At 44.9% G+C, this 70,777-nt stretch overlaps 5 protein-coding genes across 5 annotated transcripts; 1 reads left to right on the top strand and 4 right to left on the bottom strand.

Moving 5' to 3' along the window:
- Window positions 1-317: 317 nt before the first annotated feature.
- On the bottom strand, window positions 318-2,172 carry LOC103713290 (diacylglycerol O-acyltransferase 3). Its single transcript, XM_008800168.4, has 2 exons — window positions 1,785-2,172; window positions 318-1,151 (listed from the first exon to the last, which is right to left on the bottom strand). The coding sequence occupies exons 1-2, from the start codon at window positions 2,127-2,129 to the stop codon at window positions 435-437; spliced, it is 1,062 nt and encodes a 353-aa protein (XP_008798390.1). The 5' UTR covers window positions 2,130-2,172; the 3' UTR covers window positions 318-434.
- Window positions 2,173-9,509: 7,337 nt separating this feature from the next.
- Window positions 9,510-20,027, top strand: LOC103713306. Its single transcript, XM_039126195.1, has 2 exons — window positions 9,510-10,237; window positions 19,462-20,027. The coding sequence occupies exons 1-2, from the start codon at window positions 9,553-9,555 to the stop codon at window positions 20,025-20,027; spliced, it is 1,251 nt and encodes a 416-aa protein (XP_038982123.1). The 5' UTR covers window positions 9,510-9,552.
- A 2,244-nt stretch (window positions 20,028-22,271) lies between these two features.
- Window positions 22,272-24,663, bottom strand: LOC120110470 (probable L-type lectin-domain containing receptor kinase S.7). Its single transcript, XM_039125532.1, has one exon. It carries the CDS (start codon window positions 24,462-24,464, stop codon window positions 22,434-22,436), a length of 2,031 nt encoding a protein of 676 aa, XP_038981460.1. The 5' UTR covers window positions 24,465-24,663; the 3' UTR covers window positions 22,272-22,433.
- Window positions 24,664-31,083: 6,420 nt separating this feature from the next.
- Window positions 31,084-42,404, bottom strand: LOC103713293. The gene is made up of 8 exons (XM_026807032.2): window positions 42,090-42,404; window positions 36,742-39,632; window positions 34,676-36,047; window positions 32,889-33,226; window positions 32,592-32,795; window positions 32,117-32,214; window positions 31,640-31,731; window positions 31,084-31,538 (listed from the first exon to the last, which is right to left on the bottom strand). Exons 1-8 carry the CDS (start codon window positions 42,274-42,276, stop codon window positions 31,504-31,506), a joined length of 5,217 nt encoding a protein of 1,738 aa, XP_026662833.2. The 5' UTR covers window positions 42,277-42,404; the 3' UTR covers window positions 31,084-31,503.
- An 18,427-nt stretch (window positions 42,405-60,831) lies between these two features.
- Window positions 60,832-64,367, bottom strand: LOC103720249 (MLO-like protein 2). Its single transcript, XM_026809664.2, has 14 exons — window positions 64,251-64,367; window positions 64,112-64,169; window positions 63,851-64,029; window positions 63,643-63,759; window positions 63,162-63,222; window positions 62,802-62,890; window positions 62,636-62,710; window positions 62,434-62,522; window positions 62,293-62,342; window positions 62,037-62,077; window positions 61,786-61,959; window positions 61,650-61,685; window positions 61,447-61,575; window positions 60,832-61,368 (listed from the first exon to the last, which is right to left on the bottom strand). Exons 1-14 carry the CDS (start codon window positions 64,353-64,355, stop codon window positions 61,027-61,029), a joined length of 1,545 nt encoding a protein of 514 aa, XP_026665465.1. The 5' UTR covers window positions 64,356-64,367; the 3' UTR covers window positions 60,832-61,026.
- Window positions 64,368-70,777: the final 6,410 nt, after the last annotated feature.

Here is a 70,777-nt window from a genome sequence, read left to right as displayed (position 1 = left end):
CGTTCAGGTGTTTATTGTAGCATTTCTGTCTTTTTTTATCTACCAAATTGCCGCATTTCAGATGTATGGTGAAAAATTATCTCTTCATTCTTCCTGCACAAACTAAACGCTAATTAAGTGGAAAGTGAATTCATCGTAATCTGCTTTGTATGCTCATTTACGCATGTTTCACATCAAAAGTGTCAGCTACAAAGTAAAACTTACTAACCTAGTCATCCAATTTCTTGAAAATCTGTACATCAAACTGGGTGAGTTGCCAATTCCGTGCAGGTAACCAAGCTGGTAAAGTAGAAAAGCAAAAGACTAAAATTCTTAGATTAATCTCCTAAATTCAAGCATATATTTTATTCTCTTGAGTTCATAAATAATCTCTCCACAAACATTTTTATTGATCATGTGCAATCAGGTACAGAAGAACAAGATAGAAATTTTGTCTATGCAGTCACAAGACCTATACCCTTCTTCTCACCAAAAAATTTGGCGACTACTGTCCCTACATCATCTAAGCCAACACCAATACACAATGGATTTTTCACATCCTTAACATTATCCTCATCAGTGCAGTGATTGATAACTCGAACATTGGGTCCATCTCTGCACTTGCCCATACACTTGCACCCAACAACAGCTCCTTCAATACCTATCTTCTTCTCAAATTCCTCCAATAACTGTAATGCACCTGATTTCTTGCACTTCCCTCCCATGCACACCTCAATCCTATCCATAGGCCTATCGACCAGTGAAATGCTGTTACTACAACAACTACAAGAGGCACTACTTCTGCTGGTGGCGCTGGTGTTATTGCACTCTGCTCCAAGCTTCAATGTACAGCTATTTTCTTCTATACCCTCCCCTGTCTTACTAAGTTTCAGAGGAAGGGAGGTTGACTTGCAGTAAGAAGTTACAGATGGACCCGTCAGGGCGTCAGTTTTGGGTTCTGGGATTGCAGCTGTTGTAAGGCTCCTCATTTTGACAACTGATTCACACTCGCTGTCACTTGATTCAGATGAAGAGCTTGAGGTGCTGTCATCAGCGCAATCTTTCATTTTGGCAGCCTTCTTTGCGGCCTTCTTCTCTTTTCTTTTCCTCTTCATCTCCTTCTCTTGAGCCCGCAGCTGCTTCAGTTGTGTCAGCAAGAGCTCTGCTGCTTCCTGCATTCAGAAACCAAAGGCACGACACGAAGAGTTTCAGAGAGGCAAAACTAATAATCATCTAAAGATCCATCTATTGTTAAATTCATGCGAACAGATTATCCTGGATACCTTGACATCAATGAACAGAACATGGGAGCTTCCCCGGATTATTGGTTAAAACCTCAATTGTTTTAATTAAAATTAAACCAACCTTATGGATGATAAGAAAGTAACTAGGACTGCGAAATTATCAAATCAAAATCAAAATTACTTAATCCAAGATTTCCAATTACTTAATACATGCCTACTTGCGACCCCAAAAACGATTTTAAAAAAAAGGCGAAGAAAAAAAAGGGTCCCAAAATAAATCATCCAGGCATCTGATAATAATCTTAAATAGAAAACTAGGGCAAAAAATTATAGATTCCCTATAAGGGTTTTCCGAAAAAATCATAAGGATCTGAGACTGCCAGAAGTTCCGAAAGTTCATCATACAATCCGACACTAACGTGACAAAGAAGTTATCATGCTTCCAACTTTAATTACTAAAGGTCATACAACAATAGAAGATAACATGAAAAAAATCGAATAAGAAAGATCAAATTCAAAAAAAGAAGTGAAGAAAGAGAGATAATTGAAAAGAAACATTACCGAAAACATCTTCCCCTTGACCTCGCTGGCCAGCCCATCGCCGGCCTCCACGCCGAAGCCCATCGAGTAGAACGCCGACAGATCCCTCACCAGAACCTTCACTAGCTTCGCCCTCCTCTTCTCCTCCTTCTTCCTCGCATCACACCTCGCCGGCGACACGTAATACTTCAGATGCCCCTCGTCGAAGAATTTGCCGCCGCAGCTACCGGAAAGCCCCCTCGGCAGCGCCGAAATTCTAAAATTCCTTCGGACACCGGAGAATAAGGGATCTCTGGCGTCCCCCCGCCGGACTCGGGCGCCGGAGAAAGCCGGAGATCGACAGAAGGCGGCGCCGGTAGCCTCCATTGCGCGCTTCCGGAGGGGATCACGAAAACGCCATAATTTTGCGGTAGCGGTGGCGTTTTATGGGAGAAAAGGTCACCATTGACGTGGCGCATGTTTATTGGGAGGAAAGAGAATCTAGAAACGTGGACCAATGGGATGGCTTGGAGCCCAGGGCTCGTGGCGTTCCCGCGTTTGCACGCCCTGGCCGCGTCGCGGACACGAGGGCATGGCTAATCTCGACCGTTGGACTGGACTAGATGGGATTGATGGGTCAGATGGAGACAGGTACGTGACACGTCATTTACTATGGAATACAGGTGGCATTTTACTTTTTGAGCACGAGAATGTCCTTTTATTTATTTCTTTGGATTCGTCAGTTACGATGAAACGACGATTATATCCTTGTTCAGCCCGCCCTTATTGAACAGAAAACATGGAAATGGAAAAAAAAAAAAAAAAGAATTTAAGGTTAAGGTATTTTTGTCTTTAATTCTTTCCTTGTAAGAATAACCAGCTGACAACAAGAAAAAAAAAGTACTCGTGGGGTAAGATCGTAATTTAAGTAAATAAGAAATTATAGGCGATTGGATGATAGGTTTCTGTTCAAGTATGGAGTGCTAGAGAATATTACACGGAATAAGGTTACGTCAAAGTCATGAGAGGAGGGCCACGTGTTTTTTATTTTTTAAATGGGCACCGGCATATGCGACATGGCATATTCTCAGCGGGCCCTACTATATGATTGGACGCAACTTTATAGGCCGCAAATGGGCCGGATTGACCCATTACCTAATTTGGCCCTACTCGTTTCGATTCGATTTAAAGAGGTCATGAGGCCGAATCATATTCTAAAATTGAACCCATTCTATTTTCCAAATTGGATATGGATTTACTAAATTCTAATACGACCCAACCCGGCCCATTCAATTTTTGGGGCAATTTTGGATTTCCTATCTTATGACCCAACTCGATCCGACTCAAACCCGATATGCCGTTGGTCTTGGAAGGTTCGGAATTTATTGGGCCCAATTTTAATGTTGTAGCCCGCACTACTTGGGCTATGACATTTGAGTATCATGGGCCTATTCAACTGCAACCATGTAGGCCCGCCTAGTTACTATATTGATTGTTGTTTGGGCGATGGTGGGCCAACTGAGAGGTTGCACCCAATGTGGTGATCAAATGTGACTGTGAAGCTAAAGTCTTGGAAGGACGGCCCTAGATACATCTCACTCTCTCAAATGCAACCCCCTACATTTATTCTTCACGGTACAACCCTTCCTTCTATATTTCTTTCTCACTCTAATGTCTGCCACCACCCAAAACCAAGCCCACTTAACTATGGAATAGAATTAAAAACAAAAAAAAATTAAGTACAAGGAAAGACAAGTATAGGAATCTGACTCGGACCCGATCCAGACCGAAATTTTTGAGTTGGGATCGGGTTATAAATAAACCCAACCTAACTTGAATGACCCGTTGGGTCAAAAATTTTAGCCGTAGACCCAATCAAAGCCAACACGATCTTCTATTGGGTTGGGTCTGTGTCTAACGTTAGGACCCAAACAAGCAACCGGATTGGGTCAGAGTCTCTTATGATCTAGTCCGACCTAATTCATCTGCATCCCTAGTAACCTATCTTTATTATTTTTGAGTCTTTACCTTTTATTTATATATTTCTTCCTCTACTTTTTTTTGTTTCTTTTTTTACCTTCATGTATTCTGCTGTATTCATGAAATCCTTGGGTAGGTTTTGCCTTCGCTTTTCTCAAGAAAAACAATAGAAAACAGGGAAGCAAGTCTCTTGCTTGAGCCAGGTTTAAGTTAAGCGATTTAAAAATTTAGACACAGATCCAACCAATTAGTTGGTAGGTCTAGGTTTGGTTGTTTGATTATTCTGAGTCAAATATGGATCAAGTTTATGTTTGAGGGACCATATTCAAATTTTTAAACTAATTTCTAGTTGAATTAAGTGGGACCTACTCAACTCCAATCAAGCTGAATTAAACTTCTTCGTATTCATTATAGTCCAACATAGCATTTCAACTTGAGATCCATTATCGATCTATTCTTTTCATTTTGTCCCACAATTTTTTTGATCCTAATATATACTATGTTGAGATACATCGCCAAGTTTTAATCCTAATAAGATTCTTATTTAGTTGGTCATTGGTCTTAATAACTTTAAGATTTATTCTTAGTTTTATTCTACTAGAATACTTATCCTTTAGTAGTGATAATTCTTATCTTTTAGTGGATGATACTTATCCTTATTCTTTAGTAATGATAAGTTTTATCTTTTAGTGAGTGTTGAATTTGAGTAGGAACCAAACATCCCACTCATTGATGCTTTATTTAAAATGACTGTTGGTGTCTTCTTTAGTGTGGCGCGAAAAAAGAGAGAAAGAAAGAGTGAGAATTGTCTTTCTTATTAAAGAATTGCTCAATTTTTAAATAAAATATTTTCTCTCTCCTAATTATTTTTCTTCCAGCATCTTTTTTCTCTTTTTTTTTTGTTTGGTGTTTGTTTTAGATCTTGGGCCGGCATGGACGATCTACTCTGCATAACGTATTGTTCCACATAGTATTAGAGTGAGGCTAGAGAGTGATGAGCGGTTTGCGGCTTCGATCATATTTATTCGGAGCATAGTTTTTTAAAGCGGCTACTTAATTATTAGTAGTTCGTGTGTTCGTAGCTTAGTGTGGCTGAAAAGTATCCAGTAACTCGCTGTACAATGGTGCAAGCATGTGGACTCTTGTTGTAGTGATTCAAAAGATGAATTATCATGGCTAATGCTACTATCTTCTCTCTCAATGGGTTCAATATGTCTATCCTCACCAACATCAATACAACTGCTTTTGCTACTACTATTTCTCTTCGTAAATTGAACAACAACTGTTATCCAATTTGGAAGGCTATTCTCAAGTCTTATCTGAAAAAAAACAAGATTTATGGGATATCATGGATTAGTCAAAGATGATGCCAACAGATACTCTTAACGATGAGGTTGTAAAAAGAAAGTTGAATCTAAAATCTACGAAGGTAATGTGGATTATTCAAATTTCAGTTGATAGAAAAAATTATATCCAGGATATACAAGAGCCAAAAAATTCTTCCCCCATGGAGGAGAGATGGTGCCAATGGTCCTCAATCATGGGATATTCTTGCAGTCGTTCACTAAAATTCAGGTAATGTTGGACATTTTAAACAAAAGTTGCTTCAATAGTGGATTTTAGTTACAAACTTCTTTAAGAATTCGAAAGAAATCATAATTGATTCAAATATAAAGATTTGAATCAGAGGGAGCTTAATAAGTTAGATATTAGTTCAAGTTTCGAAGACTTAGGGTGTAGCAAAATTGATCAGCCTAAGGGTCAATCAGGTTCAGAAGAAAATCTGGAGTAGAAGAAGTTTGATCACATGAATGTTGTATTAAGTTCAAAAGAGATCATGACCGAAATTGCCAAGAAGAGTCGAGGGGTGCTATAGTTAATCCATCTATAGAGATCTGTACTGAGGAATCAAATAAGGTAGAAGAGTCACACCTCCGACCCGAGATCATGAGCCGAGGGTTGCAACAACCGCCGTATACTCATAGAAAACTCTCTTCACAAGCATGCAAGGTATCTTATTATGATATCCTAATGAGATAGTAGAAATAATTGAAGTAATAATATTCAAATTCTAATTAAATAATAGAATCAAAAGTCTTACAAAACCAATAATATTTTTAAATCTTGCATCAACTCTAAAACAAAATATAGTCTAAACAAAAATGTCAAAATGTTGTCTCTCCTATGATAAATCTCTTAAGTCGAGCTAATTCTCTGGATCTACAAAAAAATAGTAAGAAATCATATAATGGGTTAGACAACCGAGTAAGTAATAAATACTTTAGATAGACAATTCACATAATAACATAAAATATAAATATAAATTATGATGAATCAATATAAAGATATAATCAATTCCGTTTCAAAACACAAATCAATTAAAAATTTATATCTTTCAAATATTCGTATAAGTAATCATAAATTCGATTTGAAATATATTACATTCAACTCAATAGCCTTAGACTATGGTCATATTTATACTCTGTGGCTAGGCCAAAAATAGAATCGCACTTATACCCTGCAGAGTGGACTAGAATATTGTACTTATACCCTTAGAGTGGGCTAGAATATTGAACAAATTTCTAGTATCACGACCCCATCCCAACTTGTCCATGGTGTCGCCACCCAGAATTGAAATAGAGAAAACTCTTTCTGCTAACTCCTTTCAAAAAAGCAGAGGAACTATTGGCTGATTCCATTTACTCTCACAAGCAATTAAAAGATCCTTAACCATAAGCCCTTGTAATGAATCAATATCAACAAGAGTGGGCCACTGTGCTAGAGAAGTGGATCACAACCATGGATCATAAAGCACATCAACAGATACACTATTCCTAATACACCATTTAATGTTAGAATAAACAACTACAGGATAGGAACAAATCTTTTCCATGTTGGAGAGCCACTTGGAGGGCAAACTGGGGAAGACATAAGAGACCCAGTACCATATTTTGCCTGCATGGATGAACTCCAAAAACCATCCTAAACCAAAGGGAACCTCGCAACATATTTAGCCATTAGTGCCTCACTCTTGGCAACCAAAAAAAAAAAAAATGCCCAAACCATCATCTTGGATAGGCTGACATACACGATCCTAGAAAATCAAATATACCCTCTTTAAATTATCAAATGATTCCTATAGAAAATTTCTGATAATGCTATCCAACTTCAGATGCACACCATTGAGAATAATAGAATTGGTCATCAAATAGATAGGGAGCCCTAGTAATGTACCCTCTTTAAATTAAGCTTAGTCTTTGTTGGTTGTAATTTTAAATTTCAACTTGACTGACTTGGTCACATGTGCTATGTCCATCAAGGGAGACATGTCAATATACACGTGAGATTAGTAGGTGCTAGGCAAGAGCGCTAACTCTGTATGCTTCATGCATACTTTAGGTCAACTCCAACATAACCTTCTTTATTTGGAGATAATTCTCTCTAGCTCCTAGTGGACTTGGGAGAAGTCTAATACAACATCAACTGTCGCATGTGTATTAGAAAAGAGGGAAGCATGATTCTATGCGATGCATCTTTTGCTCCGCAGATGGTTATACATATGATTGCCACCCTATTTTGAATTTCATAAATAGATGGCTCTCACACAATTTCTGTATCTAGCATGTTTGGCAACTATCTGCATGCTCTACATGACGGTCTCGATTTCTAAAATGAGTGAGAGCCTTCCATTTTGATATGGGGGCAATCTATACATGCGTAGCACTCTGTGATGCAAAAGATGCACTTTAAAGGATCACAACACAAGCGTGATTGATTGGCATATGAGTAGGCAAGAATTGGATAGGATGGAACATACACTCTTGCATCATCCAGATATCTGCTATTGTTTCATATGTGCACAATTTAGTTGGATCTTTCGAAAATTGGAACAAGGCATTTCACAAATGTTATATCTAAAACTAGATAATATTTAAAAACACAAGAACTCAATTCATTTGGATTTCCAACAACTCGAGTGGGTTAGCGATTTGGACAAGTTGACTTACAAATCAATACAAAAATAATTAATGTAAAATAATATAATATCTAAGTAATACAAATATCTAATACTATATACAAGTAACAAAAGTACAAATTTATGTATTTATATTTAATATATATACAAATTACATACGAATATGTATAATGCATGTAGTACCAAAGCAATATAAAATAATATAAAAATATAAATACAAAGTACTAAATAATAATTATATAAATCCAAGTGTATGAAATATAGATCGTTATAAGAATAATTTCGAAAATCTGACTAAGTTGGAAGTACGATCCATTCAAAAACTCGACCGAGTTATCAAATTGGATCGCCAAATTTTCGATTAAATTGTTTACTAGAACATAAATAATCCAACCAAGAGTCTAACTAATCGTACCTGGCCGAGCGATTCTTGAGTTGGATCGCCGGGCTTTTAAGCAATGAGTTGATACCCTCAAATCACAGATCTGAGGTTTTACTAAAACCATGATGCTATTAAAATTGCCTCCTGCCAAAGCAAGATTAATTGTTATAGCAGTACAGTTGCAATGATTGATATTAGGTCAGATATGCTCGATATGATATTTTTTGTAATTAAAAGTTTCCTCCAACTTTTTGCCCCCCGTTTCATGCATCATAAATGAGCCATGTATCTCTCCATCGTTTTATTAAAAAAATTAAAATGATTTGTGAAAATTAGAACAATGACCTTTTATATAGCTTTTATTTGTGATTATACTGAGAATAAATGGTCAAGAACGAAAATAAAAATGACAATATTACATGTTTAAATCAAAAAAACTGGATCATACAATGCAAATATTAGATGCCAACTTTAATTTTTGTTATTTACGGTCGTAAAATAGAATTACTGCTAAATAATAGTTGTTATTTGAACAATTTCCTTACTGACATGTAGATGATAGTGAAAGGCCTATAAACATAACATTATAATGGCTATTTTTTATTTTTTTGTTTTTATTTTTCATGCATTCGAATCTGTTCGTACTCTAGGATGCATTTGAAGGGCCTCTTCGGTTGTGAATAGATTTTGGAAGGGATATCCTTGTGCAATTAAAGGATAGAGCTATTTTATGGAATAGGAACTTTTTGATATTTGGCTGGATGAATAAGTGCAAGGGATAAGTATAGAGAATTAATAAGGGACATTTGATGTGCATTTAACTTTGCAACAGTTCAAATTTACTGCAACGATGAAATTACCGTCTCCTTGAGTTTTTATAAAGTGGGCAGGAGTAAAATACGATAACCAAAGGGAGTAAGGGCAAACCTATTCTACGGCATAACTTTATTCCATCATTTTCACGGCCAGTTATGATTTTTTTTTCTTAACGAGTGAGTTAGACTATATGAGTACGGACACATTCAATAAAATCAGAAAACAACACATCACGAAATATCCTATGCAACTCAACTCCTCAGGTTCACAATGTGCCACCAGAGTGGTTGGACAGTTAGCCAGTTATGACCTTTGGCCCGTGTTTGACAAGGATATCCCTACCTACTACGCAACCAAACGCCACTATAGTTTTGTATTCCCCGCAACGGAAACGAGGGACACTACGTGAAGCAAACGTAACCAGTATGCATCTCGGCATAAAATATAAAGCACGTGCATATTAAATTAAACACTTATTTCTTTATCAAAGAATGATTCAAGGGACAAGTAGTGCAATCAATCGAGCTATCGTAGTATACCATCGACTAATCGTTCATATATATATATATATATATATGCAAGAAACCCTTCCAAGCATTCCAACATTAACTCCATTAGAAGGACTCTGCAAAACCACAAAGTTGGAGGCATCAAATATGTCCGGCAAATCATCAGTTCCGCCTAATATTAATCCACTGCACGTCGACGGCAGCCTTGCATCTCGCCGGAATATGTCAGGAAGACATGGCACCACCACCAGCATCGAGCAGACGCAGACGCCGGGCACGCTGCTGCACCCCGCGGCGACGAGGAGCGACGCCGTGATCGACGGTGAGATCGCCTGGAAGAAACAGATGAGAGAGGAATGGGTGCGAGAGATGCGAGGGTGGCTGATGGTGCTCGCCGTTCTGGCCGCCTCGGTGACGTACCAAGCCGGCTTGAACCCGCCCGGCGGCTTCTGGGACGACACCGTGGAACCAATGGGCGACAAGAAAGGGCACAACGCTGGCTACCCGATACTCGCCGACAAGGCCTTGCTCAGATACATGATATTCTATGTTTTCAACTCCATGGCTTTTGTGAATTCTATAATCGTAATCGTTTTGCTCATGAAGGTGACGTTCTTTTATGGGGAGGTTAGGCTGAACGTTCTTCGAACGTGGTTGCTGCTGGACTTGTTTTGGTTGATAGGGGCGTACGCAGCTGGCACAACTCGGGAGCTGGTTTCGTCCGTGATTGCTGTAGTTTTGCAGGTGGTGATCTTTCCGATTGTTGTTTATGATGTGTGGTGCAGGGAGCCGCGCGTCCAGGGAGAAGTTCCCCACGGACCACAGGGGGGACGTTGAGTCAACCAACGGGCAGCGACCTTCGTGAGATGTCCTTGAATAAATATATGCGTGACTCTCTGCATTTGCGTGCGTGTTATATGTATGATGTATGTCTCTGTGTGTGTATTTGAGAAATTATGTTTTCACAGCACAAAGTACAATCTACATGCACAGCTGATTGCAACCTCTGTTGATGCATATTGTTTTTCATCGCATATCAGCTGCATGATGTTTGTTGTGTTAGATTTTTATGTTATATAATCATCCCTTAATGCTTTACCTTTGTTCTACCTGGAGCTAAGTTCACAATAGATGATGCAACCACCGCACTTTTATTTCTCTTAACCAGATCAAATCTATTAGATAAACTTGGAGAATATTGTGGCTTGAAGTTAGTAATAATAGAAAATGTCATAATTTAAAATGTAAAATAAATTGATAATAACAAGAAGAAGATGCAGAAGAAAGAAAAAGATCCGCCCACTGCAAATTATGTTAGCATCCTTCCCAAAGTTAAGTATAAACTCAATCTTTCGATCTTTAACTTGGTCACAAAAGTTGAACTTCTCATATAAAGATCATCATTAAACTATATTAAGAATCTCTATAGTACCAATGTCACAAAAAATCAATATCCTCAATCTTATTAGTTAAAACTGTACGTACTCTTTGTTATGAAAAAGACTAACCTATAGAGTAGCGTGTTTCTGGTGAAACAGATCTTAAATATATTCTTCTTGCAAAGATGGCCAATTACAAGCATGCCCAATAGATTAAAGACCGATAAGATGAATAAAACAAGGGATTCGCATGATGCGGAAAGTCTTGACCACACTCGAGATGGAAATATTGAGAGTGCTTGTGATTTGCCCTCAACAAATTTATGTAGTTGTGTATGAGAGAGAGAGAGAGAGAGAGAGAGAGAGAGAGAGAGAGAGAGAGAGAGAGAGAGAGAGATAAAGTGATAAAGACATAAGAGAGAGATTTGTTAAAGAAGTTAGGGAACACTTGCACCTAAGCAATAGATTGATACTGATCGGCATCAAGTTCTTGTGACCACCGCCTATGGAAATTCTCATCTATGTATGAACTTCTACTATCAAAGTTGGAAATAGGCTTAGCTCTCATTGAGCCAAGTGAACTTTAGATTGGGCTTTGGGCTGACTTGAGGTTGTTAATGTTAAGCTTCAGCCTAAAAATATAGCCTGATTAGATTTTGGATTAGGCTCGGGTTAGTAGTTGGCCCAATTCGAGTTTGACATGAAGTCCAAGCTTAACACTACATCGAAACAATGAACTCGAAACCTAAGCCGATTTAGATCCATATTATGCTTAAATAGCTAATTTCAAATTCTGACATGACTCAGACCTAATCCTACTATCCTTCACTTCTTCTTACATCTATCCCCTTTTCTTTCGAGAAATTATATTCTTAATACACCGGGTTAATTTATTTCCACCACGTAGACATTCTAGCCACTTTACCATAAGGGAAAAAAAAGAAGTGAGCGTTCTGCCCGATCTTTCGAGCAAATTAAACCCTAGCCGAGCATCCTGCCCCTCTATACTGAGTGAATAAAACCGTCCTCCAAACTTGTGCCACAAGCATCCTAATCTTAACTCTCTCCCGGGCATCCTCTAACTCCTGAGCGCTGCTCCTCTGCCCTCTTCCAAAACTCTTGCCTGCTCTTCGCCTCCCGAGTGTTGCTCCACTCTCCGTCCTATCGAGCATTGCTCCGGCCACTTGACCCCTCTTCCAAAATTCTTGCCTGCGCGGCTGCGCTCTCCGCCTCCCGAGTGTTGCTCCACTCTCCGCCCTATCACGAGCATTGCTCCGGCCACTCGACCGCTCTTTCTCTGGTCAATCGCCTTTGCGAACCTAGTAGGCGGTGGCTCGCTCGTGGTTGGCAAGGAAGCCCATAACGAAAAAGAGCAACATAGGGGCAACCCGGGCCCATCTCTCAGTGGGAGGAGGGGTGAAGGGTAAAGGAAAGCAGCCGACGCGCTCCCAACCAAAGGAGAGGAGGGAGATGGTGACAACTATGGTTGCGAGGCTATGGATCTGGTGGTCACAACGCGCAAACTAAGGGCCGGTGAAGCAGTGGGGGTGACAAAGAAGGATTTGATAGCGAGGGGGGCGATGAAGTTAGCAAGGATGGAAGTGCCAGCACTGCAATAGCATAGGGCACAAAAGCAGAGGAGGAAGATGAGGTTGAGGAGGGTAGACTTGGCAGCAAGGGAGGGGAGGAGAGAGGTAGGGTTAGGGTTTTGAGGGATTGGTGTTAGGAGAAGTTGGGATTGGAGGGAGGCGACCAAGGAAAGAAGGTGAGGAAAAAAAAAAAAAAACACGAATTGGCCTAGTGTACAGCTGAGAATAGCGACCGTAAAATCCAACAAAAGAAAATGTCTAAGCATCCCCTTTCTCTCTCTCCTTCAATTCCTCTCTCCTCTCTTCTCATCCTTTCCGAATCCAATAGTTATGCCATCGATCATAGCTGCAAATAGTGAAGATATCCCACAACGGCACCATTTCTCTCCACCCCTCCTCCTAGTCCGAGAGCAATGATATCGAGAATCTCATCAACGCCGACCCTACCACCATCCACCCTGCCCTCCCCCCAAGCCCCCATGCGCCTTCATCCTCCTTCCACTCCCCCCTTCATCCCACCCAATCTCCCCCCTCTTCCCCCCATAGCACCGGCTGCTGCCCATCAGAAGGCCCACTCCTCCCCTTCATCCCCACTTTCGCTGCCAATGCCTTCAGCTCGCCGCCCAACATGCTGATGGAGCTTGTTTGGAATACAATTGCTACAACATCCTCTGAAGGCTGAATGGTGCCCAACAAAGTAGGAGACTACGACTTGCAATGGGTTATTGGATTCATTACCAAATTGGGATCGGACATTGGGTTTTTTAGCCTTTGACCAAAGAATTTTGAGCACTTCTAGAATTGAGATGATTGTGGACTGAGGATTGCTCTCCGATTTGGAAAAAGTGAAGGCACCTGCCAGAGATTTAGATGATAGTGGTTGCGTCACAGATGAAGGGATGGAGGCATTGCCAGAGCTGGGACAATGGAAATGCCACTTCTGTAATTATGCACCTCATATACGGACGTCCGCATGTTCACACTATACGGATTTACTTCCGCATAGAACTTTATGTAGACACATCACATCTAGGGCACCATTAGTGGGGTATATGCATACATTTTTGATGCAACATTTTGACCCATCAGCTCAGCCTAATGTTGTAGGTGTGGAGTTTGTTATTCGAAATCAACTGGGAGGAACTCTTTATGCAGCGTCTAATCTTATGTTTACAAACTTTGTCCCTATAGCTGAATTAATAGTTGCATGGCTTGGTCTCAAAACAGCAATAAACATATTTCAAAATGATGAAATTTTGCTTGAAGAGGATTCAAATAAATTAGCCAAATGGATCAATGGCAACAAGCGTTCACAGCATTCATCTATGAGGAACGTCAAGATGCTCTGCTCCACTCTGTCCAGCTTTTCTTGCTTTCACATTCTCTGTGAAGCAAATTAGGCAGCTAATCGATAGTCAAGCATGACATGCATTGATCAACATCAATGGGTATGGTGACAAGAATTTCCTCCTAATCTGGTTCAGTTCATTAGTGCGGATGCAGGTGGCATCCCCCTCCATCCGTAAAATAAACTGACATCCTTTCAGAACTTCAAAAAAAAAAAAAGCTGTAAAGTAATCTGGAGAGACACCGTAAGATAAAATATTGTCTAAATCTACTTCCACAGAGGGAGGAGGGGTTTTTGGGGGGGGGGGGGGGGGGGGGGGGGGGGGTGGGTTCTTTTCTTTATTAGACCTCAAACTCAAAGCACGACAGACGCCGCACGCTCGCACGGCGGACTATACAGGTGTGCAAGACAGCAGATCATATCAAAGCAATCACAGATGCTTAAAGATAACATAAATAATTAAAGTTATTCAAAAGCAGCTTTACAAAATTTCAAAATTACATATGTCAATATAATTCAAATGTCCAAGCTAATCTAACTAAAATGCTTATAACTGAAGGAATCATCAGAAAATCTAACGCACTCCCCAATCCCGTACGATCAAGCTTCTAGATTTGAAAAATAGAGAAAATAAGATAATGAGCTACACTAGCCCAGTAAAAAACAAAATACCCCAGAGTGAGGTCATAGCATATCAGATGACAAAACAAAACACAAAATAATGACTGGAAATTAAATCAGAAATAAGCATTTTTTTTCCAAAACTTATTATCATTTTTACAAAAAAACTCTGATACTAGAATCTCAACATAATAGACTATGGCCATGTAACCCAGTGGCATGGGTTGCACAAAGTGCCAAACACCACTATTATTAAGTACCGGTGGTACGGTGTCCAAATACCACTATTCTAATCACCGGTGGTACGGTGTACAAATACCACTATTCTAATTACCGGTGGTACGGTGTCGAAACCGGTTCCTCACAGATACAAGTCGACAGGGCCAACGTATAATCCCCATTGGCGGGGCCAGAACAGAACAGAACAGATCATAGCCATGCTGAGAATGCATATATATAAAAACAGATTTCATAAATTTCTCAGTCATAGTTTACGAATTTCAGAGCATATAACATAATTTTCAAATAAAATTTAACATGCCTGACCCATTTTACTACATATAAAATATATTTCAAAATTTAATCCACTATAATTATTTTACCAAATAATTTAGAAAAATGCACTTTGAAGCATTAAGTTACATCTTTTCGTTTTAAAATTTCCAAACTGGGTCAACTTGGATCTGAGTTACAAGAAGGACATCACTTACACTAGGATCCCCGAGCTTGTTTAGAGAGAGAAACAGGAGGAGAGATAATCTTAGCTCGAGTCTGGATTTGGTCTGATCTTAGTCTGAGCTTAGTCTGAATTGATCGGACCAACTATCAGAGAGAAGGTCTGGATCGAGTCAAAATGTGGGCTTGCTTAGAGAGAGAAAGAAATACACAATTTAAGGCTAATTGAGCTTTTGGGCTTGATCTACTTAGTTAGGTCCAATCAGAGGCTTGGCTTATTTAGTTCGGTTTGACCAAAATCGAAAAAGAGGTATTTCACCTGGATTGATTTGGATCAATCAATGTATCTGATACAAAATGAACAGACTCGGCCAACAATGGATGAATAGGGCCCAACAGGAATATGACCCATGATAGATGAGTAAGGCTCAAAATAAATGATCATGGCCCAAAATGATGAATACAATATGGCCCACAATGGTGATGAACAGGATGAGCCCACAATGGGCATGGTCCAACAGAGCCCAAATTTGGCCCACAATAGGTGCGACCTAACCTGATTGGACAAGGCCCAAGATGACTATGGCCAACAACGGATGGATATGGCCCAACTTGGCCCATGATGGATGGATTCAGCCCACAAGTAATATGGCGCATTGAATAGGGCCCAATCACGGCCCAAAGAGCTTTCTTCCTTTCGATGGCCAAGAGACAAGGAGGAAGGGAAAGGAAAGAAGAGAGGGAGGAGAGGAAGAAGGGAGAGGAAGGGGAGGGCGATGGCCCGGCCGTGGAGGCGTGGCCGGCAGTGAGGTGGCTGCGGCCTGCGGCACGATGCCGCGGTGGCTCGGCCGTGAAGAAGAAAACGAGGGCATGCTTGGTCCGGTATAGAATAAAGAAAAACAGAGGGACAAGGACAAGCAGAACTCACCAGCGAGTGGCGGAGGGGAGATCTCGGTTACGGTTGTCCAATCCGGCGATCCTGGGGTGGTAGCGGCGGTGGGGCTTTCCAACAGCCAAACTAAATCTCAAAACAGGGGAAGCGGAGGAAACCAAAAAAAAATCCAAAGAAAGAAGAAGACCTGGGGTGGAGGAGTTCGGTTGGGGTGGCGCACGCGGTCATCGGAGAAGAAGGAGAAGCAGGGAGGAGAGGGAGGAGGAGAGGAGGTGCTCGGTGGAGGATCCAAGGAAGGAGGAAAGGGGGGTTTTATAACCCCATTTCAACGGCTCTCCGCCGCGAAAATCGCGGCGGTGGGGCGAAATCAACAGCCGCGGGGTGGATGCGGGACAACCGCGGTGCAACCGCGGGATGCCTGTGACGTCTCTGCGCCCGGAGAAGCCGGAGGGGATCGCGATCCCCTGCTCTGGCCCCTTCCAAAAAAGGCGTTGGGCTGAAGGCGGTTGGGTCTGCCGGCTTCAGCCCAGTATCTCACAAGATAAGGTGATCTTAAGTGGATAGCTGAGAGAGGATGATATATTTTAGAGGAATGTTAAAACAATTCTCTTGCATGGGGTGGCAATGGAGGATGAATTTGTTGCCAAACACCTACCGGTTATTTGATTGCGGACTTGCCAAGTTAGTGACTGTAGACTAGATGAACATTTCTTATACAATTTAGGGGCACCTCGAAATATTTCTTTATATTATTTTTTAAGCCGAGAGATAGAGATAGATAGAGAGAGAGAGAGAGAGAGAGAGAGAGAGAGAGAGAATAGTATTTGATTCTCCTATTGAGCCACTCTAGTATGTCAATGTGCCATCAAATATAACATCAATTTGATTCTTTCAGAATGTGAATTTGACTGACCGAAAGAGCGAAGCCATTTTTCCTACCTCAAATCATTCCACTGCTTGTATTGTGCCTGCATTGTCAAACCAATTCTTTAAAGAAATTGTCAATACTTGCCTTTGATCCCTTTACTATTTTGTCATGGAGCTTCCCTTTTTTGCCGAATCCAGACGAGATGGCTTGGGCCGTTAGTAGTTTGCCTTGGAAAGAGCTTCTCGCTCGAGGTTGGTAACAACCATGAAACACCCGCTCAAGATTTCCAAGGATGGACTCGGTTCTCACTCATCTTCTTCAATTGACCATGATTGATTTGACTATCTCATGACTTCCCCGAAGCTTCCTTGTAAGTGACCAGTTGTCTGGATGCATGTGCCGGCCTCTTGCTAGGCTAGATACTTCCCAGGTAATTTGTCCGCTTCCTTTGGCGTTCTGGCTTTTATTTCCTCGGCAGGTCCAAATCAGTGTCGTGAGTTTTGAAGCTTGCTAAAAAGACCACCTCACACGACTAGAGTTGTATCTTGGTCTAGAGTCGTACCAATAAAACCCCATGTAATACGTTAGCCATATAGTTTTTGAAAATAGCTCCGTGGTCGACAAAATAAACGGTGCATCCTGAGAGGAATGAATGCATAATTCAACTACAAAACAAAGAGCGCTTAGGTTTCACGCCAAGCTTACCAATTGTCTGGATGCATCTGTCGGCCTCTTGGCTAGATCATTATGCTTCCAACGTAATTAGTGCGCTTCCCTCCTTCTTTTTTTTTTTCTTTTTTTTTTTTTTTTTTTTTGGTACTACGGTAGCTCACGTTAGCCTGGCGTGAGTTCTACCCTCAATGTCAATAGAAATAAAAGAACATAAAGAAAGGGGAGCAGGAACAAATCCTATCCATAAAACTTCTCCCGAGTGGTGAGCAGCAAAAGAGGCAACTCAGTCTGCTACCGTGTTCGCCTCCCGAAACACATGGGCGACCTGAGATGAGCTGCAACCAGCCACCAAACTATGGATGTCTCTGAGTAGGGGGTGGCCATCGCCCTATCACCTGACGTTACGATGCACTCAATCACCGTAATCGAGTCTCCCTCCAGGATGATGCAGTCTGCACCTAGGATCCTTCTCGCATAGGTGACTCCCTCCCATGCTGCCCTGTGCTCCGCTCCAATGGCGGTCATGTCATAGGTGCGCCTCCCGCCTGCCGCAATCAACCTAGAGTCGTGATTTCGGATAACAAACCCCGTCCCTCCTCTGTCTCCTCTCGCCAATGCGCTGCCGTCAAAAATCACCTTGAGGTAGCCAGAGGGTGGAGTGCCGAAGAAATAAGAGTACCTCGGGATGCTGTAGCAGCAAAATGGGATCCCCAGATGTCCCTAGCCCACTCTGGCGACTGTGCCCAGGTGGCGACGATAATCTCCGTCGCCTGACGGATGGCTCTGTCCACTACAACTCTCGGGGATACCCTCCTACTATCAAAGATGCGGATATTCCTGTCCAGCCAAATGTGATACGTCATATAAGCACATATGATGGACATGTCCAAATCGGTGTCGTGAGATTTGCAGCTTGCTAAAAAGACCACATCACACGACTAGAGTTGGTATCTTGGTCTAGAGTTGGTATCTTAGTCCGACTCGATGTCTCTTCTTGTGGGGACCTTTCGATGTCTAAGTCAGAATAGAGAGACAACAGTGTGGAAGGGAGAAGATTTTAGTAAAGTGAAGTACTCTGTGTGGAATAAATATCTTACCTGAGGTCTTCCAGGTTGCCTCTCTATATAGGAGAGCTGGATTTGTCATTACCTAGGAAACGTGGCGTGCACTAATGGCCAAGTCACGGCTAGTAGTACGGCCGTGACGTGGAGTCAATCCACATGGGCGACGTACAGCACTGGTCGGGTGTAGATTGTGGTTTGCCACGACTATGGGCTCGTAGGGCTGTCAGTTGTTAAGCTTCTCAGTCCTTATCGATATGTACTGATGGGCTTCTTAGTCGGGGCCGAAGGCGCTCACCTCCGGTGGTCGGATTCTCGGTAGGGGCCAAAATCATTCACCTTGTACGGTTGGCTCCTCGGCCGGGGCCAGAATCGTCTGAGGTCGAGGTTGGTCTTATCCGAGGTCGGAATGTCCAAAATTTCTTCCATCACGTATATCTCAAACAATTATTGCTCGATCCATCAATTGGCACTATGGAGGAAGATGAATTTTTTTTTTCCCCGAAAAATACAACCCAAATTCCAAATCATATCCTACATCAGTTGCACCGCGGCAGCAAGAAGAAATTTATCTTGAGCTAAAATTTCTCTCCCCTTGCAGAACGCGCAAACTTGACAAAATAAATTATTGCTAGAATGGTTTGAAAATAATACGAGCTGCCGAGCCCGAGAACTCTAATGCCTTGTATGTGCGTCACCATCACCTTGGCTTAAATAAAAGGCTCCCCATATTTCCGAAAACCTCCGCAACCAACGCAACGACCCAAGCCTTAATGCCCATGAATTCACCTCCTTTGCCTGCGACTCTGCCACTCCATGAGACCCTCGGTAACTCCACCGACCCCCCCGACCCTTCAGTGGCAAATGATCAGATGGCGGCAGCAACCGAAATCCACGATCAAACGGTGCCACACTCCTTGTCATCATCTAGTGGCGACAGGGTGGTCACAGTTGAGGAGGAAGAGGACGAGGAGGAAAGGAAAGCAAGGGAGGAGCTCAGGCTAAAGGAAGAATGGGTCAAGAAGATGCGAGGCTGGCTTATGGTCCTCGCCACCCTCGCCGCCTCCGTAACATACAACGCCGGGCTAAACCCGCCTGGTGGCTTCTGGCAAGACTCAACACCATCACACACTGCTGGGAATCCGGTGTTGGCCGACGTGAGTCCAAGTCGATACGATATTTTCTTTGCCTTCAACGCCAGCGCTTTTGCGACGTCGATAGCCACCATCGTCTTGCTCTTGAACCAGGGCTTCTTCCGTGCCGAGCTGAGGCTTGCTTTGCTCAAGGGTTGTGTGGTTGGAGGTATGCTCACATTGGTGGTGGCTTTCGCCGCAGGCAGCACTCGGGATTTTTCACGCATCATCAGCGTGGTGATGCTGTTTTCTTACACCATCATGCATCTTAGTTGTTCCATCCGGCAAATCGAGAAGAAACAGCCGGCGATGCCGCCAACGTCTGGCCAGGAAAGAGATGTTGAGTTAGGAGCAAGCGGGCAACAAACTTCCCCTAATTATTAGAAGGAAATTTCGCTTAAGATTGGTTGGAATATTTTTCTTGGAAAACTCATGCATACCTTAGCATATGATCGATACCTAAGACTGGTTTATATGTTCTTTTTGTGATTGTTGGTATCATGAGAAATTGTCTTTAGTTGATCCAGCTGCGACTTTAACAAAATGCCCCCGAAGCTTTTCTGGCACTCAGGCCTCGAACGTGGTGTTTGCTTTCTTGGATTGCAAGGTAGAAATTTTCTTGTTATCAAACTCATTTGGCAACTAATTCCGGTATTTAAGATATGCGACAATATTGTTAATGGATCAAAGTTGCGTTTACCATTCGGGATGTTTCTGTACCCAAAGTTGCGTATACTATTAAAATTACCATAATTATTTTTTATTGTAGTAGTTTTTAATAGTATATTTTTAGTATTTGAAGATTAATTATTAAAAAATATTAAAAAGATTATGATGGTTTAAGCATATTTTTGAAAAAAAAAATTATCATAATTTTTAACTGGTGAGAAAGTGGCTTTCTAAGTTCCTACATGGATTTTTTTCTATAAAACATGAAAAACTTATTCCTATAAAAAAGCTATTTTTTCATCGCTTTTTTTGTTTTAAATCCTCGACCAAATACGAGGTATTTTTTTATTTTCTCATAGACCACATTTTTTTCTCTTTTTTTTTTGATTTTTGCAAACTAAACGAGTTCTTAATATGTTGCTAATATAAGTTTGTGCCTCTCTTAGTAATCATGCATTTGATGAGCACAGAACGACAAACGTCCCCTGAAAGCTAAATGGTGTCTAAGAGAGCAGGAGACTGCGACTTGCAATCGGTTAGTGAGTTCGGAGCCCTCCTAGCCTTTGGCCAAAGAAGTTTGAGCACTTCTGAAAGATAATGTGATAGAAACATTAAATTATGTAATAGAAACTCCAGATAAGATAATCTAACTAATCAAAATTCCTATTCAAGTTAATTATAGAAATACGTAAAGATGACATATAAAATTTCCAAGTGGTAAATCAACTTGAGCCAGTGAATACCAGTTCACTTTGAAGATTAATTCGGAAGGCTTCCTAATATGACATTGTGAAGTATCATGCAGCCTCCCAATAGGGCTTTACAACACCAGCTTCAGGTAACACCGTTACCTGTGTGCTAGTTCTGTTTACAGCAGTAGTGATAGATCCTGACATTTAAAAGAAAAAACAGTTTTAAGAAATGTAGCTATGATTACATTTCATGCAAAAATTTATATTGGGAAAAAAATCCTATCAAGAATTTCTATCAAGAATATCTAGCACATGCCCGGATTTATAAAAATTTCCTGCAAACTTGGGTTGTAGAAAATTTAATATCTGTAGAAAATTTGTTTGTACACAATGAATAAGAATACAAGGAGAGGAATAGGTTACAATGAGGTTTTGTAGAGAAGTTACAACCTTTTCTATGCGCCAGCTCATTCCTGCAAAGCCGGCATCCCATTGCCGCAGTCCATTATTTCTCATAATTCCTTTAGTATGAAGGCATTCCTGCAATGCGGGCAACATAAATGCCTCATCGTGTTTCGGTACCTCCAAATTCCAGAAAAGGTTTATATAAGGAACGATGAAAACCACGGAGTTGTAGCCATGGAAGAATTTCAACATGAGTTCACTGTTAGCTGTTAACTTCAATATGCTTATTCTTCTCCTTACAGAGAAGACTTTCTAATGCCCTTTCGCATAAGTTAGACGCCAGAAAGACTTCATTACACCAAAAGGAATCTTTCTTTGTGTCTCATGACTTGGGTAAGCTCCTCTAGGCTACACATGTAGGGATCTCAATCTTCGCCTATGGAGCTCGATCATATATTTAAATAAATTTCCCCTCAACACCTTCCAAGGTAAGATTTACAATAACAATCTAGACTGAATAATACATAGAAAAAACTCTAAACAAATTACTGTCTTCTTGATTTAGTGGTGACAAACATGGATTCTGTTATAAAATTCTGATGCAGCTATGTTAACAAAATTTCATAAGATTAACCAAACTCTCCCCTATACAAAGGGAGACAAACCACAAACCTCAAACTCTTTCAGAATTTTTTTTTTTTACTAGAAGATACAGATAGTGGATTCGCAACATTAAATTATGTAATAAAAACTCCAGATAAAGATAATGTAACTAATCAAAATTCCTATTCAAGTTAATTATAGAAACACGTAAAGATATCATATAAAATTTCCAAGTGGTAAAATCAACTTGAGACAGTAAATACCAGTTCGCTTCAATACCATTAAGCCAAGTGTGCCTCCAAAATTTGAAAGAGATTCATAACAGCAGATATTCGGATAAGCAAAGCAGAAGGAACAATTAATTCAACCCATTAAGTTCATAAGAAATAACTAGAATCCAAACTAAAACGAGCACCTCAACTCAATTGGTTTTGAGTTCATACAGTGGGCTGGACCTTGCACTCTCCTCACAGTCAGAAACAATCTCCTTCATGCTCAAATGAGAAGCGAACACAAGGAGAGGCTTCAATCTAGGCACAGATATGGGCTCTGCCTCAGAGTTGAGAATCTGGAGAACCCTTCTCATTGTAGGCCTCTGGGTGCAATCTGGATTTGCACAGCTTAGACCCACAAGCAAAAGTCTCAACATTTCTTCCCTATCGAACTCGCCATTTAATCTTCGGTCTGCAGCTTCGATAAGCTTATCCTTTGAATACAATCCCCAAACCCAGTCAACCAAATTGACCAACTTATGATCCTGGCCATCTTCTGCATCAATTGGCCTCCTCCCACAACAAATTTCTAGTATCACGACCCCGTAGCTGAATACATCGGTCTTCTCTGTGGCCTTACCATACTGGAGATACTCGGGTGCAAGGTACCCCATTGTTCCAGCAGTCAAAGTTGAAACAGGGCTCTTATTGTGATCCATCAACCTTGCCAAGCCAAAGTCTCCCAGTCTTGGATTAAAATTGGCATCCAGCATTATATTGCTGGTCTTTATGTCTCTATGGATCACTTGCTGCTCGCATCCTTGATGCAAGTAGGTGAGAACAGAGGCAATGCCAGTGGCTACATTGTACCGCCGGCACCATTTAAGCATCGATTCGGGCCTGCAGTAAAGGGCCTTGTCGAGGCTCCCGTTAGGCATGAACTCGTACACGAGCAACAATTCATCCTTCTCGGTGCACCAACCTTCAAGCTGGACTAAATTCTTATGCCTCAAGCAAGCTATTATGGACAACTCCCCAATGAACTCTTTCTGGCTTTGTTGGGCTTGCTTCGACCGCTTCACTGCATATGTGATGCCGGATCTAGGATGAACCGCTTTGTATACCATTCCAAATGCTCCATTTCCAACAATTCTGCTGCTGTGAAATCCTCTGGTCGCTGAGCTGAGCTCCCTATAGCTGAATTTTCTTGGGCCCTTCAAGAGCTCTGATTTCAAGCCCTCTTTTTTACTTGCTTTGAACTCCATCCATTTTGTAACTGAAATCCAAACAAGGATAACGGAGGCCATACTAAGAGCCACAGGACCTATGATTGCCAGGCTGAGACTGAGCTTCTTGGGAGAGCCACCATGAGGGCCAGCGACGGGTATCGTCGGAATCTTGCTCCACGAGCTATCAGACACATTGTAAGGAACATGAGATGAGAGATTAGGGGTAGTGAACCCAAAGGTCTGGAAGCTCCACCCCTCGATCGTGTGGACCTCAGTACTTCCCTCCGTTGCTGCTGAAAAACCAACATACATGTACTCCTGAAAATGCTTTGAGAGGTCATATTTCATAAACATGATTGGATTTTCAGGCTTATCATCACTCGAGTTTCCCAGCCAGATCTTCAGCATGCTCTCGTCATTGTAGTAATCGATCCAAGCTGTGATCAGATTCCCACTCTTGAGTTCGATACCGTGGGGGCTAAGACCCTCCGCCTTCACTGAAATAGGGCTGTTGACGTCAAAACCGACATGGTTATCACTCGAATCATTGAATCCCTCATCCAACCTGGTGTCAAATTCAATGGCAATGATAGATACATTGCCAGTGGCACTTAAAAAGTTAAACAGACCAAGATACCCGCCTGTGCTTCCAAGTGTTCCATTGCCCGGGGACAAGAAGAACGTGAAGCCGTCTCCATATGATTCGGGATTTGGGTTCGTGATCGAGAAGGAGAACTTGGTAGAGAAGGAAGCAGAGACATTCTCTCTAGGGTCATAGAACTGGATAGGGAGGTTGCATATGGCAGTACCAGAGCTCGATGAGGGCACACCGGTCTCTCTAGTGAGCCCCACGGACCCGTTCCTGAGATAGGAGTCTCCGAGAAGGGTAAGGTTGAGGAAAGAGAAGGATGCGAAGTCGAAGCTTGTTTTTTTGGCAGGGGCTTGTGCAGAGAGTAGTAAAGTCAAGAGAAGGGAGAGGGGGAAGAGGGAGGATCTTAGATGAGCGCCCATGGAATTTAGCGAGAAATGTGGCCAATGTCAGCAAGTTTGCGAGATGGATTGGAGTGGAAGAAGGGGAAATGAAGGAACAAAGAGAAGAAAAGGAATTTTCTCGGATGTGGATTTCATGGAAGAATGAGAGTAGCTGAAGTTTGAATGGGGAGAGAGAGAGACAGAGAGAGATGAAGCATTCCAGAAAGCCACAGGGAAGGAATAAGCTCTGGCCGGTTTCTGGAATTTCAAATTCAGAGGGGCTCTGTGAATTTGGAGTTTACCGTTAAACGGTCGGAATGGGCGCGTCGTGCATGTTTGAAAATTGGGCTTACAACGGTCGGGAAGGGCTTCGGCCCGCCTGCCCCCCCATTTCACGTGGCGGCTGGGCAGCGGGGTGGCCTGGTGGGTCCACACGAGGTGTCCGGCAGGAATAGGCCAAGACATGGTAAAAGAGATAACGTTAATGCTTGCCAGTTTAGCATTTTTTATTTCTGAATTTTAAAAATAAAATTACACAAAGCAAGATAATAAATATATTTCATATTATTATTTTTTTATTATTTAAAAATATTTTTATTATTTAAAAATAAAAAATTATATTTTATTATTTTTAAAAATAAGAAATAGGTATCTCTTAGAATCCTCGCCAACGTCATAGTTATCACTATTTTAGTAGCCACCGCTGCTGTTTTACTTAAATGGAGGGCTCGATTATCCTTCTCTCGGAAGGAGGCGCATGTTAAAGGGCAAAACTGTGAGGAAGGCCGACCTATGTTGTACCCTGCCCCAAAGCGGACAATACCTCCTGAAGGGACGTAATCTTCTTTCTCTGTTACAGTTCAGTGGGGGCTAAGGTCTGAGGTCGAGGGAACCCCGACCTCATCATTGGCACGCCAGGTAGGGGCTCTTGATCTCAGCTCGGAGCTTCGCGCTGGGAGGCTGATGTTGTGGGAATAAAGGGTCTCGGACTTACTCTCGCATTGACTGAATAGCGTAAAGATCTGTGCCTTAAATGGAGGGCTCGATTACTCTTCCCTCATGAGGCGCCTTTTAAAGAGCAAAACCGTGAGAGGGGCCGACCTGTGTCGTACCCTGCCTCAAAGTGGATAATACCTTCTGTGGGGACGCAGTCTTCTTTTCCTGTTCCAGTTCGGTGGGGGCTAAGATCTGAGGTCGGGAAAATCCCGACCTCATCAAGATCTATGGAGAAGAGTTTGGGGTAGTCGGGACAGAACTAGCTGTAGCCAATTTGGGTAGAAAGGTCGGCCAATGTCCTCTGGAGGTGAGTCGAGATCGGTGAATAAAGACCCGAACTCCTTCAGGTTGTATATATCTTTCTGTTGGATCGCCAAGTGGTCGCTTTGTGATCTGCACAAGAAGATGGATGGCAAAGTTTGGAGTGCTTTGAGAGCTGTGCGGTAGGTAGATTTGTGTGAAGGAAAATGAATCCTTCTGATACAAACCCTATCCTTTTGATTGACCAGGTGTCGGACTCTTTGCAAGAAAAGCTATAAATAGTCAGCATTCGTTTTTTTTGTACAAACCCTATCCTTTTTAGGAGCAGCTGAGGCCACGTAATTTCCATTACACTAACATCATATTATGCAAGATAAAGCAAACCCATTGCATGCAGCATGGTTAGAAGCAAAAGGCCCCAGGAGAGAGAGAGCTTATAAGGCTGAGTCAGCATGCAGAATGGAAGCAACACTGTTGTGAGCTTTGTCTATCTTCGTGAGGGCAAGCCACGTAGGGGTTCTTATGGCGATGGAGGAGAAGTCTGCCAACTGCAAACAGGTTATCAAGCTCCTCATCAGAAAGTTGGAAGATTAATAGCCCGCTACCAGGAGCCGTCTGTGGTCGTTGGGAGCCCGACATCGAAGCCGGACCTGAAAGTTATGCAGTCTGGCTCGTCGAGAGATTAACAGAGCCAATGGACGATGGGACGGAGAACTGAGTTGCTGCAAGAATGACGCTGTTGGCATCATGAAGAGGGAATGCAGGATGCCGGAGAGGCTGCCCCCAATGCGGGAGAACTGTGAGAAAGAGGGGAGGTCGAGGTTGGGGGTGTTGGGGTAGGAGAGAGGCTCCCGATGGGGGGGAGAAGTAAAGGTTTTCGAGCAACATAGCATAATATAGTACAATACTTTCAAAGCTAGTACCAAGTTATAAATAGATTGATCTAGCACATAGGTTTAGCACCTATTTATTTAGTACAATAGTCTCAAAACCCATTGTCGTAGGCGAAATAGCAGTCGATTTTCAGCAAAAAAAAAAAAATAGCAGTCGATTTAGTTCATTAAATTCTCAACAGATTTAAGCATAAATTTCAAACCAATGTCAGATCACCATAGTTTCTAACATTCAAGTTACATACGAGCAACTTTAGATAAAACAAAGCCCAAAAATAATGATAAGTGTTGATATGAAAAATTTGGCCTAGAAGATTTATTAAGATTACTAGATTTTAAAATTCTGGGATCAAACTACGTTTAAAAAAAGAAACCGCGTATCGAAACGAAGACATCTATGCAAGTCAAAGAAAATTATGCAAATATAATCAGAGGCCTGTATTCATTTAAGTAAAGCCAGTCCCTCTTTCAGACTGTATGCGTAAGTGCACCAGCGGACGTTTAGACACCATACAACATAATATTATGCCAGCATTTTCACACAGTAGTCCACAAAGGTCGAGAAGGGTGACCCGCAATAAACATAAAATTCCAACTACAAAAATGAGTTGCTTCCAAGTTGATTTTTTTTTGGTTTCACTAGCAAATACTAAACATTTCAACAAGCAGCACAAAATACTGTAAGTTCTCTGTAGGTGTTAATAGCTAGAATTTGCTTTTTGAGAAGTTCTACAAAACAGATATAAGATAAGTATTCCAATCTTGGGTTGCAATTGAGGCAGCTGGTCAACTGCAACCACGTTAAAAGTAGACACGGGCATCGGGCCGTGCCGGGCCGGCCCAGGCCCACCGGCCCGGCCCAGGCACGGCCCGCTTAGCCTAAAAGCTAAGCCCGGCCCGACCCTAGGCCCATGGGGTGGCGGGCCGTGCCGAGCCCTGGCACGAGATGGGCCGTGCCGGGCACGGCCCATCACGGGCCGCGAAATGGGCCGTGCCAGGCACGGCCCGTAACGGGTCCAAACGGCCGTGCCTGGCACGGCCCGTCTGGCAAATAAAATCTGCCCGTTACGGGCCGTGCCAGGGCACGGCCCGTCTGGCAGGGGGAAGAAAATAGCCGTTTCCAAACGGCAATTTTTTGGTTTTTACCCAAAATACCCCTCCCAATAATCCAAAAATGGCTAATTTGAGGGGTATTTTGGAAAAAAAATATTTGGAGTCTTATAAATACCCCTTTCCTCCCTCATTCTCACCACACCAAACCAACTATTCTCTCCTTCTCTACTACTACTATTTCTCTCTTCTAAAGTGCTCTTCTAGCAATTTAATTTTTAGTTTGCATTTAGCAAGTGTTCAAGTGCTACACAAGAGGAGGTTCTTGTTGAGAAGAGAAGGTCACTCCTGTTGAGAGCACAAGAGGAAGCTCAAAAATCTGGGCTCTACCTCTGCCCTCTGACCCTCTACTCAATTCCTCCTTGTGGTTAGTTTTTATTTTTTTTCATTCATCAATTTAGATATGTCATCTTTTGAGGAAAGTCATTTTGGCATTCCTCCTGTTTCTGAGGGAGAAGAAACTAATCCCCAACCCCATGTTCCTAGTTCCTCTAGAACTAGTGAACCGAGTGAAGATCAAACCTCTTCTCGTAAGAGGACTAATGCTGTATGGAATGAATTTGATAGAATTATGGTTGATGGAGTCTGGAAAGCAAAATGTAAAAAATGTGCCAAACTTTATAGTTGTAGTAGTAGTGGGGGAATAGGCAATTTAAAAAGACATCAAGAAAGTCATAGGATACATGATTCTCATGCTCAAAGTACCTTTAATATACAAGGGGAATCACTTGTAGGTAATTTTGCATATAATCATTAAAATCAAAGAAAAGCACTTGTAAAATGGATAGTTAAGGATGAATTACCTTTTAGTTTATGTGAATCTTTTAATTTTGAAGAATATGTTCAATTAAACCTACAACCTGCTTACAAAAGAACTAATAGGCGTACATTTAGAAGAGTAGCTATGACTAACTTTTTAGCAATGAGACAAAGTTTAATTGAAACACTTTCTACTTTAAATGTAAAAATTTCATTAACTTCTGATATTTGGTCAGCATCTGTAGGTAGTAATTGTTTTATTGTCATTACTGCTCATTATATTGATAATGATTGGCAATTAAATAAACGTATTCTTGCTTTTCGTGCTTTTGATTTTCCACATTCTGGGCAACAAATTTCAAATGCCATTTATCAAACTGCATGTTCATATAATATTAATGATAAAATTATGTCTATTACTTTTGATAATGCATCTAATAATAATTCTGCGGTTACATTATTAAAGGACTCATTGCATCCCATGTTAAATAGAAATTTATTGCATATTAGATGTGCATGTTATATCTTAAATCTTTCTGTTCAAGTTGGCATGGGCATGATTCAAGATGTCATTTCAAAAATTAGAAATGCAGTTTCTTTTATTCATGCTTCAAGATCAAGACTTCAAAAATTTAAGGAACTATGTATAAATCATGGTAAACATTTTAAAAAATTTAAACTTGATGTAATTACTCGTTGGAACTCAACATATAGCATGATACATGATGCATACCCATATAAAAACTTATTAAGTGCATATATTAATGATCGTGGATTAGGCTTTACATTGACTGAAATTGATTAGAATAAAGAAAAAAAATTTGAAAGATTTTTTGCTTAGTTTTTATAATGCTACTAATGTTCTTTCTGGTATTTATTATCCAACTTCATGTTCATTTTTACAACAATCATATATAATTAGTCAAAAATTTGCAGAATATAGATATGATGATGTTTTAATGCCTATTATTGAACAAATGGAATCTAAATGGAATGAGTATTGGGACAAGATATGTCCTATGCATAACTTAGCTGCTGTATTTGATCCAAGAGTTAAATTGAATGGCGTGCTAATTTTACTTGATGCATACTGTGAAAATATGATTCAAGATCCTGAACCTGCTAAAATTGAGGTAAAACAACTTCTTTATGATATTTATGCTATATATGATGAAAAAATTCGTGGATCTAGATTCTCCGTGCAAAGCTTTATTTCTTCTTCTAGTAGTTCTCGTTCGTCATCTATTTTTTCATTCATTGCACAGAGAAAACACACACATGCTTCAAGTTCATCTTCATCTTCTTCATCTTTAAGTAGTGAACTAGAATTTTATTTACGAAATAATCTTCAGTCTGCATATGATGAAAATCAAATAGAGAGTCTAGATGTATTATCTTGGTGGAAGAGTGTTAAAAATCAATATCATGTTATGTCTGCAATTGCACGCGATATTTTAGCTGTGCCGATGTCCACGGTAGCATCGGAATCCGCTTTTAGTGCAGGTCGACGTGTTCTTGACGAAAAGAGAAGTAGGATGACTGGCAAAACGATTGAGATGCTTCTCTGCTTCAAAGATTGGTTGGATGCTGAGGCGAGACTTCAAGATAAAGATGGACAAAATACAATATCCTCTGATGATGATGATACAAACACTACTGAATAGTGAATACTGAATCACTGATGATTAGTAAGATTTCTTAATTTTTTATAATTGTACATTTTTATTTTTTTAATTGTTAAAGTGAGTCATCTCTATTTTTTCTCCTTTCTTATTGTATTCTGGAGGTCAAACCAAGGTCCAAACCTCCCTTCATGTACCATTTTGATTTAAATTAATAAACTGGTAGGGGTCTATGCCAAACCCCCCACCATTAAGGTGGCTTTATATTAATAAATCCTTAGTTTTCAATATTTATTAATTTATTAAAAAAATTATTTTCATTTATTTTAAGGGGGACGGGTCGTGTCTGGCCCGGCCCAGGCCCGGTTCAAGCCCTTATGGGTCGTGCCGGGCTGGCCCGCGGCCCGTTCCGGGCTGGCTCGCGGGCCGTGCCGGGCTCAGGCCCTTATGGGCTGTGCCGGGCTGGCCCGCGGGCCGTGCCGTGCTTGGCCCACGAGTCATGCCAGCCCAGGCCCTTATGGGTCGTGCCGGGCTCGGCCCGCGGGCCAAGAATTGGTAACCCAGCCCGGCCCCCTTTTATGAGCCGTGCCTAGCACGGCCCGTTTCGTGCCGGGCCATGGGCGGCCCGGCCCAGTACCCATCTCTAGTTAAAAGTAAGGCATGCTAGGCAGCTAGAGGATCACTTATCCTACCATGATGCACATCCACTTTCATGGCGTTCATTATTAGAACAACGTAATGACAATTTAGTATTTTCAATACACACCCGTAAGCAAATGTGCTCTTTTTCTAAATCCTAGTTTTCTTTATCAAGTGAGTTCACTGGAGAACAATAAGAGTTTCTGCGCAAAGATCTGACAAAAGTCAATTTGTAAGCTGTGGAAAAATGTTTCCCTTAAGGAACTCGACCATTCTATGAATCACTTCTTATGTACAAAAATAGGAAGGTTAAATCATGGACCTTACACTTTCTGTGGACCTGCAAAATAAGGCCATGCAATCAATAGTCCAACTGCATGCAAAATAATTGGTACATGTACTATTAGTGTTCCAGTTGCAAGTTGAGCACCATACTGACAGCATGATGGTATCAGAACTGTGAACTTCACGTATATCATATTTTGGAGTGGGGGAGTGTTGACAGAGGAGGGGGGTAATTGAGCATGCACATCTCCTTGACACCCCCAAACCACACCCACACTCGCACACCTAGAGAGAGAGAGAGAGAGAGAGAGAGAAAGAAAGAGAAGAAAAATCAGTGCCACCACTCCTGCCACCAGTTGTTCTGGAACCAACTATACTTCACTAAACATAAATCATGCCTAAATAACGGGTACATATGGCACAACAACCAGGCCATTGAGGGAGCTCCGCAGATACACCACTGTCTAGATCAAAGGTCACCATGCAGGCAAGTGACAAAACATGACCATGTTATCATGATGGCAAGTGGAGAATACGAGGCAAAAGAACTGCAGAAAACGAAGATCGGATAACACCATCAGCCTATAGTTGATGTGCAAAATATACATTTGGGAATAAAGCATCCTTGGTTGCTTTGCTTAGAACTCACCTTCATTTAAATCAAAAGAATTCTTACGACAGAAGATTTCTGTTGGCTCTAGATGTTGATTGGAAAGTAAAATTTGATCCAAGCATTCTCTCCTGCAAATACCAGTGTGCTATATAAAATCAAATGAACCGCCTGTTATATAAATTAGTAATAAAGAAGGGCTCTTAGTGTGCAAATCAAAACAATGTGAGCATGTGCCCGTCCATGTCACACATCCCAGTGAAAACTTCAATACTCAATTCAGACATTTTTTGCTATGAAGATCCTAACCAACCAGAATACTATCATCTCATTTTCAGGATTACTTTCAGTAAATTTAAGGTTACTAAATAGATGCACGATGCAATTAATGCAGCAACAATTACTACTTTAAAACTGTTGAAACTTGTAGAAAATGAACTCATATGACAGCATAATATCTATAAGATATGTGCATGCTTTTATCAATAGTCAGCTAAATAGAAATCAATTGTTCACCTTGCCCATGAAGGAATGTATTTCCTTTTGCGCCTAATTTCCTCTTCCGCATCATCATCCTCAACTTCAGAGTCTCTGTATGGAGACATGTCATACGACTGCAAAAGCAATAAGATCAAGATCAAGAAGAATCAAGGTTATTAGATCAGCTAGCAACTTCATACTGAATGGATGCAGGTCATTGTACAGATCTATTCAGATTTAAAATTTAACAGCAGAATATACTCTTGTGGTTCATCCAAGCTAGCAATTATTTTCATTACTAATTGATAAACTAAATTCCTCTTAGACAGCCTTCTAACATATAGCACTTAAGCGAAAACGAATCCAGCATTGCCAAATAAAGACTCAGTTATAAACAAATAAAATCATGGGGAAGTTAAAGTAAACAAAGCCAGCATAATGACATTACTTCTGGTCGCAAAAGGACAACTAATGAGTAATGCAGAATCCAAATCTGCTAGGGCACTATTACCTTTTCAATATCATTTAATTCTTTAGACACATCGGGGCCTGCAAAGTTACTATTTCCATGTTTCCTTTCCCTCACTACCACCTCAGTGGTGTCGGCTTCCAAATCAGCAGGTTTTCTGCACCCAGCAAGTTCCCCCTCTTTTTCTGATTTCAGTTGCCGATTTGCTTGTTCCATCAATTCTTTCTTCCTCCGTTCCTTCTCAGCCTATGAAAGTCACGAAATATATGTTGATGTAAGGAACATACCGTTCAAATGGATATTAGAATATTCAGGAAAAAAATTGAGATAAAAGCTTACTTCAGCTTTGCGCCGAAGCTCTCTCTCCTCTTTCTCAGCACAGAATTTTTCCTCCTGTTCCCTTTGCAATTTTCGAGCTTCGTCAATACGTCTTCTCTTTCTTTCCTTTTCCTTTCTTTCTTCTTCTTCTCTCTGCCTCTTCCTTGCAGCAACTTCTGCTTCCTTTTTCTTCCTTTCCTCTTCTTTCTGCTTTTGCTTGAGTTCTTTCTCCTGCTCTAACCTTGCACGCCCTACCTTCGCAGCTGCTTTCCGCATTTCACGCTCAGTTTGTTTCTTTTCTTCAAGACGCTTCGCAGCTTCAGCTGCCTCTAACGCTTTTACTTTAATTTCTCTCTTCCCTGAGAGGCAACAAGGATCACATTACTAAGGCATCAAATTAAATGAAGCTTTCTCATTTTGCTCATGTAGCCACAAACAGTGATCAAGATTTTTATCACTTTTAGAATATAGGATGCAGTAGGGGTGAAGACAACATATTGGTACCTCATACTATTCACTTGCAACCTTGTTAGACAAATCCTATTTTCAGAGTATTGGCATATATAGCCTCTACTCTTGTCATTCTTCCTTTGTCAGTTTATAGCACCTAAATGTAACTGACTGCAAAATTTGAAGAAAACAAATATTGCAGGCAGCAGCTCCAACTTCAAGACAAAAATCATCTACAACAATTGCTACTTCAGGAAGAAAAATGGTTCTTTATGCATGAATATAATAATATTTGTAAGATGGAATATGGCAATTGGCAGCTCCTGCTTAAAACAAAGATACACCTAGAATTGGAAAAACAGTTTAATTGTAGACAACAAGGAGTTGCAACCTCAGAAATTTCAGCAGCTTCTGCATTTCAGAAACAATAAAAAATAAGAAAAATGAAATTTAAATGAGTACAATAATACTACTGTAAGCAGATATTGCATTGTGAAATCTTTAATTGTATTATGTATGAAGTTGGTGATCCATGGAAATATAAAAGATCTTGCTTAGTTTCTACAAATTTAATTGCATAAATATCAAAAAAAGGAAAAAGAAAAAGAAAGAAAAGCTGATGTTTCCTTTAAATTCTTGCAACACTATGTCATTATCACATCTGATTCTATTTGTAAAATTTGATTTTTAACTTGCAAATTTGCATTATAATGTTTTAAATTATTAAAGCTCAACTCAGAAAGTCAAGGAGAAGAGTGCACTATAGGATTAAATCCTTACATTTGTCAGTTTTGGGGGGAAAGAAACAACACTGTTCATCTTTGATTGAACATGCATTGCTAACCATAGTCAGACTAACCATCTGTTAAGTTGAAGTTATTTAAATTGCATTTTCATACCAAAGTAACCAAACAGAAAAAATTTCACCTTTAAACCCATGAATCTGACCCAAAGCTACATTGCAAGCTAAGAGATCAAACATGCAAGACAGGGGGGAAAGGAGAAAATCAAATTAGAAATCAAACCAAGATCGTATTGTTTTTGATGTAATTTTAGGTTTGGAGGACTTTTAACTTTCATTTGTTTTTTAATAGACAAATAATGAGTTTTACATATCATAAAAACACTGAAAATGAAAAAAAAAGAAACACAGTTGGATGAAACTTTAGTTGGCTTTTCCCAAATTTCTTCCCATAAACGTTAATGAATCTGTAAATAATGCAACATAAATTAACAAAATAGATCAGTTTGTTATAAGTTGCTGCATAATGGATTGTTAACCCTACGGATAGTTTATATAGTCTCTTAATTATTAGAATTCCAGAGGGAAAAAAAAAGCCAAAAGGAAGAAAAATAACCTTTTGCTGTTGCTGCTTGCTTCTTTTGTTGGACAAGTGGAATAAAGGAAGATATATTGGACATAATATTTTTGGGCTTGCATCCTTTTCCCAGATGCATCCGGCTTTTGTTTCTATCCTCTGCTTTTCCAGAAATTTCTGGCTTACTTGACCTGCTACTAATAGATTCAGATGCTTTCCGAACTCGATTTCCATTAACTGGAAGACTATGCTTCTCCTTATCCACTATCTTAGGCTTCTGGGCACAAGCATTTTCCACAACCGAATGGACACTTTTTTGAGCCCCAGAGTAAGACTCCGTGTTCAGAGACTCTAGACTACCTCTTTCAGCAAACTTCTTGGAAACAGAAACTAAAGATGGTGCATTATCATAAACTGCAGTGACATCTAGAAGAGCTTCTCTGTTAGTTGACACCTTGATCTCTCTTGGGCCAACCCTCTCTTTCGACATGTCTAGTCCATCTGGACTTTCATTTTCTTCAGTGGTGCTTGTATTTTCATCAATACGAAAACATACAAGCTCTGGGTTAGAACCCACTGTCTCTGAACTGGCGCCACTTCTACCCCAAAACTTTTTCTGGCTGGACTTTTCAACTGCAGGGGTCAAAGGAGGCTTACTAGTGAGCCATCCGAATCTTGCACTTGAAGACGGCATACTGTGAGAATGAAGCTTTCCATTGAAAGAACCATCATATTCTAATTCCAAGTTAAAAAGACCAGAAAAATTCTCACCTTCACTTTCCCTAAATTGTTTCATATCAACATTATTAGAATGGATTGGATTGCTTGACTTCATGTGCTCCAGAATACCAGCAGGTAAAGATTGATACATATCAGGAAGTCTATTAATTTTATACTTGGTGGACAGGCAAGAACTTGGGGTAACCAAATTCCTAGAATTGCACAACTGCTCCAGCACAGAATCCCGTTCTTTTGTAAGATTCGGAATATCAGAATTATAGAAGTCACTGTCCTCTAGTACAGAAGAAACACCAATACTAAATCCCTCAAACTCTGGCATGGTCTCATCGCAATCAGCCATGCCAACATCACATTGAGACAATCTCGCTGAATCATAAAAACTTCCTCCTGTATCACACATTTTTCTCTCTTCAGTAAATTCCACATGATAACCAGGACTCTTTGGTATTTTATGTCGTAAAATGCTCTCACTATGTGTTAGGTCATGACTATCTTCCGACATGCAAAATTCTTTTAGATTAATGTCAGACATTTCAGAGGTTCCGGCTTTGTTTGTTAAATAAGTTCCAGATATTCCACCTGCCAAATCATAAAAAGGCGCTCTTCGTCTATCTTCAATTTGCAAGGGAGCCACCATAGTTCGTTCATCAGCTTTTAAGCAAGAACCATCCTGCCAAGCAAGACTAAAATATGAGTTGCTATAACAAGAAAAGTACGAACATAATTATTATTATTATTATTATTATTATACATATATATATTTATGTAGGCCCATATGTAGACACACAATACCAAAAAGAGCTGCAAAATAAGCACAGTCATTAAACTCAACATTTTGAGAAAAATGATTTCATCAATTAAAAACAGATTGCCTGGTTAGGCTATTAGATGAACTCTGACATGCAATTTCAGAAGGTTACTAGCATAAATAATATAACATAATAGATACAAAAAATCATATATATATATCATATTAAATGAGAGATTTTTTTTATCCCCAATAGAATTGATATACAGCATTCTTTCGAGAAGTAACTTGAACAATCAAAAATCATATAGTAATTAAATATAAACAGTAATATACACCTGCTTACAATTCTTTAAACAACAGAGGCTTAGTTTGGTAAATATTAAGCAGATGAACGTGAATCCCCATTCACAACACACAATAACATACACACACATATGCACAAACAGGTAATGAACATGCATGCATACACACATAAAAGTGCACATGCACATGCAAGCAGCTACATGAACACATGCACACATTCTTGCTAGCAAACACACAAATTACTGCAGTATAATTCTAATTATGCTCTGCAATACAAACATAATGTAAAGAAGTTACAAGAGCTCTATACCTCTCTAACACGAAGCTTCTTACTACCATGGAGAACTTCGAGAGGGCTTTTGAAGACTGCATTTGCAATTTCACTTTTCAGTTCACTTGGTAAGGGAGATGACTTTAACTCCAAACCATCCCCAAAAGCATTTTCTGAACTGATCTTGCTTCTGCAGCCACTGCCCTTCTGAACATGCAGGAGAGGTTTAAACCTCATCCTAGGAGAAGTTGCGAGGATGTTATTTGATCGACCCTCCATTTTTCTCCTTTTAGGCCATGAAATTTCACATGCAGGAGCAACAGTTTCCATTGATTGCTTTGAACTAGATGCATCATTCGTTCCAACTAATCTACAAGAATCAGGGTTTTTTGGCTGGCTAGTCAAGCTTCTTAAGAAGTAACGAGCTTCTGGTGCTGCAATTTGAGCTTCTGTATTGTTTGGTGTTTCTACGTGATGAATGACATTTTTTTCTGGAACATTCTTTGAACCTCCATAAATATCATCTTTGATGGTTTCCAGCTGCATAGATATTTTATCAGGGAAAGGTATAATGAAAGCATTTACCATAGAAGAACCAAAATTCTTATCAAGACTGCTAGAGCTTCTTAAAAAATAACGAGCTCTTGCATTGTGAGCTTCAGCCGTATTCGGCATCTCTCTGACAAGGAGCTTCTCCTCAGCATCTCTGATACCAGAATTAGTCACAGTGTCCTCAGCTGAAAAATGTTCGCCAGCTTTTTTTAAAGAAACTAAAACAGAATCATTTGATTTACAAGAACTGATAATCTTATTACTGATAGTTGAACTCTTTGGCAGATGCTGGCATTCTACCTCCACATCATGATTTTCAGCAGCACCAGACATCGATATGGGTGTTGCAACGCCTGTCTTCCCAAGTTGCACTGCAGTGGTCTGAGCTCCTTCAGCTTCTATGCATATATCATCCGTTTCAGAAAACAATAATGCTGGACCAACACTGAGAAGGGTCTCTGTCGGATTGATTAAACTGCCATTTGGTTCTTTGATGAGCAATCCCTCACAATTCTCATTTGTAGGGCACTTCACAGGACTGTCGATGGAATGTTTCTCACTAGCAACACACCCAGACATCACTTCCAAAGCCGACATAACAGATATATGTGAAGGTATATTGTCACAGTTCATGAATTGGGAATTACGTTTTCGATTCACTATTCCAAGTAACTCCAAAATCTCTTCATGAACATCATCTGAGACCCTGTTGATCTCATCTATACTTCTCATGTCTTCTAAGGCAGGTAAGACAACCTCTTCCTGTATCTGCACAATTGCTGGAGAAAAATGTGCTGTTTTTGAAGCTCCGTGGAACAATTCTTCTTTCATTGACTGCACAGTGTCCAATTTTATATCAGTCTCAGAATTTCTGCCCTTAGATTCTTTCCTCAATGAAGAAATGGAATTACAATCCAAACCCATATGCTTCTTACCATCAAGTCGATGATGTTTTGGTTCAACCACGGAATTGGTCATAATAGACTGCCTGCTGGCTACAATGCTTGTTTGCAAATCAATAAGAGGTACACTGCATTGCTCTTCCAATTTATGCTTCACCAGCCCTCCTGATGAACTTTCAGAGCTACAATCTCGTGGAACACTTTGTTCACCTGAAAATTTTTTACTATAGTTTAGCATAGAGTCCCTCATAAGGGATGGATGTGTCAGCTCATTTTCAGAGATACAATGTGTTGGTTTCAAAGACAATTGGACGGGTGTCTGAGAAGGCTTTTGATTGCATGAACTAGGGTCGGAATGACACTCTAAGTCATCTACTTCAACAAATTTATGATTCTCCTCTGCACATTCATCTGAAAATCTGCCAGCTTCCTCTGTTCTTTGCCTAACTTGTCCAGCGCGCAAGACATCATCTTGAGGCTCCTTGCGTGTTAAAGAACCATGCGCATTCATAGAATCTCTGCAAAAGGAATCTTCTTTCAGAGATTGCATGTGCATCTTTAAAGGAGTAACCTCAGAGGTGTACTCTTGATTTTCTTTTTTAAAAGCAGTAACAGGGTTGTCATTTGAACCACAAAATTCAATGCCACCAAAAAGAGGTTTCTTTGCTTCAACTAGGGAATGGGTCTGAGGTAGCTCTGGAGCTGCAGTGTATGGTATCTTCATCCCAGAATTAACAGGAGAAGATGCATCTGAGGCAAGTCCCTCCACTGCAGTTTGAGTAGCACATCTCTGTGGAGGCATGACATCATCAATGTTATTGACTTCAAGAGTGTCCATATTTGCTGACGTAGCTGGTGAGAAATCCATTTGATCTTCTGATGCCTTCTGTGCTCCATATTCCACAGGTTTTAAATGTTTGGCTGGTTTTGATAACTTGTGAAGAGAATCAAGTTTCTGAGATGTTCTTCTTGATCTAGTGACTCGACCATCATCTACATTGTCAAAAGCCAATGAGTTCTTCATAACTGATGTTTCTTTAACATTGCCAGGCTTGAGGGAGGCAACCCTAGACCGAGTCATTCTACCGGTATATTGATCAATAGTACTTTCATATCCAAAACATGTAATTTTTGCTTTCTTACTGAGACGATTCTCTAAGTCCCTTTGCCTCGATCTGGAACGCTGTATCCTTGCAAGTGGGTCAAACCCAGCATTAGCCTCAACAGATTTGAAGCCTATTATATCAGAATCTCGTTCACTGTCTTTAAGGAAATTATTAGGAACCACTTCATCAGATAGCTCTGCATAGATATTTTGATTTGAGACATACATGTCATTAAAGAAGCTACCGGGCTGGGACACATTAGTACCCTTCAGGGCAGGCACGGTGTAAAGATTGTTGTGGTTCATTGAAGGAGTGGTAGCCTGCAGATGTGGGAATAAGATCCCTGAAATAAGCTGTTCTCTTTTCATTTCTGCAAAAACAAAAATATGTTCTTTAAAGAAGAAAAAATATATAACTGAGACTAGAAAAAAATGCATATAAACAATTGAAGCTGAGCTCGATGAAAACTATAAGACTGTTTCAATAATTGCCACAATTACTTTGAGGAAGATGTAAACACAGTATGATTCTTAATAAAGAGTATGTATTTAAATTTTAAACCACCTCCCCCACCCCTCACCCCCCAAAATCCTGTCCCTCTCTTTGCGTCTTGCATTGAAGACATAAAACCAAGGAAACGAAAGAACAAACGAGAAGAAGCTTAGGCATTGTAATGACCGTGCAATATCAAGGATAAATAAATTGCTAGCCACTTTACAAAATATCCTCAGAACAGATGCACAAAATACGAGTATGAAGCCTCTATCTAAAATTAAAACATACCATTTAAATTCCTAATAAATAATCCATATCCATCAGAAAAAGTGCAAAACATAACATGATAGCAGCTTATATGTGCAGAAAGAGTTCTAAGTACTGTGATTTGGTCCACGACTAAAGAGGAGTTCAATAAATATTTCCACATGCTGTCTATCAGCATGAGGAATACCTGAGTTACTACACTAAAATGGCAAGACTTAAAATTCCAACAAAATGGATGATAGAGCCATTGAACCAACCCGAGAAAAGGAAACAACAAGTTTTAAAACCTATAATCACAGGATATCAAGTAATATGTGTGCGAATGTTGTAAAAAAAAAAGGGAGGACTACAGACTCACTGAACTTAGAAGAACCACGGAGGAGACCTGGCATTAAGGTCCCAAAGCAATGAAATCAAAAAAAAAAAAAAAAATGGAGACTCTGGGACTCAATCAGATAAAGACATTAAAGAGAAAAACATGGTTCACCATATGACAATAAGAAAAGCACACATATAACATTAGAACTGATCAAAATGAAACAACGGGAAATGGATTTAAAATTTGACTAGCAAATAAATAAAAAACATTTATTAGGCTGAGAAATAAAAAGTAGTTTATTTCAGTGTCACAAAATAGGAATGACTTACTGTAACGTAAGCCACATCTTTATAAAACTGAAAATGGATATGGCATAAAAATTAGAGGCCATGCCTCAGAGCGGACATGTCATAAGTTTGAAATTCATATCCCACATTTGACACTGCACAAACAAAAACAAAGCATATGCAGGGCAAGTTGCAAGCGTAGCGCACTCTGCAAGGTTTGGTCCTCACATTTCACACAAGCATGAAACTTTATCATCACGACACTTTTTTCATGACATTCAAGTTCTCTCCCCAGCGTGCAAGTTAACACAGTCTGGGAATGGTTAAGGCACAAACCTGGTCAGTCTGGCCTCACCCCTGAGGCCCTGACATGGATCGCCATGCACAGAAAAGGATAAGGTTCATACTATTAGCTCAGATGGTGCGACAAAGTGGCTCAATACAAAGCTGGGTGTCTTGCACCTGGATGAAGGCCTAGGGTAACAGATGCATTTAGATCACATTTCTATCATGCACCATTGTCCTTTGCTGATTCACTCAAGGCAGCAGGCCACCAATAGCTACACACTCATCAAACTTAAAGAATGGGTGTCACAACTCTGTTGCATTTTCCTAAAACCTTGATGCTAGGAAAAAGGTAATCCAAAAAGAGGCACATCTTGTGGTACACTGGTCTGTGCTACAGCACAGCAGAGCTCTCAATGATGCATTCCTGCATTATTCTGAAAAACAATAAAACAATGAATCCAAAGCACCACAATGTTTTGAAGAGTAATGACCGTAACTGTTAGCGGTACTCTGAGAGGTATGGACGGCTTTCCAAATCCAGTGCTGAACAAAATCAAGCAGTGTTGAGTACTTAATGATACTTGTGGCTTCCGGTAACCTAGAGGTCAAGTTGTCCTATAAAACCGTGCAACATGAGCAAAAAATTAAAGATTTAAAGAAAACATTCCTGGATCAAGCACCTAAAACCTACCCTACAAAAGGAACTAAGAAAAAGGAATGCTTTCTACAATAATCAGCGCTAAATACATATTAATCAGAACTCTCGGGCAACTATCGGCAACAATTCAAGCTAATTATGGCCAATGTTTCAAGAATCTGAGGAGGAAGACATACTACACCAGAAACATACAAATGCCATAGTTCCAGACACCAAGTAAAACACAAGAAAGAACCAGAATGCCAGAGCTTAAAATTCGTAGCAGTATATTGAACCTATGAAAACCCTGTGACAAATTCAAGAAACCTTTAAGCTACAACGAGTTCAAAATCAAAAACCAGAAAGCTCCCTTTCCTTTAAATTCACAACAAAACCCTACATCCTAAACTCTCGATTCAGTAATTTCACCAAGGTAATAAGAAATCTTGAAGAAATTTAGAAACTTCTCCAGAAAGAACCGTATTGGCTCAAAATCCTAGAAACCCCAACGCGAGGGAGAAAGAAATCGAGTACCATCAATATTAGGGAACCCAGGTTCAGCCGACTCCGTGGCCCACAGCCAAGAAGGAGGACGGGTGCCGTCGGCGAGGAGGTTGTAGGCCAGGGATTGAACATGGGACTTGATCTGCTGCCTGAGCTGGTCCTCGATCCAGTTCTTCCGCTCGAAAATCTGCATGAAGAGGTGCTCCATCGTCGACATTTCCGCCCAAATCCGGATCAATCGACGGTGAGAGAGGTGAATCTGGAACCCTAGCGAGACGAAACCCGATGGGAGTGAAACTAGGAAACCGAAGGGGGGGAAGCATTTGAAAATTTTGAATCGGGGAGGCCCGGACTCCGGTACGGTGCACCGCCGGACATTATTATAAGGGCTCTGGGATGGGTGTTCGGCTCCACGATAGCAGACCGGGCCAACCCGACCGGTTCGCATAAACCGGAAGAAATGCATCTGGTCACTGGTGCCATTCCCATTTGCTAATATCTTCGGCGATGTAAGGAGGTCAATTAGGGACAAGTTTGTTCAGTGTGAATTTTATATTGTATCATAATGGGAGTTGACTAAGATTTTGGTATCCAATACCCCAATAACAGTAGTTATTGGTTATCTAGTTATAGATCCAAATCTAAACCAGATCCAATAACAATAAAAGAGGATACGGTAAGCTATTTAATTTGAATCACAATATAAGCCATTGGGGGGGTCAAAGTGGAGTTGTATTCTGCTAGATCTATCTAATCTTGCGGAGAATTTATACAGATTTGGGATCAAAATCTAAAACAAAAGGTCTCAAACCTTTTTCTTTCCAAAAAGAGCCTTTACAAACTCTTTGCCCTGTTTCAAATAGTTTAATTGTGGTCATATTAGTGTTAAACCCATGGAAGAATGCCCACTAACTAAAAGGTATAGAACGGAGGAAAACAAGAGGCATGAATCCTACGAATGTTAGTTATTTGAAAATAAGTTTCATGAAAAGCATTCACACCGAAAAACCACACCATTCTTTGAATGCAAAACAAAATTCTCTTCCTATAGATAACAATAGCATTAATGGTAAGCATTGCAGGTCAAGTCCATTGTAGCCATGTAGCGTTGTGTTTAAGAATCATTGGAATATGAATTCTCAAATTTGAACTGTACTAATTGGCAGAATAGGGTCTGATCTAAGCTTTTGGTCATGTTTATCAGCAGATCTAGAGCAATACTCTCCTTTTGACTTCAATGGTAGATTGAATATAGGGTTAGTAGTTTTAGACTGGAAAATTTGAAAAGAAATGGTTGATGTCGATTAGGGGATTCATGATGCATTGGCTGTGTGGATAACTGGCTGAACTTATACTTCAGCAATACTGAGGACTGAAAACCGACGCATGTAGTGCGTGTCAACTTTTTTTTTGCAACTTTAAAATAAATTATGTATGCCCTAAAGATCATATAAGGCCTAAAATGAAGAAATTAGAATAACCCCAAAAATCTAAATCAACGGTTAAGAGCCAAATAATCTAATTAAATAAATCTATCATAATTAAATAATCAAACTTATTATATTATAAAATTTTAAATATTTTTTTGGTATCATAAAATAAACTAATTAACTAATGACTCCATCGCTCGAACTCCACATCCAATCCAATCGAGACTACGGTCCTGCGACTCTAAAAGAAAAAAGAAAAAAAGATAGAATGAGCTTTACAGCCTACTAAAAATTTTCATACATTTACATCAATATAACAATATAATTCAAAAAAAGCAAATAAATAATATTGCTGGTGGTCCAAACCGAGAACGATTGACACGACGGTGTGAACGGGGTTCCGCCTGAGTTGTCTTGGTTGGTGCTGGTTGCGCTCCACCTTCCGCCAAGGAACCTGCAAACAAGCCTTGCACCACCACCAGGGTGGTGATGGCCCTCCGACGGTCAAGTCAGAGGAGATTGGAGGAGGAGAGATGATAATCACAAGTGGAAGAGAGTGCTCTGGGAGGTATTGCTTACCCCCCCCTTCTCCCCCCAGCCGCATATATACCTGGCTGGGAGGTCTCTCAGGGGGGTTTGTCGTCGTGGGGCACGATAGAATGGCCACTGACATGGCCGTTACGGGGCGTCGTGGAGCAGCGCTGGGTACGGTCATGGCAGGGCGTAGTGGAGCTCCGCTTTGTACGGTTGATACAGGAGATCGTGGGCAGCATCGGGTACAGCCGTTGCAGGGAGTAGTGGAGCAGGAGGCCGCGGCGTGCCTCTGGAGAATAGCCTGTCGTTATCAAAAGATCTCCGACTCGGGGTCGGAATGCTGGATCATAGGGCAGCCGACCCGGGGTCGGGCTGCGAAGCCGAGGAGGTCCGACTCGGGGTCGGAGTGCTGGATCATAGGGCAGCCGACCCGGGGTCGGGCTGCGGAGCCGAGGAGGTCCGACTCGGGGTCGGAGTGCTGGATCATAGGGCAGCTGTAGCTTTCCTGGATACGCGTGCCGATCACGTGGGGCATGGCGGCTCAATTCTCCCATAACAGTAGCCCCCCACTTCCGAGCCTGGAACCAGAAGGGGAACAGGTGAAGGGAGTGATGTTTCGAGATTGCCGCCATCCTTCGGAGAGGCGCGCGCGCTTCAAGCTTCCCGCCTTCTTTATGGCGTATGGCGGTTGCTGCTGACCTGGCAACCTGAGGATTTCGGCGGACATCCTTCCTTAATGGTGTCGATTCGCCTTTGGGGTGCGAGCGACCCTTCGGCGGCCAGGCGTCTTCTGGCGTCATCGAGGTGTCACTTGCCCTTTCGCCTATTTAATCGGGGGCCCTCCCCCGTCCGTCTTCTTCTTTACGGACATTTTCGAGTTTCTCCTTTGCGCTACCATTGTTGCCGCCGAAACGTTCGCTTGCTTTTCCTTTGACGCTCTCGGAGCCGTTCTTCCTCCTCTTCAAGTGAGTTTCCCACTCTTCTACTTTGAGCTCTTCATACTTTTTCTTTTTGTACTAGTGCACCCCAGTCGTTCCGGCCTTTCCCTCCTTCTTGACCCCGTCCTGACCGTAGATTGGCCATTAGGGATGGGCGAAGTGGGAGCAGATAGCATCAAGTCAAAACTGGTCGCCGAGGACTTAGACGGATTTGTGGCTCGGTACCACCTTCCCGAGGCCTGCAATGTCACGCTCCCAGGGCCTGAGGAGAGGATGTCTCATCCTCCTCGAGGGAAGATCGCCATCAATGAGGGCATCCTCCAGGCCGGGTTCCGCTTTCCCCCTTCAGACCTAGTCTTACAGGTGCTCCGGGGTTTAGGAATGGCACCGACGCAACTGGTGCCGAACTCGTGGCGTGCTCTGACGGTCTTCCAGGTTCTCTGTCGCTTGCATGCGATTCCCGCCACCTTGAACGTTTTCTGGGAGCTCTACGGCCTGAGCGGCCACCCCCAGGACAAAGGGTGGTGGTGCTTCGCAGCGCGGCGAGGGTGCGGCCTTGTCAAGGAGGGTCCTACCTCCATTCACCACTGGAAGGAGCGCTTCTTTTTCGTTGATGCAGACCCCTCCTGGGAAATCAGGGCAATCTGGGGGACGCCGGTGAAGTCCCCAATTGGCCTGTCGAAGTTGTCGAGGGAGGAATCCGAGGGCGTCGCCGCCTTGAAGGGGTTGGTCGCCGAGGGCCAGCTTCCCCCGGTGGGCCGCCTTATTTCTGAGGATACCTTGGTGAACGTCGGTTTGAGCTCGGTCCCCACCGACCGTGAGTCCGCCATCGTTTCTTTAGCTCTTTTCTTCTCTTTCGTTCCTTCTTCCTTTCGGTTTCTCAGTCCCTGACCATCCCGTCCTTCTTGCAGAGGTCGACGACGTCATGCGGTCGGTGAAGTCGAAGGCTGTTGGTAGGGCGTCCCTGCTGGAAGCAGTCCGGAGGAGGAAACGAGCTCTTCCGAGCGGGGCCCCACCGGCGAAGAAGTCCCGTAAGGAGATACCTCCGATGCCGACCGACGAGTCCGGGCCCACCGGTCAGGGAGATGTCGTGGGCACCGACCGGCAGCTGACGCTGTATCAGCCCTCCGGTGGTAAGGTTGCCGCTACTCCGGAGGTGCCACCTGAGCCTGCTCAAGACGGACGGGTCGGACGTGATCGGTCCCCGACCCGGCCTTCGACTCGGTCGGCTCCTGATGACTCGAGGAGGGACGCGCCGAGGCCCCGGCCGAGCGGGACCCTATCAATTCCTGGGGCGACCCCCGCCCCGAGCGCGATCAGCCGGACTCTTCCCCAGGCGATGGATAAGGGTAAGGCTGCAGAACCACCATCCGGCTCCGGAGAGAAATCGGGGTCTGCCTTCACTACCGATGGCGCCCGAAATCTCATCGAAACAGTGTTGCTGGAGAAGGACCGTCGGCGGGTCCGGGAGTTGGATGTCTCTGACATTGGGGCCGCCAGCTGCGTCTGTCTCATGTCGGTGAGTGTTCTTCTGGCCGTCTTTCACCATTTATTGGCTCTGTTGTTCTCCGCCTGACTCCCTTATTTTTCCTATTTCTTAGCTCGCCCAGTACATGATCCGTCTGGAGGAGTGCTACAAGGAACAGGCGGGGCTTTTGGCGAAGGCCGAGGACCGGCTGAAAGCAATGGAAGAGGGAGGCCGGGCTGCGGCAGGCAGGACGACCGGGGACCTCGAGGCGAGGCTCCGGGAGGCCGAAGAGCGGGCACTCGGCTTCGCCGCCCTGGAGGAGCAACTGTCAGAGGCTCGGGAGCAACTCAAAGCCGCCTCGGGCCTCGAAAGCAGGGTCAAGAAGGCGGAGGAACGGGCTGAAAAGCAGTCCCGGAAGATCGCGGACTATCGAGAGCGGTGGGAGAAGGCCCAGCGGTCTGCCGACAACGCCTGCGACCGAATCCGCTCTTTTGAAGCCAAACTAGGCGAACTGGAGTCGGCCCTGGAGAAGTCATGCACGGACGTCCAAGAGCTCCGTTCGCGCCTGAAGGAAGCCGAGGCCGCTCGGGTTGCTACCGAGGCGAAGCATAAAGAGGCTCAGGCTGATCTGCTGAGGGTCTCCTCTGAGGCCGAAGGCCGGATTGTGGCGAAGGTCTTGGAGGCCAAGGCTCAGATTATGGAGCGAGCTGAGGCGGAGCTGGCCGAGAAGAGGGCGGAAATCGGGCGTCAGGCGGTAGAGGCTTATCGCCAGTCCGCCGAGTTCGCCCATGATATGTCGGAGGCAGTGCGGACCTATCGCCAGTCTGACGAGTTTGTCCATGACGCGTCGGACGCGGGGGCCGAAGCCTTCACCTTGGGCTTCGAGGAGGGCCTGGCAAGGGTGTCGGCTAAGTATCCCGAAGTTGACCTGAGCGAGATCTCCCTTCTGGACTCCTCTCCGGCGCCATCGCCTGCTGGTTCTCCTGCTGCTTCCCTACCTCCCGCGGACGAGCCCGGCGTTCCCGACCCGGGAGTTCCTCCAAGCTGACCTCTTGTACCTTTCATTGTCTTTTTTATTTTTGTATGTCGGCGTTTTGCCCAATTGTATGGGCCTCGGCCCTGAAAATTAATGCACGTTGAATATTTCTTCATCTCGCCCTCGTCCTCTTTTTTTTTTTTTTTTTTTTTTAGCTCTTGGTTGCTTCTTGCTGACTTTTGATTCCCGAAGTTCTTCCGGCGCTAGGCCAGGCATCCGAGGGTTAAACCTCAGGAAACTCTTCCGGCGTTAAGCCAGGCATCCGAGGGTTAGGCCTCAGGAAATTCTTCCGGCGCTAAGCCAGGCATCCGAGGGTTAGGCCTCAGGAAATTCTTCCGGCGCTAAGCCAGGCATCCGAGGGTTAGGCCTCAGGAAACTCTTCCGGCGCTGAGCCAGGCATCCGAGGGTTAGGCCTCAGGAAACTCTTCCGGCGCTAGGCCAGGCATCCGAGGGTTAGGCCTCAGGAAACTCTTCCGGCGCTAGGCCAGGCATCCGAGGGTTAGGCCTCAGGAAACTCTTCCGGCGCTAAGCCAGGCATCCGAGGGTTAGGCCTCAGGAAACTCTTCCGGCGCTAGGCCAGGCATCCGAGGGTTAGGCCTCAGGAAACTCTTCCGGCGCTAAGCCAGGCATCCGAGGGTTAGGCCTCAGGAAATTCTTCCGGCGCTAAGCCAGGCATCCGAGGGTTAGGCCTCAGGAAACTCTTCCGGCGCTGAGCCAGGCATCCGAGGGTTAGGCCTCAGGAAACTCTTCCGGCGCTAGGCCAGGCATCCGAGGGTTAGTCCTCAGGAAATTCTTCCGGCGCTAAGCCAGGCATCCGAGGGTTAGGCCTCAGGAAATTCTTCCGGCGCTAGGCCAGGCATCCGAGGGTTAGGCCTCAGGAAATTCTTCCGGCGCTACGCCAGGCATCCGAGGGTTAGGCCTCAGGAAATTCTTCCGGCGCTAAGCCAGGCATCCGAGGGTTAGGCCTCAGGAAATTCTTCCGCTCGCTGGTCGGCCAAGGCTGGCGCAAGCCGAAGCGACCGGTCGGGGCTTCCGGCTAGTCTGCTCCCGGGATGATCATCGGGTTAGCCAGGCATCTGAGGGTTGTCAAGCCTCAGGGAAATTCCGCTCGTTGGTCGGCCAAGGCTGGCGCAAGCCGAGGCGACCGGTCGGGGCTTCCGGCTAGTCTGCTCCCGGGATGATCATCGGGTTAGCCAGGCATCCGAGGGCCGAGCCTCGGGAGATTCCACTCGTTGGTCGGCCTAGGCTGGCGCAAGCCGAGGCGACCGGTCGGGGCTTCCGGCTAGTCTGCTCCCGGGATGATCATCGGGTTAGCCAGGCATCTGAGGGTTGTCAAGCCTCAGGGAAATTCCGCTCGTTGGTCGGCCAAGGCTGGCGCAAGCCGAAGCGACCGGTCGGGGCTTCCGGCTAGTCTGCTCCCGGGATGATCATCGGGTTAGCCAGGCATCTGAGGGTTGTCAAGCCTCAGGGAAATTCCGCTCGTTGGTCGGCCAAGGCTGGCGCAAGCCGAGGCGACCGGTCGGGGCTTCCGGCTAGTCTGCTCCCGGGATGATCATCGGGTTAGCCAGGCATCCGAGGGCCGAGCCTCGGGAGATTCCACTCGTTGGTCGGCCTAGGCTGGCGCAAGCCGAGGCGACCGGTCGGGGCTTCCGGCTAGTCTGCTCCCGGGATGATCATCGGGTTAGCCAGGCATCTGAGGGTTGTCAAGCCTCAGGGAAATTCCGCTCGTTGGTCGGCCAAGGCTGGCGCAAGCCGAGGCGACCGGTCGGGGCTTCCGGCTAGTCTGCTCCCGGGATGATCATCGGGTTAGCCAGGCATCTGAGGGTTGTCAAGCCTCAGGGAAATTCCGCTCGTTGGTCGGCCAAGGCTGGCGCAAGCCGAGGCGACCGGTCGGGGCTTCCGGCTAGTCTGCTCCCGGGATGATCATCGGGTTAGCCAGGCATCCGAGGGCCGAGCCTCGGGAGATTCCACTCGTTGGTCGGCCTAGGATGGCGCAAGCCGAGGCGACCGGTCGGGGCTTCCGGCTAGTCTGCTCCCGGGATGATCATCGGGTTAGCCAGGCATCCGAGGGCCGAGCCTCGGGACATTCCACTCGTTGGTCGGCCACTTGTCGCTCGCCGCCCATCGGGGTTTCTCTGTGCCCAGCCGCGACCGTGTTTCTCCTCTCCTCCAAGCGTTGCCTGGGGGGAACACGAGAAGGGTATTAAACGCTAATTAATGCGTTACCTGGAAAATCGGATCGCCAGTTGCTGCTGGTGAGGAGTGTTAGTTGAGCGGCCGCGATACGCGGGTTCTTCGAGGAGGATGCGGCCTGGGCGCGAGCGGAGACACGTGGACCTAGGGGTATACGTCACCCGGATCGTCCTGCACAAAGAATGCGATTTAAGGAGAATGACGCTTAGGAAATCGCGGGGAGATACGCCTCGGGAGCCGGAACGGCTCCGGATTCAGTGCGCCTGCATTTATTGGAGCCACCCGTATCGGAACTACCAGGGGGCCGCAGCTTGGCTATAAATACAGGTGCAGGTACGATGGAATTTGCCAAGCCGGAGCTGCAGGTTGCCATGGATCGCGGACCTCCTCCTTGGCATATGACTGAGAGACTCCTGTCGAAGGAAAGGGGAGGCGCTCCCCTTACAACTTCAGCCAACTAGCCGTTTCATCTGGGATCAACAAGGAGGGTCTCCCCGGCGGAACTCCGCTCTAGGCGTTTCATCCGGGATCACATCTCCCCTCCTTGAAGTTCAGCCTCCCGGTTGAGCTCTGCGCCGGACGCTCAATCCGGGACCGCGCCTCCATATACTCTTCCCCCTTGAATCCCTTCTCTTCCCTACCACTGGGGAAGATGGGAATATCCTTTGGAGGCGGCGTTCCCCTGGGGGCAGCGGGAGCTTCTTCTGCGGCGGCTCCTCCTCTTTTTGGTGAGGTGCTGGATGGCGCCTCCGGTTAGAAGCACCCACTTCTGGTGGGACTGCAGCCGCCCTGGGTTGAGGGTTTGGGTCCCCACCTCTTCTTTACTTTCTTTACTCCCTAATTCCCCTCTGGGAATTCCTTGTAATCACACGAGCACGCCACTGTAACCAGAAATTATTGAAATGAAAAGTATTGCACCTTTTTAAATTGTCTTTCTGGCCTTGTTGTTCTACTGGTAATACATCCGCAGGTTAGCGGAATTCCAGCCCCTTGGAATTTCTCGGCCATCTAGGGCTTCCAACTGGTAGGAGCCAGGTCGGTTTACCCAACGAACTTTATACGGGCCTTCCCAATTTGGCGCTAGCTTCCCACCTTCCGTAGGTTGAGATGCCTTAGCTCGCCTCAGCACCAGATCTCCAATTCTGAAAAGCTTCGGTCGGACTTTGGAGTTGTAATATCGGGCCACCCTCTGCTGATACATTGCCATCCGTACCTGAGCCATTTCCCTTGCCTCTTCCAAGAGATCCAAGTTCCCTCGGAGTTGCTCTGAATTGGCCTCGGGTCGGTGCGCGGCCACCCGAGGCGAGGGGAGTCCGAGCTCCACGGGGGCAACGGCTTCCGTGCCATAGGTTAGGCTGAAAGGCGTCTCTCCAGTAGGAGTCCGTTGTGTGGTCCGATACGCCCAAAGGACATTCTCGAGTTCCTCGACCCAAGCTTGCCCCGTCCGGCCGATCCGCGCTTTGATACCTTGGAGGATTGTCCGATTTGTGACCTCGGCCTCGCCGTTGGTTTGGGGATGCGACACGGATGTGAACCGATGCTCGATCCCGAATTCCTCGCAGAAGTCCCGGAAGTGCTTGTTATCAAACTGTCGACCGTTATCCGAGATGAGGACCCGAGGTACTCCAAATCGGACAATGATGTTCTTCTTCACGAACTTCCGGACTTGTGCCTCCGTGATGGTGGCCAGTGGCTCTGCCTCCACCCACTTGGTGAAGTAGTCGATGGCGACAATCAAAAATTTCCGCTGGGCCGAAGCGACGGGGAATGGTCCGAGGATATCCATTCCCCACTGTGCGAAGGGCCAGGGCGCGGTGATTGGCGCCAAGGGGACAGAGGGGACTCTCTGGACGTTGGCGTGGCGCTGGCAGGCGTCGCATTTCCGCACGTGGTCCTTCGAGTCCTCCAACAAGGTCGGCCAATAGTAGCCTTGCCTCATGATCTTATGCGCCAAGGACCTAGCCCCCAAGTGCGATCCGCAGATGCCTTCGTGGACTTCGCCGAGGGCGTAGGCCGCTTCCGCGGGGCGGAGGCACCTTAAGAGGGGGGCGGTAAACGAGGTCCGATACAGCCTCCCTTCATAAAGTACGTAGTGGGCGGACTTCTTTACAAGCCGCCGGGCCTGATCTTCGTCTTCAGGGAGGATTCCTTCGGCGAGGTAGGCGACGAGCGGGTCCATCCAAGACGGCTCCGGATCAATTGCCATCACCGCTCCAGCCCCGTCAATGCTCGGGGCATCCAGGGTCTCCAGGTAGATTGCCCTCGACAAGTTGTGCGCGTCTGCGTCCACTAGGCGGGACAACCTGTGGGCCCTGGCATTTTCGCTCCTCGGGACCTGCTGAATGTCAACACTGCCGAGGTCGGGAATGAGTGTTTGCACCTTCCGGACGTAGCTCTGCATGGTCGGGCTCCGCGCCTCGAACTCCCCTCGAACCTGCCCGACCACCAGCTGGGAGTCGGTGAAGACTTTCAGACGCCGGATGCCGAGCTCCTTGGCGAGTTTGAGTCCCGCGACTAGGGCCTCGTACTCCGCCTCATTGTTGGTCACTGGAAATCCGAACCTCAAGGCATACTCGGCTATCACTCCATCGGGATTGGTAAGGACCAGCCCAGCCCCTCCACCTTCAGGGTTCGACGACCCGTCAATGTGGAGCGTCCAGATCGGGAGATCGAGGCTGGGTGTCTCCGGCGGCTTAGGTTCCGCCTCCTGCACAGTGCACTCAGCGAGAAAGTCCGCGAGCACCTGGGCCTTGATGGCTGGTCGGGGCTGGTAGCGGATGTCGAACTCACCAAGTTCTACTGCCCACTTCACCAGCCGTCCCGCATTCTCTGGATTGCTGAGAATCTGCCGCAGTGGTTGATCGGTCAAAAGGGTGACAGAATGAGCCTGGAAATAGGGGCGAAGCCTCCTGGTCGCAGTCAGCAGCGCGAAGGCGATCTTCTCAGCCTTCGTGTACCGCGTCTCGGCATCCCGGAGGACTCGGCTGATGTAGTATACAGGCTTCTGAAGTCTTGCCTCTTCCCGAACCAGTACTGCGCTGACTGCGGTTGGGGAGACCGCCAGGTAAAGGTAGAGCATCTCCCCCTCTTGCGGCTTGGACAGCAGGGGAGGAGACGCCATGTACTCCTTGAGCTGGTCGAACGCCGCATGACATTCGGCCGTCCAGAGGAAGTCTTTTGGGCGCTTCAACACCTTGAAGAATGGTTGGCAGCGTTCGGCCGACTTTGCCACAAATCGTCCGAGCGCGGCGACCCTTCCAGCGAGCTCCTGAACCTCCTTCACTTTGGTCGGAGGGGACATATCTTGGATGGCTTTGATCTTGTCCGGGTTGGCCTCGATCCCCCGCTGGTTGACAATGAAACCGAGGAACCTCCCGGCCGAAGCACCAAAAGCGCACTTCGCTGGGTTTAGCTTCATGCGAAACTTTCGCAAGGTGGTGAAAGTCTCCTCCAGATCTGCAATGTGCTGGTCTGCATGGCGGCTTTTTACCAGCATATCGTCCACGTACACCTCCATATTCCGGCCGATCTGCTCCTTGAAGATTTTATTGACGAGGCGCTGGTAAGTGGCGCCAGCGTTCTTCAGACCGAAGGGCATTACCTTGTAACAGTACAGCCCCCGGTCTGTTATGAAGGCAGTTTTCTCCTCGTCCTGTAGAGCCATCATTATTTGGTTGTAGCCGGAGAAGGCGTCCATAAAAGACAGTAGCTGATATCCGGAAGTCGCGTCGACCAGTTGGTCTATCCGCGGAAGCGGAAAGCTATCCTTGGGGCACGCCTTGTTCAGGTCGGTGTAGTCGACGCACATCCTCCACTTCCCGCTCGCCTTCCGGACAAGTACGACGTTTGCCAGCCACTCGGGGTAGCTCACCTCTCTTATGAAACCTGCCTCCAAGAGTTTGTCTACCTCCTGGTCGACCACCCGGATCCGATCCGGGGCACAGTGTCTCTTCTTTTGCTTTACTGGTCGGTGGGTCGGGTCGACGTTGAGGGCGTGAGAAACGACCTCCGGGTCGATCCCAGGTACATCGGCCGCCGACCAGGCAAACACATCTGCATTGGCTCGGAGGAATTCCACTAACCGGAGCCGAGCTTCCAAGTCGAGGTTGGCACCGACCCGGACCGTGCGGTCCGGGCGGCCTTCTTCGAGGGGAACTTCGATTACGCCCTCGGCCGGCTCCCCGTGCCGCAAGGCCACTTCGTCTCTGGCGTCAAGTGACTCGACGCTTAGGGCCTCCATGGGCTTCTTCCCTTTGAGAGTTGCTAGGAAACACTGCCGTGCGGTCGGCTGGTCACCTCGAACCTCTCCAATCCCGGCCGCTGTGGGGAACCGCATGAGCAAATGGTAGGTAGAAACCACCGCGCGAAGGGCGTTCAGTCCGGGTCGTCCGAGGATAGCGTTGTAGGCCGAGGGGACACGGACGACCAAGAACCCGAGCCGCACCGTGGCTTCTGCGGGTGCAATGCCCGCAGTCACAGGCAGCTCGATGACACCTTCGGCCGAGATAGCGTCTCCAGTGAATCCTATGAGGGGGGTGGATGTTTTGTGCAACAATTGTCGGGAAAAGCCCATCTTTTGGAAGGCCTCGTAATACAAAATATCAGCTGAGCTTCCACTATCCACAAGAACACGCCTTACATCATAGTCCGCCATAGTGAGAGAGATCACCATGGCGTCATCGTGGGGAGTCTGAACCCCCTTTACATCTTCATCACAAAAAGTGATTACATTTCCGACCCGCTGCCTCTTCGCGACGGCCACTCCTGATACTTCCGCCGAGCCCCCTGCGTTCCTCACGGGCCGAGAGCAGCCCCCAGTGATGGTGTGGATCACTCCCGCAACGGGTCGATTCTGCTCCCGAGGCTCCTGAGGGGCCGGGTCGGCTGGACGCGGGTCTGCGGGGGGACGTCGGTCGTTTACATATCGACCGAGACGCCCTCGGCGAATGAGAGCCTCGATCTCGTCCCGAAGCTGGAAGCAGTCTTCGGTATCGTGGCCGTGGTCTCGGTGGTACTCACAGTACGCCCGAGAAGGCTTCCTCCCAGGGATCTTCTTCATCTGCCTCGGGACCGGGAGGTCCTCCCGCCCCTTGACCTCCATGAGGATCTGGGCCCGGGGGGCCAGGAGTGGGGTGTACCGGTTGAAGCGTCGGTGCGGAGAACGAGGGCGTGTGGCGCCGTGGTTCCTTGCTGGTGACGGGCTTCTGCGCCGGCGTTGAGGCGTCGGGCTCCTCCTCTGGGGTGCCTCTTTTCGCCTTTTCTTCCCGGGTTTTAGAGGGGCCTCGGCGGCCTCCTTGTTCCGGTGGGAGGCTGCCTCCTCGGCGTCTGCATACTGGTTTGCCCGAGACAACAGCTCCGGGAAGCTCCGCGGCAGGCGTTTGTCCAGGGAGAAGGTGAGTCTGCCCTTCCGGAAGCCTCGCTTCAGGGCTGAGAGAGCCACCTCCTGGCTCAAATTCCGGACCTCCAGTGTTGCCTTGTTGAAGCGGGTGAGATAATCCCGCAGGCTCTCTCCCTCGTTCTGCCGGACATCGAAGAGGGAGTCGGAGACCAGTCTTCGCCGGCTACTGACGGCGAAATGGCTGATGAAGAGACGGGTGAACTGGTGGAAGGACTGGATGGAATTAGCCTCCAGGCCGGCGAACCACGCCCTTGCCGGGCCGCGGAGGGTCGCCGGGAAGGCCTTGCAGAGGAGAGGATCCGATGCTCCATGGAGGAGCATAAGAGTCCTGAACTCTCCACGTGGTCCCGTGGGTCCGCCGCCCCGTCGTAGGGTTTGATCGCCGGCATTTTGAACCCCGGCGGGTTAGGGTTCGCAGGATCCTTGAGGCAAGCGCCGGCTGGGAGGAGATTTCCAAGTCGGCGAAGGGATCTTTGGAGTGACCCTTCAGGACCTGGAGCTGTCTGTGGAGATCGTCCACCCGCCGGTCCAGGGAGCGCGACCGGTGGGTGGGAGACAAGGAGCGGCGCGAGGGGGACCGACTGGAGTGCGGGCCCCTCGAGGACTGGGGTGTCTGAGAACGCGCCCGGGTCCGCCTCTCGTACCCCGCGCAGCTCCGATGAGAAGGTCCTGGCAGAATGGACCGCACTCGAGAATCCTCCCCGCGCCGGCGCTCCTCTCCATGGGAGAGGAAGGAGCGCGGGTTGTGAGGAAGAGGCGAGTGCTCGGGGAGCAGCGGCTCCTGAGCCCGCTGCGGCACCCGAGAGATCACACCCTGCAGATTCTGCACTGCCTCCGCGAGGGTGCGAACCTGCTGGGCTAGCTGGTCGAACTGAGCAGGTTCGACCGTCTGAATGGGAGGAGAAGCGGTGGAATGCTGCTGAGAGTGTGTTGGGGACGCAGCAGCCTCCCGGCCAGAGGCGCGAGAGGCTCCGCGACCGGAAGCATTGGAAGCTCCGCGACCACCTCGCCGTGCCATTACGATCGTTCTGAGATTCGCCCCTCCTTCTAGCGCCAACTGTTGCTGGTGGTCCAAACCGAGAACGATTGACACGACGGTGTGAACGGGGTTCCGCCTGAGTTGTCTTGGTTGGTGCTGGTTGCGCTCCACCTTCCGCCAAGGAACCTGCAAACAAGCCTTGCACCACCACTAGGGTGGTGATGGCCCTCCGACGGTCAAGTCAGAGGAGATTGGAGGAGGAGAGATGATAATCACAAGTGGGAGAGAGTGCTCTGGGAGGTATTGCTTACCCCCCCCCCCTTCTCCCCCCAGCCGCATATATACCTGGCTGGGAGGTCTCTCAGGGGGGTTTGTCGTCGTGGGGCACGATAGAATGGCCACTGACATGGCCGTTACGGGGCGTCGTGGAGCAGCGCTGGGTACGGTCATGGCAGGGCGTAGTGGAGCTCCGCTTTGTACGGTTGATACAGGAGATCGTGGGCAGCATCGGGTACAGCCGTTGCAGGGAGTAGTGGAGCAGGAGGCCGCGGCGTGCCTCTGGAGAATAGCCTGTCGTTATCAAAAGATCTCCGATCGGGGTCGGAATGCTGGATCATAGGCAGCCGACCCGGGGTCGGGCTGCGGAGCCGAGGAGGTCCGACTCGGGGTCGGAGTGCTGGATCATAGGGCAGCCGACCCGGGGTCGGGCTGCGGAGCCGAGGAGGTCCGACTCGGGGTCGGAGTGCTGGATCATAGGGCAGCCGACCCGGGGTCGGGCTGCGGAGCCGAGGAGGTCCGACTCGGGGTCGGAGTGCTGGATCATAGGGCAGCCGACCGGGGGTCGGGCTGCGGAGCCGAGGAGGTCCGACTCGGGGTCGGAGTGCTGGATCATAGGGCAGCTGTAGCTTTCCTGGATACGCGTGCCGATCACGTGGGGCATGGGCGGCTCAATTCCCCATAACAAAACTCTTTTAAGTTAAAAAGAGTTCCCAACACAGGGCTTCTGCACACAAAGTATAAAATTTCAATTATTAGGGGATTAATGATCAATTTTCAAATCAGAGAGAGAGAGAAAGAGAGACCGACCCACAGAAGACCCAGTTTACTTAGGTTACATCAACAATGTGGAGTGGAGTTTGATGGTAGGAGCATAATTACATGTTTACGTGTTCTTGAAAAGTATATCTCCATGTAAATTTCGACAAGCAACTGTGCTTGTCATAGATCATCACATTCCCAACATGCTTCTTAAAAAGCAGTTGTTGTATCTTCGGATTAAATTTCTCGTGGTTGTAGCTTCACCGCTTTAGAGAAATATATCGGTGAGGTGGAAAAAAACTATGTGAACAACCATGACATCAAAAGCCAAAGCTCTTGCTTACCTGCGTTGACCTGGTTTAGAGCCCTATTGAGCACTGATACAAGAACCAACTCTTCGGTCATAATTGATCGACGTAATCATTTCAGAAGACCGTTGAGCACCAAAACGTTAGCAAATGCACAAACTCACCGCAGTAAGGTGATGGAAGGCATGTTCTATGAGCAGAGCTATGAAGATCAAGCCTGCGGTCACCATGGCAAGAGCCCACGACGGAACTGACTCTAGGGAATCTGCCATGGCTGATGGATATCGAAATGATGGTGCAATTATAAAGTCTGGACTTGGTTAGTTGTTTCTTCCAGACCGCTAGGATAGCCGATTTAATTTCTTCATTAATATCTGAATAGATGGCTCTATTCATTGCACATGGGCAGAGGTGCAGGAGGATGACATTTATCTTAGCTTTCTTGAGCCCTCCAATTCTTCTTCAACATCAAGGGAAAGTGGTATACTTGTTGTTGAAAAAAAGAATTAGAGAAAAGAGTTGTATTTCTACCTTTCTATTACAATGTACAGGGGCAGTCTTTATATAGAACTAGGAGGCTGATAAAGTTTGGTAAGGCCGTCTAAGTTTAACACAATCAATCACAAATCAATCAAGATGAAATTTGGTAAGGCCAACTAAGTTTGGCACAATTAATCACAAGTTAATCAACCTCCTAATCAATTATATGATTTTAACATTCCCCTCAAACTCAAGGTGGAAAAGTAGACACTAACTTGAGTTTGGAAATAAGAGATCGCAAGACGCCAGGAGGATGAGCTTTGGTGAATACATCCGCAGCGAAGATAGATTTCAGAGAGAAGGCAACCAAAGCTCAACGATGCTCGTAAACGAAAGTACTATAGCAGAAGAGCAAGAGACGTCGAGCTGGATGAAGGAGCTGGGGACAACAAATAAAGTCGGAGATTGAGGACTAGGGCGGTGCTATGTAGATGTATGCCTCTATGATCGAGAGCAGGACCGTGCCTGCCAAGTTTACTAGTCAAGCTTCAGATGGTACGATTTGACGTGTCATTGCTGGAGTTTGGAGCGAGATCGCGCCTGCCAAATTTATCCGTCAAATCTCTGACGGTACGGTTTGACGTGTCATTGCTGAAGTTTGGAGCGAGATCGCACCTGCCAAATTTATTTGTCAAATCTCTGACGGTACGGTTTGACGTGTCATTGCTGAAGTTTGGATAGAGATCGCGCCTGCCAAATTTACTCGTCAAATTTCTGACGGTACGGTTTGACGCGCCTCTGCTGGGGTTTGGAGCGAGATCACGCCTGCCAAATTTACCCGCCAAGATTCTGACGGTACGGTTTGACGTGCCGCTGTTGAGGTTTGGAACGAGATCGCGTCTGCCAAATTTATCCGCCAAGCTTCTGACGGTATAACGCGCCGCTGCTGGAGTTTGGAGCGAGGTCGCGCCTGCCAAATTTATCCGTCAAATTTCTGACGGTACGATTTGACGTGCCGCTGCTGGGGTTTGGAATGAGAGGGTCACCAACACGGAGGAACAAAAACACCGAAAGCGGATGCTCAGGGAGCTTAACTCCCTCAATAGGAGTACTAGAATAGAATTTGCTTCAAACTTCATTGACTCCTCGCGCATTATTGTCTCATGAAGCAAAGGATCAAATGGATTGCCAAAGTTTCCACCGTTTCAACACCCATTGAGTTCAAGATCTCCACAAAAATTGTTTATAGATGCTCTGATAACTGTTGTTTATTTTTCTTCTCCTACTTATACCTTCTTCGATCTGTGGTTACCCACGTGTGAGTATATCACTCCAGTACCAGCAGACCAGAAGCACTTCCATCGAGCGCATCTAAATGAGGATATTCGGTCTTCATATTTAATCAATGCCCACGCATTTCAAATCTGGACCACCCGTTGAAAATAAAGCTTTCGTTCCATCTGTGCTGGTGACTTTTAGTCCTTTCAAAATTGTCTAAAACAGGCAATAAGCTCTCTATAATTTGTCCCTGTGCATTTGTCATCAGAGAGAGACTTTCTCTCTCTGTCCTTTTTCTGAAGTTGTCAAAGTCCGCACTGATCCTAAGAATGCGGGCCCGTTCTGTGGACAACTATTCAGACAAAGAAGCAGCTTTGGTTGCAAGAGAATTCTTCTCCGCCGTGGGGAGCGCGCTGGTGGTTACAGCGGTTCGGCCAACGGCGGACCAGTGCTCGTAGATGGACCGATCTTGCCGATGTTGATGAAGGAACCCGGGTTGAATCCATACCAGCCGAACCAGAGGAGGAAGGTGCCGAGGATGACGAGGGAGGTGGAGTGGCCATGGACGGCGAGCGGCGGAGGATGCAGCGATGTAGACACATGGGAGGGGTTTCTTCTTCGTCGGATCGATAGGGACGTTGGACACGGGCAGGTCCTCGTGGTATCAAGATCTCGATGAGAAAAAAAGACTTTGAAAGCCGCCGAGGCCGAAGCCCTGGCTACGCCCCAAATAAGGCAGGTGAAACAGAAGATCTACGAGCGATAACAACCATAGAGAAAGCAGAACAGAGGACACGGAAAGTTATGTGATCGGTGACTTTAATAACATGTTGAAAAATAGAATTAACACCTGTATTAGATGTCTTGAAGGCTGAGTGGGTTGAGCCAGACTAGATGCTTCCATGCTTTGCGAAACTATATGCGGTCTAGTTGCACTGGATGATGGAAAACCTGGTTTTTGCTTTGAATATGGATGATTTCTCATCATGTCACCTCATGCCACCTTCATTAAAATTGGTCATGTGCTCATGATCCGCTTTTGCTCTCTCTTTTCATGGCTTTGTTCTTGCATCATTCTTATGATCTTTTTTATTTTTTTATAGAAGAGTCAAGGTTTCTGTGTTGGTTGGTTGAGAAGCATCCGTGGCGAAAGGGTCAACGCTGAAAATTCACATGGGAATATTAAACCAGACAAAATGGTGTCAGATTGCCACTGTTCATCGATCGTGAAAGAAAGGTATACATCAGTACTTCCATCATCATAGCATCATCAAGAAAAAGAAGAGAGCTTTTTCTTTTTTTTGGCTTGAAGGGTGGAAAAATCCACCCAAATTTATTAAGAGACGTTAAAGTTATATGACATAATTTCAATATGGTAGTTTTGTCTTTTTCTGTACCACTTGTAACGCTATGAAATGAATATTGTAATCATTCATGCTACTTTCAGAGTTGGTGCTTTCAGTTCAGAGTGCTTTTAGTATCAAATCTCTCCAACAACTTAAAAAATGATCTCTTCATGCTCCTTTCGGTTTATTTTGATAAAATCCCGAGTCGATAGATTCATTGGTTGGCTGTCTTGGTTCAAGTCCCTGAAATGTTGATCCAGGGACTGCATGTATTCTTTCCTAGCAGATGTTTGAGCGGTTGATGCATCAATCAGATGGATTTGCAAAGACTGCTTCCCTTCTTATGTATAAGCAGTAAGGTATAAGTCCACAACTGATAAGTTACAAGCCAATTGAGTCAAGGTCTAATATATTCTTTATGTACAAAGGAATATTTCAGATATGATGCTAAGGTTAACCAATATGTCTAATCAACTAAATTGTGAAATTTAGAGGATCACCGAGCTCAAGAAGCTCTTTAACAACAAAAACACCCTCCCAACTAATTCTCTCTCTCATTCAACCACTGAAAAGAGATCTCACCATCATAAGCTACCCTATTGCTGGTACCAGGTATGATCTCTTCTTCCACTATCTCCCCCACAAGCCCTGTGCCCCTTTGTCTGCTAACAAACTCAAGGAAGCTAGCTTCATGCGCATCAGCTTCTAATGGTGAGGGCACCGTAGGGGAGGCATTGTCAATACTGTGAGAGCTTGATCGAGCAGTCGGATTAGGCGATCCAGATGCTTGGGGTGCCAAATTTTGGCTTGCAATCTTGTGCCAGTTCTTCAGACCCCTAACGACGCGTTCGGTGAACACTGCTTTGCGCATCAACGTACCCATCTAATCCAAACATAACCAGGTTAACACATTTCTTGAATGATTTGCATTAACATTTCATGTGCAGAAACAGAAATTTACCTGTGAGACTAATGCATATAGAGGCAGGGCTACATAACCACATAAGAATTGAACTAGTATCCCGATGATTATGGTTAGGACGATGTCGACATTCTCTCTGTGAAAGCAAGATCTCCATCCAAACTTGTACTGTTTAATCGAAGAAGTTAGGTACGTTAAAGCTTTCAACAAAATGTTAGGAGGATGAAGACACCGGCCCTTACCCATGTCCATGCAAAGAACGCCAGCTGAAAGGAATTCTGCGAAGGCTCAATAAACTCTTTTTGTAAGCATCGCAACCAGAAGATCACCATCAGTAAAAGATGGAATGGCTCGACAAGATTGTGAACGAGGACTAACTTGAAATAGGATGAAATGGATGAGATGGAGAACCAACTGAGGGCGGCCAAACCAGAAGAGATCGTTTTTGGGCTTCACCAGCAAGGATCCTACCACAACAGCAGACTGTTCACTGCTTTCCAGACACATTATAGTGATGATATCTTCCAGCTTTGTTCCCACGGCCAGAAGTACCTGCATCGGGAGTGGAAAGGAATGCTATCTTTCTTTTCACAAGGGCTTCTTATCAGAGAAGAGAGCCGGTTACTTACCACTAGGGGAATAAAGGGCAGCCAAAAATAGTTATAGAAACCTGTTTACCAAAAATTATATATACAGATGTACATATAAAAAAAAAAGAGCAGTGAGAATTTGAAAGGTGAGCTTCGTAACAGCAATCATTAAATCATTTTGAGACCATCCTGTATGCCATCAAGATGGTTTGACACCATGAATAGAAGCATTCCTCAAAAAAATTGGTGCACTTGATAGAACCATTCTTGAGAGAGAGAGAGAGAGAGAGATTACTCCGAGCATTAAAGAAGATGAAAAGAAATGCAAATGTCCAGACCCAAACACTGCAAATAGAATGGCAGGGCTTATTAGCTTGCTACGTATGGAAGATTGGAACCAACCATGGCAGAAATACATTATGGATAGGAATATTACCTCGTTCCCACCACCATGACAATGTCCTCATCCAATGCTCTCTTAAGAAACTTGTGAAAATTAAACTTGCTCTTTTTAGAAAAATGGGCCTGATGAACGAGACACAATACAATCTAACATCAAAAAAACAAGACACAATACAACAATACAAGGAACTATGAAAAAGTTGGCATATTTATTTAGATTAGAATGCAAGGGTTACAGCCATAAATCCACGACGGAGTGCAAAATAGTCGGCTTTGCTGACTGATCCCATAAACTGCCGGAGGAAGCAGACCTGCAAATTAACACAACAACTCGGTTAATCTCTAGAGCATGCAGTTTGTAGCCTATGTCTTGGCAGGAAGAAGAAGAAGAAGAAATCTCACAGGCCAACGAAGCAATCTGTGATTGCTCCAAAATCTCAAATGCCGCCTTCCAAAGCTTGTTTGGCGCCTGAGCTTAAATCTTCGTGAATCTAATTAAGCAGTTTTATCGAGCCACAGCAGGAAAGAATGAGACTAGAAATAACAACAAATTAGAAGGTCTCTCATTGTGCAATATTGAAGGATGGAGAGAAGAAGAGAGGCACAAGCTGACTTCGTGCAGTAAAGTGATCATAATCAATTGGTTGTCACTATAGCTAGTAACAGTATGAAATTGGGATCAACGTCAATAATTTAGAGGCAGTAGTCTTTTTTTTTTAAAGTGAATCATATAGAGGAAGTCCAGAACGTAAACTTAATTACCATAAGAAACTTGATACTCGAGGCTTCGTGTTTCTTCTTCCCAAGACTCCCATTTCTTCATCTGAACAATTGGCAACAGCAAAAGCTTTCTATTAGACGTTTGAAATGTGAAACAGCGCGCGGAAGCTTCTCCTTTCACATGTTCCACTGTTGACCGTACATCTGTTTTCCGAACTGGGGACTTTGTTTGTCGACATTGCCGTGGCCTTTTGGTTTTGAGAGAGACATGGGACTTAATTTTCTTCAGAAATCAATGGAACCACGAGAAAAGCAAGCAGTTAAGATCCAATGAGCATTTGCCAAACTGGGTACTGTTGCCGGCCAATGCCGGCATCCTTCATTCATTTTCCCAAATATCTAATCTTGGTAGTTCTCACATCATTTCTCTAATATCATTAATAGTATCTCCCCTTCCACCATAATTCTCTTAAAAGAAAAACAGAAAAAAAAAAAGAGCACCAGACTCGGTTGATGGACTCACCTTGGCCGATCCCAAGGCCATGGTCAGTAGGCAAGAGAGTACATGAGAGAGGGCTAAGGAAAAGATCAACGTCTGGAGCTCATTGATGCCTCCACTAGAGACCAGAGATACCTTCCCCTAGCCAACCAACATCACAACCTTAGCACTTCCCTGCCAAACTCTAGCAGTACTTTCCATTATTCCGTAAGATTTTTCCCATCCGTCTTACCTCCTCTTGGCACGGGGATCCCTCCAAGGCCGAGGCCGAGTTCGTAGCTGCGGCATTGCTCGAAGGGGCATCCTTACATGGAAGGAATGTGTCTCCTAGGCTCGTTGGTATGCAAATCTTCGAGATCGGTTGTTGTGCAACAGTCAGCAGCAAAGATACAAAGCCTAACTGCATCAGCTCTAAAACCGACAAGCCTATCAAGAACCAAGCAAAAGGAAATAGGCAAAGAAGAACGATGAATCAACAATATCTCCTCTCTACCTGATTCTATCCGGGAAAGAGCTTGGATTAATGACTTCCTCCTCCTCTTTTTGAGACACTGGTTAGGCATCCGTCATCATTAAATGGAGCAAAAAAGCAGTGATCAAATGAAATGAATGTATTCAGTCGGATGTCATACCTTAGCTAGATGATGGAAGCCATGTTCTACAAGGATGCCGACGCTGATCAGTGCTAAGCAAACGGTCGCGACGGCCCATGTAGAGGTGAATTCGAGCGACGCCATGATTGAAATTAAGCAAAGAAATGTGTCACTAGGAAAAAAAAAAAGATGGAATTAGTTGGGAGATGATGAAACTCGAGTAGAAAGAAAAGGAACCATACATGGGAGGCTTGATATGGTTTAGTTTGCTTACGAATATATAGAGCTAGAAACAAAGAAAAAGAAAAAGAATATATAGAGCAAGGAGGAGGAAAAGTGTTCCTCAATTCAAACCCGCTGCCGTTGCATGATATTAGATGTCGTCACCTCGTAGAGAAATTAGACCTCCCTCCCTACGGCGAGAGTTTCTACGGTCGCACGGAAAGCGGAAGGACGTAACGAAGCGAACCTTCTCGTCAACCACGTGAACCAGGCTTGGCCTGTGCCTACAACTGTGGGCCCATGACCAACACTTTACAGCTAAATTAATTTTTTTTAACAAAAGGATGGAGACTTCCGCTAATGGAAATCGGAGGGGCCATAAAACGATTAAACAATATATAGAAAAAATTTTTAAAAATATGAAATAAAAAATTAAAAGTTTAAAAATAACTATATATCTGGATATGAGTAATTCTGAAAAGTCCATTGAGTAAAAATTCCTGTGGGTGCTTGAGTTGAATCATCAAATCTTTGATTGGATCGTTCATTTGAAATTGAACAATCTAATGATCGATTCAATTAGAGATCTTAGAAACGAAAAAGTCTTAATTAAATTGGACCACCGCTTTTTAGAATGGTTTCGTGCTTGATATGAACTTGTTCTATTAATAGAAGTAGGGGCCATAGAAAGTCAACAGTGCACAAAGGTCAACCTCTTAGCTCTCTGTACCCCTGTGAACGATACGTTACATATAGGGATTCATACGTGTCCTCTTGTTCCTTCTACCACTGCCCTTTCAAGCGAAGTTCCACAGGTTTTCAAGTGAAAAAATTCAACAGTGTAGATTTTGGACCAAAGAGGATCTGATCTTGGTTTTGATTATAAGCGAGCAGCTTATGTCCTCATGCATTGCATCACTGTTCGTGGGAAAGGGAGAACGAATGAATTAAGAAGAGAAGAGAGAACTAATCCGCACCTCTGGTTACTCTATGGGGATCGTACGTACCTTACATCCAACTTCTTCTTCTTTTTTTCTTTTTCGTTGATAGAGAAGCTCATGGGTCATGAGCTGCACCATAATGGATGGCTCTCTCCTAAATTTCTTTAACCCTCCAAATACTGGTAAAAACGAGATTCATCCCAAGCCACTTGCTGCAACCTCCAAGAACTTTACAAGTTGGCATCTTCTACATCCAACTTCGTTAAGCAAATTAAGAACTACGACATATCAATCCACAAATCTCATGCCTAAGAAACTACGGGCTACGTACGGCAGGGGTTAAGGGTAATGTTCTCAGGTGGCAGGACCCCGGAAGTCCAAGAATTCAGGTGGGCATCGATGAAGTCGTTCCTCATAATATCACTGCCCTCAAAAGAATAATGCCACTTACAGCTCCCTAAAACTATGGTTGAGCTTGATCACCACGGAGAAGCAGCACTAAAGGTTCAAAATATCTCTCCGTAGATACTATGGGAAGTCTATCACCAAGTCATCGAGGGAACGAAGAGGATACTGCTCTGATTGGAAGATGGCACCGCTTGGGGAAGTCCCTCTCGAAATTGATGTGCCCACTTGACCATATTTTGCCGTGAAGTGGAGGTCACTCTTGTCGCCTTGTAGGTAGACCCAGCCCGCTACAAGGCTGTGTGAAACCCCCGACTTTTCATGATGAAACCAACACATCAGGGCAGCGTAAGAGTTCGGAAAGGGTGGTGGAAGAGGAGCCCCAAAGGTCATCGACGCCTCCCAGAACTTGGCCTGATAGTTGGAGGTAGAAATCACTTTCTTCCAACAGTTGATGTGCTCGGAAGGTGGGAAAATCGGTGGCAGAGCAAAATTGAGGGGGCCTCTTTCCAAAGTTCAACTACTTCCACCCCTTCTTAAGTCAGCCAAGTCGGTCGTTTCATGCTTTAGCTGAAGTCGGCAGAAAAGGTTGGCTAGCTGTAGCTGGCTTCATGCAAAAATTATATTCCTGCATTGTGTGCACGAAAGGAGCGCGCCTGTCGCTGAGACGAACGCATGATGAATGAAATCTACTAATGCATCTCGATGATTAGTAGTATGCATGGCCACATGGTGCATACAGTATAGAGTATAACTGTATAATTTTTCAATTTCATGAGGGGGCCTGCAAGAATATACGTTCTCTGCTAGCTATGGATCCGCTCAAACTCACAATGAGACAGATGCATTAGTATTACATACAGCTCCTGAAGAGTGCAGCTTCTAATGCAAACCTAGGATTTATCTTGTTTTGATAGAAAGCAATATATATATTATCTAATATTTACAAAAAATTTGCTTATCATTATCTAAAAAAAAAGGTATTCATTTAAAAAAGATTAATATATTTATGGCTACCAAACATTTATATTTATATTCATTTGATTCACATCTAGAAAGAAATGCATCTCTTTCTGATCGGTGATAAAGATTCGTCAACAACAAGGTGTGGTCAAGTTTGTTTATTTGACACTCTCAATCTTAGAGAGTTAGGACTCCATTTGGCATACAAGTATATATAGTATACTTAAAAGCACACAAACACTTGAGACGATTGTGCATGAATTTTTTTTTAAAAAAAAACTTTGTTTAAGAAAAAGAAAATAAATCAACATAAAGCTCATATAGAGACGAGCTAAAGGAAAGACTCATAAAGCTGCAAATGGGTCGGGTTGACCCGTAGCCCGACCCAACCCGTTTTAAAGAACCTATAGGGTCGGATCGCATCATAAATATTGGACCCATTCCATTTTTTGGATCGGGTTTGAATTTACTAAATTCAGACCCGACCCGACCCGACCCATTTAAAATTTGGATTATTTTGGATTTTCAATTCTACAACCCGATCCGACCGAATCTGTAAAATTATTTGGGCCCGTGGGCTACAGTTTGTGGGCGTACAAATAAGTTCTGAAACCATAGATGGGTTGACCCGAACCGGATCTAACCCGAATTATACATAGACCCGACCTAACCCAAATGATCCGTTGAGTCAAAAGTTGTAGCGGTGAACCCGACCCGATCTTCTATTGAGTTGGATCTAAGTCCAAAATTAGAATCCGAACAAGAAACCAAATTGGGTCGGAGTCACTCATGACCCAACCCGACCCATTTGCACCCCTAACGACTCATGATTCAGGAGAGAATGTCTTGATCATGGTAGATCATTATGCAACTAGTCACTTCCATTTAAATATCTAGAAAGGTTCCAAGGAGAAAAAACCATCGGTTGTCAACGGAGAAAGTCTCCAAGATCTTTCTGACTGTGTTTCCTTCTCACATACTCTGACGAGGAGATTATTCTCTCCCATACTTCATGATTTTAGGAGCCTTGTTGTGGTTCAAATCTAGCCCGAGGGTGACCATGCCGAAGGAGTCGGGGGAGCTGCCGGAGCACGGAGGAAGACAAGGGGAGCCACCTCCCGTGACAGACTGGGTTACCTGCACAAAGCCTCACCAGTGTTTCCGGTGAGGGCTCTCCGACAATAAAGTTAGAGCGAAACTTAGAAGGTCCAGCCAAAAGTCCCCTCAATATTACCTGTCGGAGATTTTTATAGTCCCGGTAGGGGTATTCAAGTAGCGGAGGTATGGCTCGTTTCCATTATGAGAGGGAGTAGCACGCAGCCAGAGCTTACTTGTGGCACGCGGTGAAATTCGTTCTTGGAAACGATAAGGTGTTGACAGTCGTAGCAGGGTAGGGCCGGAGTAGCATAGCGCCATCCTTGGACAGCCGTGGGCCAGCTAGTAAAGCGTGGCTAGTGGTGTTGTGATATACGGCCACGTAGGAGGGCGTGGGCACTCACATGGGTACGGCCATCAGCAAGGCTGAACTTGTTAAGAAATCACATCATGCATTTGGCGAGGTCGGCTTGACGGATGCCGAGGTGTGTCCGGCGAAGCGCTCCGAGCTCAGAGGTTGGGGCGTGTAATAGGAGAGGGTGCTCCGAGCTTGGTCGGGGCGTGTCGGCGAACAAGGAGGGCGCCCCAAGCTTGGCCGGGGCGCATCAGCGAATATCTGAGGCTGGAGGAGCTTTCGGCAAAGTTCGAGGTCGGGCTAATTCTGGGCTGGATTGAGAACTCGTCTAGTCAGCGTTGGTGTCTGTTGGGCCAAAATTGGGTGGCCCTTTTGTTATGGGCTGGACGATCCATTTTACCTCCCATCATTTGCGCTCCGACTTTTGAGGCCAAGTTGCTCTCTAGCTCGGGCGAAGGAAGTAGTCGAATTACTGGTCGTCCAGCGGTGTAGCCCGGCGCTTGTGAAGACGCGCACGCTGAGTAGGGGAGATTTGGCATCTTTCATAACCGAGAGATTTGAGTCGGGCTTTTAGAGCCGAGCTTAGGTGGCTTGAGCTGCCACGTCACCCTAGGCAGGGTCCGTCATGGAGACTTTCTTATGTCCCATGTGTGCATTCTTTTCCAAAGAGGTTGCTGGATGGAATGGAGAGGGGTGACTATTAATGCCTCATCCCCTGAAGCGCCCTGCCTGATGGAACATGAGAAGCCGGCCATTAATGCTCCATTCTTCGAAGCGTTTCGCCCGATGGAACACAAAAGGCTAGTTATTAATATTCCGATCTTCGGAGCACCGTCCATAATGATCCGCATTGAGTGCTGCAATCCGGAAAGATTTGTTGAGGCCATTTCGAGGCCTACCATGTGGCGGGACTCGGCTCGTCTGATTGCTTGGGTTATCTGATTAAAACCGTTGTAGTGTGCTATATAAGGCCTGGAGAAGGCCCTAGGATCGCTATTTGATCCTTTCTGCCTCCACTTCTTTTCTTCCTGGCTGCCATTATCGTGGTGTTCAAGCATTTTCTTGGGTGTTCTGGGAGCTTCTTGTCAACTATTGTATTGAACGCTATTCGTAATCTCCAGCGATTGTCCCGCTTCTCCTCGATCATCTTCTTCGGCGAGCTCTTCGGGTAGGCATGTTATCCTTCTCTCGATCGCTCGGAGAGTCTCATCTTTTCTCCTCTTTATATTTCTGAGAACAAGGCAATGAGTTCACCTATGAGGATCCTGATGTTCGGGACAGGTTTGTCCCGAGCTCAGACTTCTTCTGGTGTGGGGGAAACTGAACTCGAGGCAGGCCTGGGCCCACATGGGACCGGCTCATTCTTGAGTGATGAAGACTTGGGCGCGGTTCATACCCAATTCTTCATTCCCTCGGAGTTTGTTCTTGAGCTCTCGAACCTCGGTAGGCGAGTTATCAACCCTCCTGAAAGTTGGGTCGGAGTGTACATAGAGACGCTCCGAGTTGGGCTGAGATTCCCTCTGCACGGGTTCATGGGAGAGCTTCTGACGGCTTACCGTCTTGTGCCTGCACAACTCGCCCCGAATTCGAGGATGATAATTGGTTTCCTCGCCCTTTGCTTTGCGCATGGTCTGTCCCCCTCAGTAAACGTCTTCAGAAGTTGCTTTATATTAAAGGGCAACTCCGCAGACAAAGAATGGTGGTACTTTTTTCTTCAAGGAGGCCGTAAGCTTTTCAGAGGTATTCCTACCTCTATTCATGGGTGGAAGGACAAGTTTTTTCTTATTTTCTCCGAGCGGTCGTGGGGGTTTAATCCGACCTGGAGTTTTTCGCTGGCCTCGACGAATAACAGGCTCCCACAGTTGTCGCAGTCCGAACAGGGCATTCTAGATAGTTTGCTCGGGCTAGGAAAAACTCCACGGCTCTCTAACCTGCTCAGCGAGGAGGCTTTGGTAAATCTTGGCCTGAGCCCGACGCGCCCCGAAGGTAAGAGTAACTTAGTTACCCTTTTTTCTCCCCATGCTGGGTCCTAACAAAGCTTTTGCCATCAGATGTTGCAGAAATGATCTTCAACGCCAAAACATTGATAGCCAAGTATAGGAAGAGGATGGCCACCTCGGAGGGGGCTTAGCCCGAGAGAAGGATGAAGAAGACCAGGGTTAGCTCCGGCTCAGGGATTGAGTGGAGTGAGCTTGGGGCAATTGAGGTTGTCGCCCTCGGTCAAGCCGGATCCGATCAAGCTCTTACGGCGGTAGCCGAGATGCCCTTATTGGCAGAAAAGGGGAGCCCTTCTAGTTCAGTGGCGGCCGTGTCAATCGGCCAAGTCTCGGAGGCCGGAGATGCTATCCAGCTACCTGAATCAGGTCCCGAATTGGGGAGCGGGTCTGAGCTTCTGACTTCTTTCGTGGGCCCGACTCTTGTTGAGGTCACAGCTTTTCCCGAGGCTCCGATCTCAACAGGAATTTTGATTCCTCCTCAGGTTCCGATGTCGACTGGGGCCGACTTCATTTCTCCTGAGTCCGAGATAGGGCAATTGCAGCATCAGTGTCGCATATCCGAGGGAGCCTCGGGCCTTGAGTCTGATG

The sequence above is a fragment of the Phoenix dactylifera genome, chromosome 4 (assembly GCF_009389715.1).
Source record: "Phoenix dactylifera cultivar Barhee BC4 chromosome 4, palm_55x_up_171113_PBpolish2nd_filt_p, whole genome shotgun sequence".
Classification (NCBI taxonomy): domain Eukaryota; kingdom Viridiplantae; phylum Streptophyta; class Magnoliopsida; order Arecales; family Arecaceae; genus Phoenix; species Phoenix dactylifera.
Note: the sequence above shows the minus strand (reverse complement) of the source record. Positions and strands in the feature narration are given on the sequence as shown.

Coding starts and splice junctions, on each gene's coding strand:
- LOC103713290 (XM_008800168.4), bottom strand. CDS start 2,129: ATGGAGGCTACCGGCGCCGCCTTCTGTCGATCTCCGGCTTTCTCCGGC. Junction 1,152..1,784: donor TCAAGGGGAAGATGTTTTCG/GTAATGTTTCTT, acceptor TTCTGAATGCAG/GAAGCAGCAGAGCTCTTGCT.
- LOC103713306 (XM_039126195.1), top strand. CDS start 9,553: ATGTCCGGCAAATCATCAGTTCCGCCTAATATTAATCCACTGCACGTC. Junction 10,238..19,461: donor CCACGGACCACAGGGGGGAC/GTTGAGTCAACC, acceptor GGGTGGTCACAG/TTGAGGAGGAAGAGGACGAG.
- LOC120110470 (XM_039125532.1), bottom strand. CDS start 24,464: ATGGGCGCTCATCTAAGATCCTCCCTCTTCCCCCTCTCCCTTCTCTTG.
- LOC103713293 (XM_026807032.2), bottom strand. CDS start 42,276: ATGTCGACGATGGAGCACCTCTTCATGCAGATTTTCGAGCGGAAGAAC. Junction 32,796..32,888: donor AGCTTCGGCGCAAAGCTGAA/GTAAGCTTTTAT, acceptor TGACTTTCATAG/GCTGAGAAGGAACGGAGGAA. Junction 31,732..32,116: donor TACATTCCTTCATGGGCAAG/GTGAACAATTGA, acceptor TGGTATTTGCAG/GAGAGAATGCTTGGATCAAA.
- LOC103720249 (XM_026809664.2), bottom strand. CDS start 64,355: ATGGCGTCGCTCGAATTCACCTCTACATGGGCCGTCGCGACCGTTTGC. Junction 64,170..64,250: donor GCTTCCATCATCTAGCTAAG/GTATGACATCCG, acceptor ATGCCTAACCAG/TGTCTCAAAAAGAGGAGGAG. Junction 62,078..62,292: donor CATCTTCTTTAATGCTCGGA/GTAATCTCTCTC, acceptor TTTGGTAAACAG/GTTTCTATAACTATTTTTGG.